Genomic DNA, 72,089 nt, shown 5'->3' with positions numbered 1-72,089 from the left:
CAGTGCTCGCCATATAAGTAATGCCGCCAGAGCTTCAAAGCAAAAACCACCGCGGCAAGCTCCAAGTCATGCGTAGGATAATTCCTCTCATAATCCTTTAACTGCCGTGAAGCATAAGCAATCACCCTACCATGCTGCATCAGCACGCAACCAAGTCCACTGTGCGATGCATCACTATAGATCACAAATCCACCCCCATCACCGGAATGGCAAGGATAGGAGCCGACGTCAACCTCAGTCTCAACTCGTCAAAACTCCTCTGACAGTCGTCGCTCCAGACAAAACGAATTTCCTTCCGCGTCAAGCGTGTGAGGGGTGTGGAAAGCTTCGCAAAGCCTTCCACAAACCGACAGTAATATCCTGCCAGTCCCAGGAAACTCCGTACCTCAGTCACCGTCGTCGGTCTAGGCCAATCTCGAATTGCCTCAATCTTCTTCGGGTCCACTGCTACGCCCTCAGCTGAAATCACGTGGCCCAAGAAAGCAACCTCCCGTAGCCAGAACTCGCACTTCTTTAACTTGGCACTTCTTTCACCGCCTACCACCATCATCCCAATCTCACATCTCTCCATCCAATGGCTAAAAACTCAAAAACACTACCTTCATAATGCTTTTGAGAGTATTCTAGCTCAACTTTATATATATATATATATATATATATATATATATATATAGAGAGAGAGAGAGAGAGAGAGAGAGAGAGAGAGAGAGAGAGAGAGCCTCGAGAAAATAAAGAGCGTATGGGTAAAGAAAAAGTAGGGGAGGGGAGGGTATAGAAAAGAGGAGAGAGGTAAAATTGTATGGAAACCCCTCAATTACATAAAATTATGAAACAGGATCCGCAACTTAATTTTTATAGAAATAATTGCCTATCTACCCCTCTAAACTTCAGAAATATCTCATGTGCCCTACTTTTTTTTTTCTTTCCAATATATCTCTCATACGTTCCTCCATTATTCTAAAATAATTCCACAGTTACCACCTGTTAAGTTAATTTGGATTAAACATAAATTAAATATCTACCAGAATTAAAAAAATTAAAATGACTCTTTTGCCCTTAACTTAAGGGCAAATAAGAAATATTGGTGATGGTCAAAGAGTATATTTGAAAATACCAAAAATTAAAATATTTTTTGTACTTCTAACTTAGGTAGAACGGTATATTTGAAAGGGCAAAATAGTAATTTCAGAATTTAAGTCAAGTATATATTTAAAATAGATTGAAACGTAAAAAAAATATTTTCAATATTAGCTTTCTAAGAGGAGTAAATTAAAAAGTTAAAAAAATTTCAGAAATATATAAGAAATTATTACTTTTTTATATATATGCATTCCCTTCTTAATTTTTGATTTTTACAATTAAAACTACCCTAATAACTTTAATTTTTTAAAAATATATTGATGAATTATATAAAATTTACATGTTTTTTTCACTAAAATGGCTTAATTTGAAATATCGAAAGTAAAGGGATTCAAACAAAAAAAACTAAAGTTGAGGAAGCTATTTCAAAATATCAAATAATTGAGGGGCTACTTCTCCCTAAAATAAGGGGATACGGTCGCCCCTGTTGACGAGTAGGTGGACACCGCGGAGCACGATAAAGTTAGCCGCTACTCACGGCGCTTGTTGAAAAATTTTGTTGCGTAGACCGAGACCACCGTGGACCGTGGTTCACCATAGGAGATGCACACAATTAAAAAATGTTATAATTTTTTTTTTTTTGGAGAAAGANTTTTTTTTTTTCTGGTGGGTTTTGATGTTACTACCCCACAATACTAAGATTTGGCGATTCTTTGTGCTATTTCGCTCTATCCAACTGAGCTATGATCTTAAATGGTTTGTTTTATGTCACTAATTTTGATTTTTTTTTTTTGTTTTATATTTTTGTATCTTCTTTTGTGTTATTTGCACATTGTTGTTGTTTTCCCCTCCAAAAAAATGAAAAAATTGCATAAATTGATGCAGCTGTTCAGGATCCCCACTATTTTTGCATCTGAATTGTAGGAGGATTTCATGTAATTCATGCCCATGAAGTGTTTGAGGAAAACCACATACAAATTTACCAAAAATCCCTCTTTCTATTAACAGGGAGGAGGTGAGTATGATTATGATATAGTGAGCAGTTGATGAAAAGAGAGAAGAGATGGAAATTCAAGAAGCCGACGACGAGTCGTCGTCGTCGGAGTCGATTGCTCCGATCATCGTCACCGTCGCGATTGCGGTGAATAGCAGCAAGAGCAGCAGATGCGCCGTAAAATGGGCTCTCGAGAAATTCGTCCCCGAGCGGAGAATTCTCTTCCGGCTGCTGCACGTCCGGCCGAAGATCACAATGGTGCCTACTCCCAGTAAGCACACAGCTCGCGTAATCGATATTCTATTGTTGGTTTGTTTGGAAAAATCAAATACGAATTCGATACCCCTATGAATTTTAACTCATGTTCTAGTCTTAGTAGATTTCTACGAAGAATTATACATAGAAGAATTGGTTTTGTTGGTTCTTGTTGGAATTAGAGGGCGGCGAAAACTTACAAACTGAATAACCAACATATCCAGGAACCTAAATTGGATCGGGTTACTTGTTTTGCTATTGATAGAGAACGCAATTAGGTGAACGAAAACGGAGATTGATCAAAGCAAATGATCGTAACCGTGTATAATTAGTGATAGCCTTGTAACATGTTTTTGTCTCTTAAATTTCATTACAGCAACAAGATCTTTATAGAGACAGGACATCTTTTATCTCGTCATTCGTATCGGCCAGTAAATTTGTCTATTTTGACTAGGATAGTATATTGCGTTCATTTCTCATTGAAAAGCAAGTTGTCGAGAAACTATTTGCACGAATAATCACCAATTATGGGACTTTCTCGCCAAGGGAAGCAATAGAGTTGCAGAAAATCCGCTAAGGAATAATTCAAGGCTACCGTACTCCAATACTACTTAAATGACTTGATTCTTAGGCCATGTCGACACTAAGCGAGTTTCAAAATCAGTATGTTGTTCAACATGCTCAATTACATATGGAAATCATTACAAACCGTTTCGGAGAGCCGACTGCGAGGATTTGATAATCAAAAACAAGTGTTTTCGGTGTCTGGGCTGAACACCGTCTTTGAATGTTTCGGAAGAAGCTTGTCAGCACGATATCCTAACAATGCTGATGTAGAAATCCTAAATGATTAGTTGTAGAGATCTCTAGATTTTTCATTTGAGGATGATCTTCCGAGAAATGAGGCGCTTCCTAACTAGTTGAAGTCACTTCTGAAGCCATATTCTTAGTTAGTACCTCTTTTCTAACTAGAGTTGTTTATAACCTTGAGTGGGAAGCTGGATAATTTCTCGACAGCAGAGAACATCAATCCGACGCATTAATCGACATTGTTGCTTCTATCTCTCTCTCCATTTAGTGACAGAAACATGGAGACTTTGAATAACAATTTGCGCTATTGAAAACGGAACGACAGTGACAGAAATAGCAAAATGGCCTATGTAGCACTTGTATGAATGATTTTGGTTGTTTTAGTTGTTTTTTTTTTTGTTCTTCATGATGTAGTAAATTGTACACTTATTTTCTTAATGTAATGCGTCTCTAAAAGCAAGAGGAAATTACAGCGGTTGGCTGAGAGTTTGTTGCTTTGTGCTTCAGTGGGAAACTACATTCCAATTTCAAATGTGCGAGAAGATGTAGCCTCTGCTTACAAGAAGGAAATGGAGTGGCGAGCAAATGCTGTGCTTCTCCCATACAAGAAAATGTGTTCTCAGAAAAAGGTCAGTATTCTTAATATCTTATTTTTAGCATGTACATGAAGATGAAATTGCCGTGCAAAGATTAATCTAATAGGAAACAGGTGTAAGAATATACTTAACACCCCCTCTCATCTGCATGATATATATGAAAGGCACGTGGAATTGACAGATGAGTTAAGAGACGAGATAGGGATTTGACCCAAGGATTTTAATATGGGGATTGAGCCCATTAAATATGTATGGCGAAGAATTGAACCCACGATCTCATGAAACTGAGGGGCCATGTTACCAAAAAGATCGAACTAGTAGGAAATGGGCCCAGAAATTTACTTAATGGAAATCTATTGAAGAGTAATGGCTGAAATGATTTTGTTCGCAGGTAGAAGCTGAAGCTGTTATAATTGAAGCAGACGATGTAGCTGATGCAATATCAGGAGAGATTGCCAAATTCGCAATTAGCAGGCTAGTTATAGGCGCCTCATCCAGAAATATCTTTACAAGGTAATACAAAATACAACTAATCTGCGTAAGCTTTATGTGGATATCTCTTGGTATATATATCTATTTCCGCTATGTTCGCTGTAAGAAGAACATTAAGCAGCAGATCCTGAAGTAATTTAATTAGGCACTACTTTTTCATGCTCACGCGCTCTTCTCTGAGTCTTGCAGGAGGAGAAATGCGGCTACCTTTTATTTTCTTAGGCAATATCTCATTACTAATGACTGTAATTTGTAATATTGATATTGGTGAGATCGTAATAAGAAACTGTTTGCAGGAAAATTAAAGGTCCCAAGACGTCTTCAAAAATCTCCGGGCGTATTCCGGGCTTTTGTACAGTCTACATTGTATCCAAAGGAAAGTTATCATCTGTACGCACTGCTACATCAATGGTCGATGAAAGTACCGAAAAAGCAAACAGTTCAAGCATTAGTTCTTACAACTCCTCACATTTTTCCTCAAGTGCACGTTCAGGTAATTCTTTGATGTTATGATCGATTTCTTCTTGTAGACTCAAAAATTAACAGCTATGGATTTCTCTTAAAAGTTAGAAGCTAGAGAGTGGTGATGCTGACTCTGCTACTTCTTGTTTGTTGAAATAATTTTTACTTACTTTCACTTGAAATCCTTCATAAAAAGAAGTCGAAGTTCACAGGTATATCATGTCGCCATAACTATCTATTCCTATTTAACCAATTTGGCTCATCCGTCGCCACATTTATGTACAGAATTTTTTAAAAAGACCTTAGTTATCTTTTGACTTCACTATGTGCTCCATTTATTCGGCACAGATACGACCAGTTAGCAAAGAAGCTCAACCTCAAAGTAGGATATCATTTGAGAAAGTAATATTTCTTATGGTGGTTTATATGATGATCCAACTAGAAATAATATTTCGTGAAACATTGCAATTAGGCGTCTGTATATACACGTCTTTCCTTTTGTTTAGTAATAGGCAATGTCAAATATGTGTAGATGTTTAAATTTTCTAGCCATGGGGCAGTATTGTTTACTTTGACATTTGGAATGGACTAAAACAGATGGAACAGTAAATTTCTCCCTTCGCAATCCTCCTCTACCGCAGCAGCGTAGCCAAGCGCTCGCAACTATTAACCAAAATTTCGCCAGGACAAGGCATAATAACCCTCGCGACATTTTAGGGTCATACACTGACGAAGGCTCGATGAGTTCCACCACTAGTTACAGAAGCCTCGAGACAGACGATAATCTGTCTCTTTATTCTTGTCAGGCCTCAGCCTCAGCAGTTAGAACAAACTCGTCGTCTCCTCAGAACCAGGTAAGTAGATTGGCCGACACCATTGTAGACTGTTTTTCTTCGCAGTGGTTTAATTTGTCCATTCTGAGAGATTTACTCGTGCAGGTTGATCTAAATGCGGAACTTGAGAGGCTGAGAATAGAACTTAAACATGTTCAGAACCTCTGCGAGGTTGCACAGAATGAATCAATTGATGCTTCTCAGCGAGTAAGTGTGATTTTATCTGTTTACACTATTGTGAAGTTCTAGGGCATGTATGTCATAAATTTTCCTTCTTCAGGGTGTATATGAAAATTTAGATTTTGTAAAGGTATANATTTCCGCTATGTTCGCTGTAAGAAGAACATTAAGCAGCAGATCCTGAAGTAATTTAATTAGGCACTACTTTTTCATGCTCACGCGCTCTTCTCTTTTAAAGCCTTGCGGGAGGAGAAATGCGGCTACTTTTTATTTTCTTAGGCAATATCTCATTACTAATGACTGTAATTTGTAATATTGATATTGGTGAGATCGTAATAAGAAACTGTTTGCAGGAAAATTAAAGGTCCCAAGACGTCTTCAAAAATCTCCGGGCGTATTCCGGGCTTTTGTACAGTCTACATTGTATCCAAAGGAAAGTTATCATCTGTACGCACTGCTACATCAATGGTCGATGAAAGTACCGAAAAAGCAAACAGTTCAAGCATTAGTTCTTACAACTCCTCACATTTTTCCTCAAGTGCACGTTCAGGTAATTCTTTGATGTTATGATCGATTTCTTCTTGTAGACTCAAAAATTAACAGCTATGGATTTCTCTTAAAAGTTAGAAGCTAGAGAGTGGTGATGCTGACTCTGCTACTTCTTGTTTGTTGAAATAATTTTTACTTACTTTCACTTGAAATCCTTCATAAAAAGAAGTCGAAGTTCACAGGTATATCATGTCGCCATAACTATCTATTCCTATTTAACCAATTTGGCTCATCCGTCGCCACATTTATGTACAGAATTTTTTAAAAAGACCTTAGTTATCTTTTGACTTCACTATGTGCTCCATTTATTCGGCACAGATACGACCAGTTAGCAAAGAAGCTCAACCTCAAAGTAGGATATCATTTGAGAAAGTAATATTTCTTATGGTGGTTTATATGATGATCCAACTAGAAATAATATTTCGTGAAACATTGCAATTAGGCGTCTGTATATACACGTCTTTCCTTTTGTTTAGTAATAGGCAATGTCAAATATGTGTAGATGTTTAAATTTTCTAGCCATGGGGCAGTATTGTTTACTTTGACATTTGGAATGGACTAAAACAGATGGAACAGTAAATTTCTCCCTTCGCAATCCTCCTCTACCGCAGCAGCGTAGCCAAGCGCTCGCAACTATTAACCAAAATTTCGCCAGGACAAGGCATAATAACCCTCGCGACATTTTAGGGTCATACACTGACGAAGGCTCGATGAGTTCCACCACTAGTTACAGAAGCCTCGAGACAGACGATAATCTGTCTCTTTATTCTTGTCAGGCCTCAGCCTCAGCAGTTAGAACAAACTCGTCGTCTCCTCAGAACCAGGTAAGTAGATTGGCCGACACCATTGTAGACTGTTTTTCTTCGCAGTGGTTTAATTTGCCCATTCTGAGAGATTTACTCGTGCAGCTTGATCTAAATGCGGAACTTGAGAGGCTGAGAATAGAACTTAAACATGTTCAGAACCTCTGCGAGGTTGCACAGAATGAATCAATTGATGCTTCTCAGCGAGTAAGTGTGATTTTATCTGTTTACACTATTGTGAAGTTCTAGGGCATGTATGTCATAAATTTTCCTTCTTCAGGGTGTATATGAAAATTTAGATTTTGTAAAGGTATATGAAAAACTAGTGTTTCTATGCATATGTATCTCTAATTATTGTGGCTCTTAAGCTTCGTTTTCTTCGAAATAATAGTTGCAGGAGCTAGGTCTACGACGCCTTGAGGAGGAACTCAAACTCAAACAGATAGAACTGAGGGGAGAGAAAGCTAGATATTTGGCAAGAAAAGAAAGGGATGAGCGCGAAGCAGCGAAAAAGGAAGCCGAGCTTGCGAAAGAATGCGCCGAGAGGGAAAAGGCGCAGAGAAAGGATGTGGAGGGATGTGCTGCTCGAGAAGTGAAGGAGAAGCTGATGCTAGAGAAAGCTCTTGATTCTAATGGCGAACAGTATACACGGTACACGTGGGAAGAGATACAATTGGCAACGTCATCATTCTCTAGTGCTTTTATGATCGGGCGGGGAGCAAACGGAACCGTCTACAAGGGTAGTTTTCATCATACAATCGCGGCAGTGAAAATTCTCCACTCTAATGAGGGGCATGGAACCAAGCAACTTAAACAAGAGGTATGGATGATTCAAACAAAAGACTTACATGAAAAAAAGAAAAAAAAACCCACTTTTCTTGCATTTGCAAAAATGGAACTTTTATCTCTTTTCCCTCTTTAGTCTGATTGTCAACTTTATAGAAAGGAACTGCCCCCCGGGTATCTGTACACAGTGCAAAGTTGATGACTAGTGCATGGTTTTAACTATCAATGCATTTTTGTAAATTGGCATTGGTTACTTAAAACAAAGGATTAAAGTGTCCATCGGCATGGGCCGTATCCACCGTGCCATATCGTGCCAGTAAGATATTGGCACGATACAGTTCCCGTGCCGATAGCACAATTCAAAACTCTCTATTTTTTAAATTAGTAAGTAATTTTCATAATAAAGTTCAAAAGATTTAATAAAAATATATAATAAATAATTGACATAATTTGTTGCTAAAGAAAATAAATATTTCATGCCATTTCGTGTTGGCACACATATATTTTTTGTGACCGGCATGCATCGTGCCGGCAAGTTTCCGGCACGACCTCATGCCACGACACTTAAATTCTTGCTTAAAACTGTGTCAAATAGTTGAGAATAAAACTAAAGTCGCAAAAATAGTAACTAACACAAGAGAATTTTTATTGAGCTATCCAATTTCGATAACTTTAAACTAAGTTTTACATTGCCTCAATCCATGGTGAGTTTTTGAGAATAAATTCTCGACTTCTCCAATGCCTTAACAAAACATGTTCTTTTCCAGCTTGAAATTCTGAGCAGAATTCACCATCCGTATCTTCTTTTGCTCCTTGGGGCCTGCCCTGAGAGAGGTTGCCTTGTATATGAATTCATGGAGAACGGTAGCCTCGACGATAGGCTACAATGCAAGAACAACACGCCCCCGCTTCCATGGTTCTACCGCTTTCGAATTGCGTGGGAAGTCGCCTCCGCTATCGCTTTCCTTCACAATTCGAAACCCGAACCCATCATCCACCGCGATCTTAAGCCCGCGAACATTTTGCTCGACCACAACTTCAAAAGCAAGATCGGCGACGTGGGCCTCTCCACTTTGCTGCCTACTGTAAATTATCCGATGTCCACAATAATCAAAGACACTGCTCCTGTGGGGACTTTTTGCTACATCGACCCCGAGTACCAAAGGACTGGTCTGGTCTCCCCAAAGTCGGATACTTATGCTTTAGGGATGGTAATTTTGCAGTTAATTACAGCGAAACCGCCAATGGGACTTGCCTATGCTGTAGAAATCGCGTTAGAGAATGAATGTCTAGTGAATATGTTGGATCCAAAGGGTGGGCAGTGGCCGGAAGAGGAGACACAGGAATTGGCTCGTCTCGGGCTAAGCTGCGCTGAATTGAGGCGCAAGGACCGGCCTGACCTGAACAAGCAAGTTCTTCCGATGCTGGAAAGACTGAAGGAGATTGCAGAAAAGGCGCAGAATTTGTCGACGATTCATCTTCTGTCAGCACCTCCAAACCACTTCATTTGCCCAATACTTCAGGTCGGTTTGCCATTTTGCCTCTCGCATTGCGTACATTTATATGGGCGATTACTTATATTGCTTCTCGCTTCTCTGCTTTTACACAACCACATGCATGCACACGCATGGACGTGTATTTATGTACCCGCAAAATCATCATAAACATATATAACCCTTTAAAATCTCAACTTTGTACCCGCAAAATCATCATAAACATATATAACCCTTTAAAATCTCAACTTCGCTTTTCACGTAGAAAGTAATTGTCTTCATGTCCTGTAAAAATGCTTTTATCTTGAAGTTTAGGAGTCATCCAAATCACGGGGAGAAGTTAGTTTGATAAGAGAAGTTTATGTATGCAGAAATTTAAGTTTGCGTAATTTTGATATTATTACTCATCCTATTCCTTCCGATGCATTCGCTGACTCTAATGCATTGTTCTTCACTATGTAATCTAAACCTATAGATCGCGAAAACTTTTATGCAGGAAGTGATGGATGATCCCTATGTTGCGTCCGACGGATACACGTATGACCGTAAAGCGATTGAGATGTGGCTCAGCATGAATGACAAGTCTCCGATGACGAATCTACGGTTACCCAACAAGAATCTCATACCCAATCACTCGCTTCGTTCTGCAATCGAAGATTGGAAGTCGCGGAAACAATGATACGCCCTCGAATAGCATCATTGTGAAAGAGTAGCATGAATGCATATTCGTAGTCCAGCTCAATTGTTCAGCAAGCCATGCAATGAGTTCAACTGTGATTAATGAAATTTTGTAAAAAATATTTTGAGTGATGAATATATGCCAATGAGATCATTGGACCCTTTTTTTTTTTTTTTTTTTGTGTTCATATTCCAGCTTGATGAGTGGTACAGTTCTATTTGTAACTATGTAATTCTATTCCCCTTGCACAATATGTGCTTTTTTTTTTCTTTTTTTCTTTTTTTTTTCCCTTGACATTGTATGTTTCTCTTTTAGCTAATACCTGTTCATGGGATGAGAGTTTGTGTACTAGTTTGTGATATTGCTTGTTTCATTCTCTCCATTGTCCACTAATTTTCTCATCTTGGGCTCTTTGAGGTCCTTGTAAACACAGCCCTAGCTATTACAGTCGGATCGTTGACGCTAACTATTAATTTCAAAAGCTTAAACTATTAAAAGAAAATACAACCAATTTATTTAAAGCATACAGATATAGAGTCAATGATTCTCGATTGTGATTTGGCCTAATCAGGCTTCCGCCACTTTGAGCATAATTTGGCCCAGTCCGACCTCGTGCCATTTCAAATGAGTAAAAATTAAATAATACTACGGTTTGGTGGATTCAAATTCAATACTTTTTAGTTTGTAACCATGTATTATAAAACAACCATCTCAAAAAAATTTGAGTTGTCATAGAATGACATTTTTAATATTAAGGACAATTTCGAACATGTCCCTTAAACTTTTAAAAATGTCACATATGATGCCCTTTTAAAGTAGTCAATATCAACATTATCTCTCAAAATCTATAAATTTATATCACAAACACCTTCTTCGCTAATTTCTGTTAGAAAACGTCTAGTTAATATAAGCTAACATAAAATCTTACTTAGGTTAAAACGTAAAATGACTAATTTGCCCTTTGTTAGCTAATCATATTTAATATTTTGGCTATCGTGAAAGACTAATTAAATTATTTTGCCTACACTTGCTAATTCGATGTTAAATATAATTTTTTTTTTTTCATTTAATTCAAATCCATGTCATGAGCCTCAACCCATTTAAAACTTTGGAGAAAGCGATTGTTTCCCATTATTTAATATTAGATTTTCATGCCTGCGGCTTTAAACCCTAAAACTCTAAAACCCAAAAAAAGCCTCTAAAATCCTAAAATCTCTAAAAACCTAAAATCCTAAAACCNAACTATGTAATTCTATTCCCCTTGCACAATATGTGCTTTTTTTTTTCTTTTTTTCTTTTTTTTTTTTTCCCTTGACATTGTATGTTTCTCTTTTAGCTAATACCTGTTCATGGAATGAGAGTTTGTATATTAGTTTGTGATATTGCTTGTTTCATTCTCTCCATTGTCCACTAATTTTCTCATCTTGGGCTCTTTGAGGTCCTTGTAAACAGAGCCCTAGCTATTACCGTCAGATTGTTGGCGCTACTTATTAATTCCAAAAGCTCAAACTATTAAAAAATATATATAACCAATTTGTTTAAAGCAAACAGATACAATATCAAGGATTCTCAATTGTGATTTGGCCCAATCAGCTTTCCACCACTTCGAGCGTAACTTGGTCTAGTCCGACCTCCCGCCATTTCAAATATGATTTTACCCAACAGACCTTATACCAGAGGACAGAATACTGGCCTCTTTAAGCCAAAAATTCCCATCACCTCAAGTCCTAACCCAACCCTCCATTGTTATGAATGTCGATTAAATGAGTAAAAATTAAATAATACTACGGTTCGGTGGATTCAAATTCAATACTTTTTATTTTGTAAGCATGTATTATAAAACAACCATCTCAAAAAAATTTAAGTTGTCATAGAATGGCATTTTTAATATTAAGGACAATTTCAAACATGTCCCTTAAATTTTTAAAAATATCACATATGCCCTTTTAAAGTAGTCAATATGAGCATTATCTCTAGAAATCTATAAATATGTTTTTTTGAGAAAAAGGTAGCGTGCTATCCGCTTTATTCATTGAAAAAATGAATTAGATTACAGGAGTGAGGCAACTAGAGGCTCTAAGAGGGTGAAAAAAAAAAAAATCTTATTTTAATATAAGCTAACATAATCTATAAATATCATAAACACCTTCTTCGCTAATTTCTGTTAGAAAACATATAGTTAATATAAGCTAACATAAAATCTTACTTAGGTTAAAACATAAAATGACTAATTTGCCCTTTGTTGGCTAATCATATTTAATATTTTGGCTATCGTGAAAGACTAATTAAATTATTTTGCCTACACTTGCTAATTCGATGTTAAATATAAAATTATGAAAACGTCATTCTCTAACTGCTTAATTTTTTTGAGAAAGCAATTAATTTTTATTATTTAACATAGCATTAGAGCAAGATGTTCTGAGTTTGAGTCACCTCACTTTATTAGTACAATTATTTTTTTTTTTCATTTAATACAAATTCATGTTATGCGTGATGAGCCTCAACCCAATTAAGCTTTGGAGAAAGCGATTGTTTTTTATTATTTAATATTAGAATTTCGTGCCCGTGGCTTTAAACCCTAAAACTCTAAAATCCAAAAAAAAACATCTAAAATCCTAAAATCTCTAAAAACCTAAAATCCTAAAATCTTAAAATATTCTAAAAACCTTAAAACCTTAAAACCTTAAACCCTAAACCCTAAACTGGAGAATCCTATACTCTAAACTCTAGAAAGCTCTATAGGCAAAACGGGCAAAGTGGCAAAATTTAATCAGAGTTTATTAATAAAGATAATTTGGANAAGGGGTGGTAATCTAGCTCGTCGTTCGAACTCGTATTCGACTCGAAATGAGCTGGTTATCGAATTCCTCGTTTAGTAAACGAGACAAACACAAACCAAATTTTTCAGTACAACTCGAATACATATAATTTATATTTATATATATATATAAATAAGTAATTATATATATTATACAAATTTTTATTATTTAAATTTTAGCTCAATCTAAATATAAAAAGGCTCCTCTACATATAAAGTTTTAATAATTATACCAAAATCAAAAAATTAATTTTCTTTCTATATTTATAGTTTTAATTTTTTTAACTTATTGTCCGTAAGTCAATTCGTGTTTGGCTCATTAATAAACAAACCGAATACAAGCTGAATTTTTCGGCTCGATATTTTAATGAGCCAACTCGTGTTCGGTCCTTGACACCCCTAATAACATTCGCAGAAGCACTAATCAACCCCTTAAACTAATTGATTTTTTCTTTTCCTTTATGATTTTGTGCTTGCACCAACCATTTAATTATTTTATTGTATTTTTAGCAATAATAAATGCACTCGTTGACTTATTTGAGCACATCATTACATTAAAAATTAAAAAATGTTATCCTTTTCCTCGAAAATGGAAAAAAAAAAAAGGCTATCCTCAAGCAGTTAAGGAAATGTTAATTTCCCTCATTTTAATGCATTGTAGTTTTTAATACTGCCACATCAGCACCAAAAATTATATATCATCACAACCATGTATATCATGTTATTATTAAATCTTATTGCGTGACAATTTTTATTTTTATTTTTTAAAGGACAATATCAAACATTTTAATCAAACAAGAAATTTACATATAATAATAATTTATTCGGACATCTAAACTTGAAGTAGAGGTTTTTATGATAAGAGAAATTGAAGGCCACAATGAATCTCATAAAATCATTTTGGTACTAACCATTAATTTTAAAAACTTAAATTATTAAAAAGATGAAAGTAATTAATTTACTAAAGTGTATAGACACAGAGCCTACGAATATTGATTTGCGATGTGGCCAACTTGATTTCCTACTCTAAAAAGGAGAGCTGGCCCTTTTAAGCCACCAATCCCTGTGTGACACCTCAATAGTTCCATATCGGATGGGAATAAATTGTCATTAGTTATATAAGAGAACTCTATCATAATAATAATAACTGGGATTAAGTATTTTGGGTTAGTGCTTTGGGTCCAACGAGTTATTATTGCTAGTGAGCCGGGTCGTTACATTTGGTATCATAGTTAATCACCAACCGAAAATGTGAGATAAGTCTGAACTGAGTCAGGATCAGAATGACAAGGTGACAAGCTAAGCCAAGACTAGCGAGACAAGTCTCACATCGTCTAGTAATCTTGGATTATGTGTGTGTTTAGAGCTGACGAAGACGTCAGGGTACCAACCGAAAGTGTGAGATAAGTCTCGACTGAGCCATGGTCAGAATGATAAGGTGACAGGCTAAGCCAAGACTAGCGAGACAAGTCTCACATCGCCTAATAATTTTGGACTGTATGTGTGTTTAGAGCTGACGATGATGTCAGAGTCTAAATGGGGAAGTATGTGACACTCCAATAGTCCCATATTGGATAGAAATGGGTTGTTATTGATTATATAAGAGAACTTCACCCTAATAATAATAACTATGCATATGTAATCTCTAGTCGATGCCAAAAAATGTAGAAAGATTAGGCGCTAAACTTTTGATTTTGACAATTAGATTCTTCAAACTTCATTAAATAGTTCAATAGATCTTTTTCAATTAAAATTGTTAATTAAACGACTGTTTTCATCGTATGTATTGAATATAATTTTATGAAGCTTCAGAACGCAAGAAGTTTATTTATTTTTTTTTTTTCTGTATTCTAATATATGAAAAAGGCAATAATAATTAAAGTTCGGTTCAACTATCGTTCGATTGTCATACTTAATTATCAAAATTGAAAGAGAAAAAATATTTTNCTCGATATTTTAATGAGCCAACTCGTGTTCTGTCCTTGACACCCCTAATAACATTTGCAGAAGCACTAATCAACCCCTTAAACTAATTGATTTTTTCTTTTCCTTTATGATTTTGTGCTTGCACCAACCATTTAATTATTTTATTGTATTTTTAGCAGTAATCAATGCACTCGTTGACTTTATTTGAGCACATCCTTACATTAAAAATTAAAAAATGTTATCCTTTTCCTCGAAAATGGAAAAAAAAAGGCTATCCTCAAGCAGTTAAGGAAATGTTAATTTCCCTCATTTTAATGCATTGTGGTTTTTAATACTGCCACATCAGCACCAAAAATTATATATCATCACAACCATGTATATCATGTTATTATTAAATCTTATTGCGTGACAATTTTTATTTTTATTTTTTAAAGGACAATATCAAACATTTACCTCTAATCAAACAAGAAATTTACATATAGTAATAATTTATTCGGACATCTAAACTTGAAGTAGAGGTTTTTATGATAAGAGAAATTGAAGACCACAATGAATCTCGTAAAATCATTTTGGTACTAACCATTAATTTTAAAAACTTAAATTATTTAAAAGATGAAAGTAATTAATTTACTAAAGTGTATAGACACAGCGCCAACGAATATTGATTTGCGATGTGGCCAACTTGATCTCCTACTCTAAAAAGGAGAGCGGGCCCTTTTAAGCCACAAATCCCTGTGTGACACCCCAATAGTTCCATATCGGATGGGAATAGATTGTCATTAGTTATATAAGAGAACTCTACCATAATAATAATAACTGGGGTTAAGTATTTTGGGTTAGTACTTTGGGTCCAACGAGTTATTATTGCTAGTGAGTCGGATCGTTATATTTGGTATCAGAGTCAATCACCAACCGAAAGTGTGAGATAAGTCTGAATTGAGCCAGGATCAGAATGACAAAGTGACAAGCTAAACCAAGACTAGCGAGACAAGTTTCATATTGTCTAGTAATCTTGGATTGTGTGTGCGTTTAGGGCTGACGAAGACGTCAGGATACCAACCGAAAGTGTGAGATAAGTCTCGACTGAGCCATGGTCGGAATGATAAGATGACAGGCTAAGCCAAGACTAACGAGACAAGTTTCACATCGCCTAGTAATCTTGGGTTGTATGTGTGTTTAGAGCTGACGATGATGTTAGAGTCTAAATGGAAAAGTATGTGACACTTCAATAATCACATATCGGATAGGAATGGGTTGTTATTAATTATATAAGAGAACTCCACCCTAATAATAATAACTAGGCATACGTAATCTCTAGTCGATGCCAAAAAATGTAGAAAGATTAGTCGTTAAACTTTTGATTTTGACAATTAGATTCTTCAAACTTCATTAAATAGTTCAATAGATCTTTTTCAATTAAAATTGTTAATTAAACAATTGTTTTCATCGAATGTTTTGAATATAATTTTATGAAGCTTCAGAACGCAAGAATTTTTTTTTTTTTTTTTTTTTTTTTTTTTTTTTTTTTTTTTTTTTTTAATTAAACGACTGTTTTCATCGTATGTATTGAATATAATTTTATGAAGCTTCAGAACGCAAGAAGTTTATTTATTTTTTTTTTTTCTGTATTCTAATATATGAAAAAGGCAATAATAATTAAAGTTCGGTTCAACTATCGTTCGATTGTCATACTTAATTATCAAAATTGAAAGAGAAAAAATATTTTATTTATATTTCAAAATTTTACAGGATTATATGCATGACATATAATCAAAATAATTATGTAATTAATAAATTCACTGGAGAAGAAGAATCTATTAAAATATTTAGTAAAGTTTATAAGATATAATTGTCAAAAATAAAAGCTCAATACTGAATTTGTAAATGAGTTAGGATAGAGACTTATTCACTAATCAAATCTATCTCACTCTAGATGAATGGGATATATATTATACATCTCGTTTGGGGGCGTATAAGTAGCATTTTTCTAATTTTTTATCGCTAAATTACTTAAAACCTCTTTATAAATATTCATTTTTTTTTTTTTACTTTTCATCCTTAACTTTCAAAAACTTATATTTTACCCTTCAGCATTTCAAGTTCTTAGATTTAGCCCTTCTCCGTCAAGGTTCCATCGTTATTCCGTCCATTTTTAAAAATTTATACTGAAAATATTCTTAAAAATAATAGAAATATATTAAAAAATAATTATTTTTTTTATAGAAAATGTAAGGGTAATTTGGTCATTTTGCTCTATCTCCGTTAATACTGTATGAAAATATTTTTGAAATTATAAGAAGGCAAAAAAAAAAAAAAGATTTTTAAGAGTTAAAGAGAAAAGATAAAAAAACGGATATTTACAGAAAAATTTTACATAATTTAGCCATCATTTATTTAGAATAATAACATAGCATTATCCCCAAATCCCCTGAATATCCCATACAAATGAGGTATATTCATTCTCTTATCCCACCGACCTTATCCCCTCTTATATATACGCATTTATTATTTTCCTATTTTATTCCCCAAATCCAATGCATACACTATTCATTCATTCCATTTATATCACAGCGTTACTTAAAATTCCCATACGATCACATAATAAAAACGGAACCTCTATTCCCCATTTCCTATTCCCACGTATACATATATATGTAGCGATCCCTCTCTCTGTCTCTCCCCCAATTCTAGGGTTTTGGAGCTCCCCCCCTACGATCTCCGCCTCCGATGAGAGGCGATAGCGGCGGCGACGGGGCGATGCGGCGGTGCTCGCAGTGCGGGAACAATGGGCACAACGCGCGCACCTGCCCCGGGCGCGGGGTGAGGCTCTTCGGGGTGCGCATAGCCGAGGGGTCCATCCGGAAGAGCGTCAGCATGGGGAACATCTCCCACTACGCCGCCGCGATCGGCGGCGCCTCTCCCGGCGACGGCGGGGCCGCCGCGGCGGCGGCGGTGGCGGAGTGCGGGGACGGGTACGCGTCGGAGGGATTCGAGGCGGGGAACGCCTCCGCGCGGCGCGAGCGAAAGAAAGGTGAAAGGGTCGATTCCTTTGCTTGCTTGTTCGTTTTCAGTTTTGGGATCATGGACGTTTTATTGTGTTCAATTTTAGGTGTTTGCGTTGGGTTTGATTTGTTGTTTGTATGTTAAAATTTGCTGGTTGTAGTGTATGTAATACAATATTGTTTATAGGAATTATCGAAGTGAAATATGCAATGTTTCTCTTAAAGTCCCCATTTGGCACCTGAGATCGAAATTGGATTTGATAAGATGACATAGCAATCTTTGGGGTTTAGGGTTTAGTGATTCGGAGGTATCGAGCTCAGAATGGGTAGGGGATTGGCCTGGTGGGGTATGATCAAGTATTTTGAATACAATGCTGTTTAATTCCACCATTTTGCGACCATTTGGTCCTGCCTGATTCTATAATCACAGTATCTCACAATGCCGATGCCTCTGAGTTGCGAAACCCTCTTTTTTCCGCCAACACCGCTTTCTCGTTTTATGCTAAATGTGCCGTTAATACTTTAAGAATGTTCTGCCAATCCGAAGTAGAACTTTTGGTACAATTTTATCCTACGATACATAAGGGGTAATATAGTGTTACTACTACTTACGATTTCATGTTCTCGAATAACATGTTGTTGTCTTCTCCTAGATAAAGAGATTCTTATGCACTTTAAAGTCCTTTTTGTGCTATTTTGAAGCTAAACAAAGGGAGGAGTAGCAAAATTGAGTTTTGAAGCTATAGTTTGCAGAATTTTCTGCAATTTGTTTTGTAGTTGCAATAAAGCACATTTCATGGAGATGCACCTGCAGAAGTATAAATTTCTAAATTTCCATGCTTTGGCAAAGTAATTTAAATAATTGTAGCAGAAGGTGTAATTCAATTAATGGAGGTGTCTTGATCCCCTCGAAAAATAGTGACATGTGTTAGAGAGCAACCAAACCTTAGCAATTTGGTATGAGTGGATTATTATAGGATTCAGGAATCCTTACAAATTGGTTTCAGAGCCATAGTTAGGATGGGGAAATCCTAAGACATCCTGCTTGTATATGATGCTGGATATAGTAATTGATTGTTGTGGAGGGTTTTACACCAAAGCCATTATTCTATTGCATTGTACATCTTGAGAGATTTTGGTTATGCTCGATGAAGATACAAACATAATATTCATCATTTTGAGGAAAGGTAAATATGCATAAGCACATCGCGGGATGCGAAAATCTAATATTTTTAACAGCAAATGGTTCAGAACTCAGAGCAATATTAGTTTTAGGCCATGATAAATATGCTTGCCTTCTGATCAATGATCGATTGATTGTTTATTGGATAATATTGTACTCTAACAGATTATTTCTTGCCATTTTTATGCCATGTCATATAAATTAAGATGAATTTAAGCATTGAGAGGCTTCCATGTGTTCATGGAATATCATAGTTCTAGTATGTTGCTCTGGTAAAACTTCCACCCATTTTCAATTATATAAGTATGTTTAACTCTTTATGTGTATTTGGTAAACAGTTTGGTCAATTCTTCTATCAACATGTGCTACTATCCTTTGTATTTCATATCCCTAATGTAACTTTCAAACTTGAAGGTGTGGCATGGACTGAAGAGGAGCATAGAATGTTTTTAGTGGGCCTACATAAGCTTGGAAAAGGTGATTGGCGAGGGATATCTCGTAATTTTGTCATAACAAGGACGCCTACTCAAGTTGCAAGCCATGCTCAAAAGTATTTTATTCGTCAATCGAATTCAAGTAGAAGGAAGAGAAGATCAAGCCTTTTTGATATGGTCACCGATGAAGTCAGTACTCTTTCTCTCTCTCTCTCTCTCTCTCTCTCTATATGGGTATGTGTATATTTTATTATATTGTGTATCTATCACGTGAATCTGACAGGAACAAATAGATAAATAGATGTGGACATAGAGACAGATATAAGCATAGACATAGACAGATATAGATACAGATATAGATGTAGTTATTAATAAAGATCTAGATATAAGTATAGACATTGATATCGGTATGGAGAACAGATCTAGACATAGATGTTGTCTTTGTCATTCCATGTATAAGTATAATTGTTGTCTTTTTCATTCCATGTACGTGTTGTGTATATTCTTTCTTTCCTACTGCTGTGAAGCTCTAAATGAATGTTGGTGGCACTTATGTGTGTTATGTGCTCTTACTGAGTTTCAAGCTTTCTCATATATCTTATGTAGCTTCCTCTGATAGATATATGCACTCTGTCTTCCATGCGTCTAGAACATTTGCTGACTTTTTGTCTTACATTTTGTTTCTTTTTTTTAATTCAGCCTGCTGACATTCAGCTGCATCCTACCACTTCACAAGAACTGGAAGAAAAAGGAATCAACACGCAACCTGCACTTTTAGTTCATCAGGAGGAACACAAGCCAACTGGTTCAAGTTCAAATGATGGAGAAAGAGATTTTCCAAAGGCAGAAAATTTTTCCAGGACTTATCCGGTGATATTTCCTGCTTATTTCCCCCCATTTGTTACTTTTCCGTACCCAAGTTGGCCCATCTATGGATCAGCAGAAACTGTGGAGAAGGCACATCAAATAATCAAGCCAACGGCAGTGCATTCAAAGGCTCCTCTAAATGTCGATGACCTTGTTGGTATGTCTCAATTGAGTCTAGGAGCAAAATCCAGTGCTGAAAACCGCGTTTCGCCTCTCTCACTTGAAGTGCTTCATGGGTCAGGGAGACAATCTGCTTTCCATGCTAAACTCCCAGCAAGTTGTTCGAGTATTGGTTCGCCTGACAGTCCGATCCATGCGGTCTAAGTGACTTGCCTGGTAACAAATCTCCTTGCCAGGGCTTTCTTGATGATCACAGAAAGTTGCAGATTATTTTTTATTATTTCAAGATCAATAAATTCAAAACTGGTGGCTCACTGTAGTTGTCTAGATGCATAATTTCAAAGGGTAAAATTAACCATCGGTCATTGAATTTATGGTAAAATTTCATTTAGGTCACTGAACTTCAATTTGTTTCTATCAAAGCATTCAACTTTAATTTCCTTCTCAATCGGTCACTCATCAAACTCCAGTTAATTATTTTTAATTTAGACGTCACGGACACAGACACACGACACAGGTCACGACACGACTCGAAAAATTAGGATATGAACATAGCATGGACCCTGCTAATAAAATATAGTATTACTAATATAATAGTATATATTTATTATATATAAAAAAATAATTTTGTTAAAATATTATTATAATTTCTCATACGAATGAAAATTAATAATATTCCTATTTATAGTTCATATATTTTAAGAAAAGAAATTTTTATCATGCATAATTTATTTATATTATCCAAAAAAATGATATACATTCATCAAAAAACTAAAATATCTATCATCTTTCATTATATTTATTTATGCATGAAAGAAAGTAAAATAAAAATATATATATATATTTTTCAATGAGATGCGCTATGAACCCCGCACCGAACATGCGTCCGTGGTGTGTCCAACACGGATACGCGAGGCTTATAGAATAAGTCTCCGTGATACATAATTTTTGATACACTGATGTTGTGACGGCTGATTTAGCTGCCAAGAAATGAGAGAGTGATGGCTGCTAGTTAATTCCACTAACACAGCATCTAAAGACTATTGCAATTCAGCTATTACATCATTGTAAAGAGACAAATTTGGCAACTTAAATAACAGCCAAATGATCTCCGTGCGAGTTTGATTTCCATATCATCTCCAAGAGATGGTGTGGTAACTGAATTAACTACCACTTTGTCGTTTTGCTTGAAAAAATATAGGAGTTTAGCATGTGACCTGAATAAAATAAAAATTGAAATTCAGTGCGCAATTGAAACAAATTGAAGTTCAGCGATCTAAATTAACTATTTCGCCTGAAGTTCAGTGGCCAATGGTTTAATCTATATCCAGATAATGAATCAAAATGCAATTAATATTTGGTAAATCCAAAGGAAACTTTATATATACAATCAGTGTTGACCTTCGTTTGGTTTTATCTTTATTTTTTTTTAATTTTTAATTTTTTTTATAGGCTAAATTAGAGTTGGTTCCTCATGAATAACAGTCCAATCTACTTCAAGGTTGTGTGATATATTTTTAGTTGTTTTGATTGTCTGTTCAATGCTCATTAACATCTGGATATCTGGATTTTGGAGTTTGAATTCGAAAGAAAAATCCAGATTTTTTTTTTTTTTTTGCTTTATAATTGTATGTATAGTTTTGTTGTATACATTGTGGTTAGTATTCCAGCTGTAGTATAAAAATTTTGGTGATTATGTGACATGAAATTTAGTTTGTTGTTGTGGTAATGTGAGATTCGAAATTATGTTTCTTGTGTAGCATGTTTGATTGGCCATTACCATGTTTTACTGGTCATTTGTTTGTTTGACTATCAGCTCTGATCATTATTCCTTGGTTAATTTGATTTTCTTTTTGCGTACAGTTGAGATAAGGTAAATAAGTACTGAGATGCTATATTTTTATGATCCGAGTTATTGTTTATAGTTGGTAAAATTTGTTATATTTAGCCATTCTTTTAGCTGTGAGCAATTAATTGCCTCTTGTTTTGTTTTTTGTTTGTTTCATTTTTTTGAAACTCTGATGTTTGTAGAAACTAGAAAGAAAACATTGCTATTAGATTTTCTTTCCAAAACCATAATGGAGCCAAATTATTTAGCACAAAAACAAACATGCTATTTACTCTATTCTTGGGGGTTAAAGCTTCTACCTCCCCATTATCTTGCTGTAGCTGTGAACTTCTATTTATTTTTTTGCACAAATATGTCCTTAACGCTACCGACAGGAACAACTCTAAGGTTTGTTTATTTAACCGAAAGTGAACCTCAGGTTGAATTAGACTTTTGGATGAACTCGAGTTTATGTGAAAACTACTTTTCGTTGTCTTTTTGTATTGCTGTGAAGTTGAAGGTCACCTAGTTTTGTTTCTGCTGTTTGTTTGGCACGAAAAAAATGGCATAAAAGCTAGAGATGGAAAGTACTTTTTGTTGTTTGTTTGCATTGCTATAAAGCCGAAGTTCACCTAGTTCTATTTCTGTTGTTTGTTTGGCGCGAAGTGAATTGATAAAAGCTGAAGGTGTGAGCAATAGATTAATAATTTATTATTTTTTCTCACTTTTTTTTTTATTCATAATTGACTATGGACTAGCCTAGGGTGGGCTAACGTCAATTATGTTATTTTGAAAAATTTAAAGTTACGGCCGAAGGTGAAGCTGTAGCGAGGCAAACAACAGAAGTACGTAGGGGCTTACGACCAAAAATCACTTCATCCCTCTCTACTTTTGGTGAAACAGATACACCCTTTAAGTAAAGGGTTTCGTTCTCTTCTTCTATTCTTTGGAAATTATCTAATGTTATAGCACCTGGAACTTTCCTTGTTTGCAACTAATTAATAGTTCAATTGGATTTCTCTAAATTGATGTTTCTAACTCAACAACTCGTTTTGGTCGCATATTTTTTACATAATTTTGTAAAGTTTCAAAACACAGGATTTTTATATAATGTATTACCTTCTTCTTCTTTTTTTAAGAGAACAGTAGCATGTTATTCCTTCGTTTATTTTTTTTTTTTAGAAATAAATTTAATTGAAAATATGAAGTAATTAGGCTTCGAACACTTGCTCTAGGGACGTTTTTTATTTTATCTTTTCAATTTCAACAATTTGCGCCCAATTTTAAACTAAGCTAAAGCCTCATTGACTCAGCGGGGTGGCAAAAATCTAGATCCAAATCAAAACCGGGTTGGAGAATCGTTAGAGATACTGCGTTTAGATATGATCCGGACCTAAATTTTGCATAACATATTGTGCCCAAAACTGGACCTGGTTTAAAATCAAGTGTTCGAATTCAAAACCGGTAAGACCCGATTTCATACCAAATCTTTAAGAAACTTTAGAGATATATTTTAAATTGTGTATGCCAAACACATATTGGAATCATCGAGACATTTTATATTATTTTATATTTTATTTAATATAATTTAATTTTACTATTTAAGCTAGTAGTATGAAATAATTTTCGTGTTTGGATCCGACCCGAATTTTAATGCGGACGAAATAATTTATCCCAAGAATTTAAGTTTCTATCGGCACGGGCCGTATCTATTGTACCGTATCGTATAAAAAAACTATCAGCACGATACAGCTCCCGATGCTGAAACCCTTTATTCTTTAAATTAGCAAGTAATTTTTTCAATAAAGTTTAGAAAATTTGATAAAAATATATAATAAATAGTTAGAATATTTTTTTGCTAAAAAAATAAATATTTTATGCAATTATGTGTCGGTACACATAAAATTTTTGTAATCGGCACGCATCAATATGATTCGGCACGCACCGTGCCGTATCGTACCAGCAAGTTTTCGGCACGACCCCGTGCCACGACACTTAAATCCTTGATTTACCCGAACCCAGCTTTCGAAATTGATTTGTCTTTCATTTGGATTCGATTATTTGACCGGATTAGTCAACTTGGTTGGATCGTACTTTGCCTCATCTCTTACTGCTAAATAATATAAAAAGTACCAAGGAGGTGAAAATAATTAGGTTAATTTCATACAGGCCCCACAAACATAATAAATTACAAATATATTCTTATAAAATTCAACTTTCATAAATTATCTCTATAAAACTCCTATTGTATTCAGATATGTCCTTATCATTAGTATCTGTTAAAGAAATTTAGTTAACCATGGTTAAAATATTTAACCCTGATTAACTAATAAAGTGAATTGACAATTTTATTCCTCTTCTTCTTCCTCTTCCCTCTTCTTCATCGCCGGCGAGGGACGAGATGCGGCCGGCGATCGCGACGGAGAAGGAGGAGCCGTGGTTGGAAAGGAAGCAGCCGTTGGAGGCCACGTCGACGATGCTCCTCGCGGGAGATCGGGCGGTGCGCCTCATAGGAGATCGTCGCCGACTTCGCCATCCTCGGTTGCGCCTCCGGCCGAGGTAAGTGCGGCGGAGGCCGGACAACGGCCTCCGCTGCCTCCTTCTTCGTCTTCTTTGTATCCTCATTTTTCTCTTCCTTTTTCTTCTCCTTTTCTCCTTCTTCTTCTTCATCGTCATCGTCGATGAACCGATTGTCGTGCTCACGTGGGCCGTCGTTACGAGCGCTTTCGAATTGACCGCACTTTCGCCTTCCGCCTCGCCGCTGCATGCCTCAATCTTGTCCTCGTTGGCCGCAACTCCGACAAGCTCTGCGACGTCGCCGCCACCACCGTTGCTGCCCGTTCCTGTAGCTTGAAAAGGAAGAGAGAGAAAAAGGCAAAAATTGTTTTGGAGGGACATATTTGTGAGGACAAAAATATCATTTAACGAGTCTACTGTTAAAAAATAAACCGTTCTCTAATGGATCCTAACCATAGGGACATCTGAATACATTAGGACTTTTGTAGGGATAATTTATGAAAGTTGAACTTTGCAGAGATATACCTGCAATCCACTATATTTGCAGGGACCTATATGTAATTAACCCAAAATAATTAGATAAAAGTTGGAAACCAAAGATGTAATTAACCGAAACTAAATAGCCTTATTAAGAAACTGTCTACGTAGTTGCTGAATAAACGCAAGTAAAATATGGATAAAAAGTAAAGTGAACACTATAAAAAGTTTAGGGCTAAATTTATTGCCGAGCATAAAACTTTTAGGAGCAAAATGGAACTTCTCAAAAGTTCAGGGACTAGTATTGCAATTTACCTCCAGTGAATGTGATTCCAAAAACCCAGCTATCATATCATCATAGCGTGCTATATAATAGACTTAATTAGTAAACTATTAACATATTATTCCGTTTTAGAGCACCATAAAATTAATGCTACTCAAATTACGTTTGCCCACATCTCCTTCTCAATCTAATGAGTGTTAACGCGACAGCAACATAAAGCCTATCGTACTTACGGTCGATCGCAGAGAAATAAGTATTTCTAAACGATCTACTTAACAAAAGAGTGCAAAAAAAAATCCAAAATCCTATTATAAATCCTAACACCACGCTAATGTATAGCCCAAATCTTTCAAACCGGTCATGCGATTCTTTGCCAAAAATAATAGTTGTTTCATTTGTGGAGCAACTCTGCGTAGTTGGTGGCCCGCAAAGATATGGATTGCCAATATATATAGATGGATCGTCGAGAGTCTGCAGTTGATTTCCTGACGGAATTTTTCCTGACAAATTATTGTACGACACATTTAAACTGCTCAAAAAATTCAACGTAGCAAGACTTTGAGGAATAGTCCCAGAAAGCTTGTTCATTGCTACATCAAGTGACTCCAATGCACGCATCTTGCCGATTTGATCTGGAATATGTCCTGTCAAATGATTCATGGATAAGTTTAGACTCTGCAGTGCTTGTAAATTTTCTATCTCATTAGGGATCTCTCCATAGAGATTATTACAGGAAAGGTCAATGGTTTCAAGTAGATAAAGAAGTTTCGAATATTCCCGTGCCTCTCCTTTCACAACTAAATATACACTGCTGGCTGAGGCATTATAGATACTGTATTGAAAAAATGGCATGTATAGAGAAAATGGCATGTAATATGTAGGAACTCCTTTTTCCCAACTTAATTCTCCAATAGATCGGGGTATATATCCAGATAAGTTGTTGTGAGAAAGATCTAAGGCCCGTAGATATCCGAGTTGCAGAATTTCCGAAGGTATGCTACCTGAAAATGTGTTTGAGCACAAGCTGAGCACCATGAGAAACGGTAAGCTTTCTCCAATCCATTTAGGTATTGTTCCAGAAAAATTATTATATCCGAGGTTAAGATTAACTAACTGTGTACAATATTGCAAAGAAGAAGGAATTTCCCCTGACAAGCTATTATTGCTTAGATCCAATATTGCAAGAGCCCCTAGTTTGCCGAGGGAGTTAGGAACTTTTCCAGTTAAATTATTGTTCATCATATCCAGAACAAAAAGTTGATCTTGCAACATCCCTAGACACGAAGGAATTTCTCCTGATAGCTTATTGTTTGATATATCAAGAACTAGCAGTGAAATTGACTCACATAAAGAGAGTGGCACATTGCCGCCGAAGCTATTATTAGAAAGACGCAAATACTGTAAACTTGATAACGTAGAGTTTGGTATCGGTCCCGTAAAAAGATTGTTGGACAAATCTATGATAAAACAAGTTTGTGGGAGAGCTGGCAATGGGCCTTCAAGTTGGTTTGAGCTCAAGTTTAAAATCTGTAGCATGACATGGTCCAGTGAGAGTGATAATTTTCCTTTGATTTGGTTATTAGAGATATCTACAGAAGCCAAGGAGCTGGAAATATTCCAAAGCCAATTGGGAAGGGTATCAACAATTCCATTTTTTGATAAGCCAAGTTCTTCCAATTGTGTCTGTCCTTGAAGCCAAGTAGGAAATTTAGGTCCCAGATTGCAAGAAGCCAAGTCAAGTTCTTTTAGCTGAAAAGAAGGAATCCAATCATGACTAATTTGCACGTTAAAGGAGTTATCTGCAAGTTCTAACCATTTTAGCCTCTGCAACTGAGAAAGTTGGACTTCTGTTATAGTGCCCTCGAACAAATTACTTTGGAGATATAATCTAGTTAAGTTCGTAAGCCTCCAAACCCCAAGTGGAATGGTCCCATTTAGTGAATTTCCAGTGAGGTCTATTTCAGTTAGGCTAGTCATGTTCTCCAGCCAACTTGATAAATTACCCCTTAAGTTGTTATATGGAAAATTCAAAATTTGTAAATTTTGTTGCATGCAGCTCAGCAAGCTCTCTACCCATTTATTTATTTCTCCACTAAAACCAACTGCACTCAAATCCAAAGTATTTAAACTACAAAGTTCACTAAATGGTTTTTGTGATAGGCCATCGAAATTGTTATATCCTAAAGAAAGAACATTTAAGGTCTTCAAGCAACTCAATTCATTGGGAATAAAGCCATGAAACTCATTGGAAGAAAGGTCAAGATGAGTGATGCTAGTAAGATTCCATAGCCATCTAGGCAAGGTAGAGTTGATGTTGTTGCCTGCAATGTTGAGGACTCCAAGGGTTGTAATGTTAAGATATGGTAGGGAAATGGGAATTGTGGGAAGACTAGTCATGCTCATATCAAGATATTTCAACGATGGCAGCATGTTTATTGCTTGTAACCAATCTGTAGTAAAACTCATGTCAACAAAACTTATATCCAAATAATGCAAAGAAGTCAGACGGGCAAGCCACCAGAAGTTATCTACTCCGTTATTAAAAGGAGCACAACCGATAGAACTTATGTCAAGATAATGAAGGTTTGAGAGATTTCCGAGTTGAGGAGGTACCGTTCCACCGAAACAAGCTTGAGAGAGGTTAAGATACTGCAAATTTTTTAGAGAACCAAAGTACGTTGGGATGCGAATCCCATTGAAATTGTTCAAGCTGAGATCTAAGTGCTCCAAATGATTTAAGAGAAGCAAAGATGAACTAATCTTACCATCCAATGCTGACAGTCTTTTGTCGTAGAAGTAATCAATATTGTCGTAGGAGTTTCGCAGGTTGAGCTTTAAAATGTGACCGGTTGTATTGCTGCAAACGACTCCCTTCCATGCACAGCAGTTTTGGCTTTTCCACGAGGCTAAGCGGTTGCGAGGGTCGATTAGATCTGCTTTGAAAGCTAGCAGTGCATTTCTCTCGGTCTCGAAGCACCCGCTTGCCGCAAATGCTTGGATTGCTATGGTGAAAAGCAGCAAATAAATTGGAGGAGCCATATATATTGTCTCACGTTTTCTTTTTCTGTTTTAAAGAAATGACAACTAACTAAGTTGGAATTAAAGGCTATGAATTGATCATCAAAACTGGAGAATATATAGTGATGGCCTTGGTGCTTGCTTGGGACTTACAAAAGCTTTTACACTCTTCCAAAAGTATCTATCTAATTGGTTGGTTAATTTACTTTGAATGAAAATTAATGGAGGCTTTTACTATTGCAAGAATTTGTTACCTTAATTAATATATATGGTCCTACTTAATAATTAAGCATCATGAAGTAGATCTGTATTCATGGTGATGTTCCATATGCATGTGTGGACTTTTGGATGCGTTTGATTTGTGTTATAAAAGTTTCTCAGGATTTATAGAGTTGTATTATCTGAGCATTGTATTATTTATTGGATTTTTACAAATGTGAACCAAACGTATCCTAATAGTCTTTACGAATGTGAACCAAACGTATCCTAATATGGACCTACCGAGAATTTTTCTATTCTATGAAATTGCCAACTTAATTAATATGGTCCTCTTAAATGAGCATCATAATGTAGAGTAATCTAGATGCAAACATATAAGATTTTGGGCCTTCCTAAGAAAATGTAGTAGCATGCTATCCGCTTAGCTCACTTCTTTTAGAAATAAACTTAGCTGAAAATGTGAAATAATTATGTTTCAAACTTGAAACCTCGGGTACCAACCACCAAACCTTTTGCCACTTTCGCTAGGGACGGTCGGTATGGATAATATATTTCAAGTCATCAATTCTTTATCTTTTTCTGAATGCCCAAATAAAGATCATTATATGATTCTTTCTATTGCTTAGTCATATTTACCATATTGATGCCGTAGATATTTGTTTCATTTAAACTTTTATTCTCAAGTCTAAATTTAAATTCAAATTATAAATTTAATTTGTAATTTGAACAACAAAATAAGTTCTGAATTAATTTCAAGTTTAAAAATTTGAATACGAATTTTATTTCAATTACTCTATTGGTAACAAAATTTCCTCTCCTAACCAAATAATCAAAACTATGAACGCCATTTCAATTTTGATTGCTATGCTATACTAAACTTCTTAGGATTTGGTTAGATTTGTAGTTAGTTTTTTAGTTAGATAAGAATTAATATTTAAATCTATTAGAGATAAATTAAGATTTAAATATTAATTAGAGTATAAATCTAACTAGATTATGATAAATATTTAAACCTATTGGAGATAAACTAAATATAGATTTAAATATTAATTACTTGGAATATGAATCCTAATTATACTAGTATTGGGGTACGTTCTATTGTAAGCATTATATAAGCACCATGTGGGTTGCTTTTGGAAGAGAGAGAGAGATAGAGAGAGAGAGAGAGAGAAAGAGACTCTTTAGGTGGTGTCATACTAGAGAGAGAGAGAGAGAGAGAGAGAGAGAGTTGGCTATGGTTGCATGCATCTAGTGCACGGGTGCGTCCGGTAAGAGAAGTCTTTTAGGTTTATAAAAGACGATAGAAGGATGGGAGAGATTAAAAAAAAGGAGTCAGCTTGTAGCTACTCTATTGCAGAAAGGAGTCAGATGTAATCTTCTTTTATTTAATGAATCTTATTTCACCCGCATATTTTTCTATTTGATTTTTTTCTTTCTTTTGTGATTGTGTCAGCTTTTGTTGAGAAGATAAGTTTATGATCAAAATCTGATTTCACGTTTTCATTGCGGAATCCCATCAACCAATACCGAATCAACAGCAGTCGGTATCAGAAAGGATTGTGAATTCTCAAAATCTGGTATCAGGGCGAGTACTAGATTCCCAACAAAACTAACATAGGAGGAGATTCCACTATTCTATTTCCAATTCCAGTCTATTCAGATTTCTTTTCCAATTTTGAGTTCTATTTTGAATTAATCTGTACATAGATTTTTTTTTTTTTTGCACGTGTGACGCCATGCTTCCTAGAGGGGTCAACTATTCTAGAACTACTTTAGTTCGAGCATACTTTACCCTCTTAACCTCTTCGGCCTATATACCATCCAAATGCTATAGCCGAATTAAGAAGTTTTGTACTATTGTACCTTAGAATTGGTCCAAATCATGGGGTGTCCCATTCTCTCCCTTTAAGCTTTGATGTCCTCGTTAAACTTAAACACATTCATTAGTATCAGACGATTTGAGACTCGTCTCATTAGGCTTAGTCAACCTTGTGGAGAGCAACGCTCCATCCTCAACGATTGTCAACCCGAGTTGCGTTCCACCCACAACAATCGTCAACTGGGGAGCCGCGCTCTGCTCTTTGTATTACCCTAGCTCAGCTGAGACTCGTCTCACACTTCTGGCTAGTGATTTGCTTTGATATCAACAGTGATGCCATACTTTCCAGAGGATCACCAATCTTAAAACTACTATAATTCTAGCATGCTTAATCCTCTCGACCTCTTAATTAGATCTATCCACCACAAAAGGTGCAGAATTATGAGCATAAATATTTTTCTTTCTTTATGCATATGCTTTATATGACATCATAACCCCTGTTTTGGGAGCAAAGTTACGAGTATAAATATGCAATTTTTTTTATCAGATATTAATTTAAACTTTCTACAGATCGTGGTAAATTCAAATTTTTCATATAAAGAAATTGTCATTTTTGGCCAGAAAATTTTCTCCCAACGAGTTACAAAAAAATTATCATCCTATGTACCTTCATATATTGACCTCCTTTGGAGGCAAACTAAATATAATATTAGGGTGCAATTTCTGCATGTACTTCATTTAAACAATTGATTTATTTTTTCTTCTGGTCGGGGCCGTTTTGGCTTGCACCCGAACAGTTAAAGTAATAAATTAATTTGACTTAGTGCTGCATGATTAACATAAAATTTATCTGGAGACACTACTTTAAAGTAAATTAAATTATTATTTCTTTTAATGAGGACCGCTTTGGCTTGCACCCAATCAATCAAAATAATAAATTAATTTAACTTAGCACCAAATCTTAAATAATCTAAAAACTATTATTATGATTATTTAATTTTCATGTTTTATCCGGTTAAAATAAAAATACAGATGCAATAATTTAAAACATAATATCGCAATCAAATTTAAACTTATGTATTCTAATTTAACCACAAACATAAAATAAATAACTTTATGATAAATTAATATTATATGCAAGATTAAATTCTTTATCTGAACAGATTCTTTACGCTCACAACACTTTAATAAATATGCTCACAATATATTTGCGGAGCATAACTGTTCTCACTCGACTCAAAAGCATTAAAAACCAGAGGCAATATACAAATCTGTTGTACCGAATTTCGATGCTCTGGCAAAATAATCCCAACATTGGTGGGATCAAAAACAGCATACTTTTAATTCAATTCCAAATCAAAATATATATGCCGATGTAAGAGAATGAAAGCGAATAGACAAAAAAAAAAAAAAAAAAAAAAAAAAGTGGGTCGATGTTAAGTTTACCGAAGTCAACTTCCACCCATGGGACAGACTTAGTCAACGAAATTGATAAATACGGATTTTGTGTGAACATATATTGGACACATCTAATTGTAACGTGATTGAGCCAAAATAAAATTAAAATTCACATGCGAAATAAAGAACACATTGGCATTAATTAATTGGTCCATGAACAACAACCAGATCCAAATTAAACACACGCAGCAATAAAACTTTATGCATGTGAACATGCCGCCACCGCTAGATCAAGCGGCAAAGGATGATGAACAGTTTCACAATTATGATACGTTAGCATAAAAATTAATATGCTCAGCGTGCGAATATATAATAGTTTTATACACAATCAGATATCTAGGTACTTTTCTTTATGGTATGAAACCGATTGTAATTTTTTATTTCATCAGAATGCGCATGAAAAGGTGACAAGACCAATACCCCTTTTTATAGAGTTCAGATCGACTTCTCATCAAAGTCTGATAAGGATTCTATTTAATTTAAATAAATAGAAAAGGGATAAGATAGACTATGTCAAGTAGTTCTATATTTATTATGACTGACCATAAATGTTATATATATGGCTAAGCTATCACAATTCACATGAAAGGTTTGATAATTGTATGGAGTCATAATTCTCCTGTAGGTCCTACAAGGAATATATATTAAGCTACAATTGCGTGGTTTTCATGGTCACATAAAAGGAGTGTTTAGGATTACGGTGGATTTTGATTTTTAAAAGTTAATTTTGCTAAAAAGGCTGATTTTTTAAATTAAAAACTTATTCTAAATAAAGTAAACTTATTACAAATAGTGTTTGGCTACGAAATACCAAAAAGCTATTGTATATATTTAAAATGATTCATATATAACACCATTGTAACAAACTTTGATCAGTTTAAATTAATAAAATATAAATTTACGTCACTAATTAAAAAATTTTTGAATGTTTAGGTATTAAATGAAATTTTTTGAAAGTTTAGATGATTATCCGCAAATAGACAGGAATTTTTATGGCTATTTGATTTGTGAGAAATGATCAATGTGTAAAAATTATGATTTATGATTTGTTGATATTTTAGAAATACGTTCTAGAACGCATCCAATATCACGGATTTTAGAAAATTAAAATGAGCGAGAAGCTAATTATCAAAAGATATAAAATGTCTATATTAATATGAGAAAAATTAAATTATGTCAACACGTGAAACTCGCAGGGACCACCATGAAATATCAAAATAGTACGGAGACTATCCCGTACGTTTGTCACTTTAGCATAGTCAAGTTTTATTTCTAAATGAAATAAACGAACAGGTAGCGTGCTACCTATCTTTCTCAAAAATAAAAAGCATAGTCAAGTCAATATGATAGGCACCCTTCAACTAATCAAATTAATTAAGCACGGCAACAAGACTCGATCAGGACAACTAAACTTATATTTTCTTCCATTTTATTTATGAAATTTAAAACGTGCATAAGAATAAGAGTCATCTTACTAAATTCACGACGTTCATAAAATAGATGGACTTTGTGATTCAAGTATCAGATGAGATTCACATTGAGCACCTAACCAGCAGGGATGGAGCCATGTGGGGGCCGACAATGGCCATGGCCCCCCCCCCACATTTTTAAAATTACAGAACAATCCACTAGTAAGCTATTAAAAAAATTAAAATATTGTAAATTTAGGGTACCAAAGTGAAATTTTTTGAAAAGAATTGTTGGCTTGTGGGCCAAGACTCCATATATACACCCAAAGGAGCCATGGCCCTCTTCAACTTTTCAATATTTACTTTATAGTCCTTTGGTAGTTTATATATTTTCAGTTAATTTTTAAAATAAATAGGCCTATTTTGTAAAAAAATTTTAGTGCTAATATAGAGCTCTCTCTCTTCTTATGTGTTTTATAGGTGAAAATATATTAAGAATCTTTTAATTATAGTACATTTTGAAATAAGTCCTTTCAACTTTAAATATTTTATTTATGCATTCTTAACTTTCCAATTATTTTGATGAGCTAATTTATTTAACTAAATAAAATAGTATGCTAAATTTAATAGCTCTGTTAGATATTAGTCATTGGTTGTTATTATTTTATTAACAAAAATTTAAAAAAATTAAATTCTAACTAAATTGCTATTAGATTTAGTAAAATTCTTAAATTATTTGAATGAAATAATACAAATAAAATAATTAGAAGTTAAGCGAGTGTAAATTAAAGAAATAAATTTAATATTTTTTAACATTAATTATCTAATCACTAAATTTTTTTATTTACAAATTTGAGTATAGTTAAAAATTTTACTTTATTGTCATAAGAGCTTTTTATTTTGCTACATAATTTTGCCCCGCTTTGTGGATATGAATTCTGCTTACGTCCTGGCCTACTAAGCCCATTCTTTTACTATTGACAAAAGACCGAGATCCTTACTTTCAGAACTTCCTTGAAGCAATTATATTACAACAACATTATTCATAAGAAGTACAGAGGTATTAAGTAGAGTTGCTAAGTTTTGCCAAGCATGAATGTTACCAGTTTGAAGATATAGAGTTTTATTAGTTGAACTAGAGTTTAAAGTGATATTATTTTTTCTTTATTTATTGTTTGATTCTATTATTGTGAAGCTGATGTTTCCTTAGTCTTATTATTTGTTGCTTAAAATGTCAATGACGTAATACTTGAAACTTCCCAGAATTTTTCTATACTTGTTAATATGCCTTACATTTAATATTAAAGGGCAAAAACAGTTTCCCACAAATAATTATTTTATTAATTGATTTTATCTCCACTTTTTTTTTATAAATTATTTGTAATCGACCATAGTTTTGGAAAGTTATTTGAGTCACAATCGATTCATATAACAGTAGAATCAACAACCGAGGATGGTCATTTACTGTAGAAATTACTTATTCCATGTCTTACACTTTCAATGTGATACAACATATTTTGTTTAGTTCTGTTCCTTTTGCTATAAGCTTTTACCTGGCTACTAGTATATTAGACAGTGGCTAGGCCAAAGGATTACGGGGTTAGCATGTTAGAGCTTGATAATATTTCTAAAATGAGTGACCCTGTTGGGCACGGGCTTCACGTTGGAATCAGAAGCCAATCATCAGTTCAAAGTTAACATAAGTCGTCGACTAAGATAGGGTCATAACAGCTGGTGTATGGAGTGCGATTCTCCGGATGACGCACTATTGTAGCGTATAGCTGGCTCCCACAAGTCGGCTAGGCTAGCGAGATTTGCTAGCCGAGATGAATCTCATATTGCCTGGCACTTAATGAGTGTTGCTGAGGCTTGACGACACACATCTTTGGCTATAAAGAGGGACGGAATTTGGCATTCCTTTAGAATTTGGAATAGTTCTATATATAAAATAGTATAGACTAAATACTTAATCGATTATAGTATTTTCGCTGCAATTAAACCTAGAGATTAAAAGGGTTATATGTTGATTGGTTAGAGTAATTTAGGATGTAGTATCCCTCTGAAACAAGTCGTGCATTATAACCAGGCGCGCTTATAGGTAAGTACTGATTTATTAAGTAACTAACATTTAGTTAGATTGTCAAGAAATAATAAGACTACTAATTAAAACTTCACATCGCGCGAAGAACGTGGCATTGACTAATGGTCACGTACAACAACCCAGATTCAAATTAACGAACGTTAAATATGCTTCAGCGTGTGAATATATATAGTTTTATACAAAATCAGATATCTAGGTACTTTTCTTATGGTGTGGAAACCGATGGTAATTTTTCTAATCGAATGCTGATGAGAACCGTCGACTAAGCTCAATACCCCTTTATAAGAGTTACAGATCGACTTTTGATCACAGTCTATTAGGATTCTATTAATTTAAATTAAATAGAAAGAAATAAGATAGACTATATCAAATAGTTCTATATCTATTAGGATTTACTCCATAAAGTTATATATATGGCTAAGTTACTCACATATTCACCTGAAAGATTTGATAATGTATTGCGAGTCATATTCTCCTAGTAGGTCCTTACAAGAAAAATTTTAAGCTACATTGGCGTGTTTTATGTTCACTAAAAGGAGTGCTTTAAGGATTACGTGTGAATTTGATTTTAAAGTGAATTTGCTAAAAAGGCTGCATTTTTTAATAAAAACTTATTTCTAAATAATAGTAAATTATTACAAAATAGTGTTTTGGCTACGAATCAGCCAAAAAGGTATTGTATATATTTAAAATGATTAATATATAACCCATTGTAACAAACTCTTGATCAGCTTTAAATATAATAAAATATAATTAGTTCACTATAAAAATTTTTGAATGTTTAGGTATTAAATGAAATATTTTTAAAGTTTAGCAATGATTAATCTGCAAATAACAAGAATTTTTGGCTATTATGTAGAGAATACATCAATGTGTAAATTTATGATTTATGATCGTTGAGGTATTTTAGAATACATTCTAGAACGCATCCAATATCACGATTTTAGAAAATTAAATGAGCGAGCGCTAATTATCAGAAATATGAAACATGTCTATACTTAAATATTGAGAAAAAGATTAAATTATCGTTAACACGTGAAAATGCAGGGACCACCATGAAATATCAAATATACGGAGGACTATCCCGTTACGTTTGTCACGTTTAGCCATAGTTCAAAATTTTATTTCTAAATGAAATAAACGAAAGCGGGTAGCGTCGCTACCTATCTTTCTCAACAAATAAAACAGCATAGGTAAGTCAATTATAATGATAGGCACCTTCAACGATATCAAATTAATTAAGCCACGCGCAAAAGATCAGGACAACTACTTTATAATTTTCTTTCCAATTTATTTATGAATTTAAAATGTGCATAAGAATCTAGAGTCATCTTACTAAATACGAATCGTTCATAAATAGATGGACTTTGTGATTCAGTATTCAGATGAGATTCACGTTGAGTACCTAACCCACTTTCTTTCTACTATTCAGAAAAAGCGGATTCTTCTTTATGAATTCCTGAAGCAGTATTGCACAGCATTATTCAAAGGTCAAGGGTAAGTAAGTTGCTAGTTTTGCCCAACATGAAGTTACCATTGACATAGATTTTTAGTTGAACTTAGAGTTTTAAAGTGAATAGTTTTTTCTTTTATTGTTTGATTCTATTATTGTGAGCGCTGAAGTTTCCTTTAGTCCTTATATTTGTTTGCCTAAAAAGTGTACAATGACGTAAATACTGAATTCCCCAATTTTCTATACTTGTTTAATATCACTACAGTTAATGATTAAAGGTGGCAAAAACAAGGTTTCCCACAATAATATCTTTTATTAATTTTGTTCACTTTTTTTTTTTTATTGTTTGTAATCGCTTCGGTGGCCCGAAGTCGATTACATTATTTTGGCAAAGTTTGAGTCACAATCGAATTCCATACTAAGTGAACCAAACAACAGAGATGGGCAATGCGATTTACCTGTAGAAAATTACTTCATTCCTCTTCACTTTCAGGTGAATACAAACATATTGTTAGTTTGTTCCTTGCTATTACGAATTTGGTGTTTTGGGGGCGATTAGAAAAAGCAAGCTGAAGGGATTAAGCATTCTGAACTATTTGATTAGAAATACGTCATCTAATATTTTTAAATTTAGTATTTACACTTAATCTTTTATGTAGCAGCCCGACGATTTGAATAATTCTATATATAAGATACTGTAGTCACTAAGCTTTTTAACCTGGCTAGCTATATAGCAGTGGCTGGCCAAACGGATTATGAGGGTACAGCCATGTTAGACCTGAATCAGTTCTAAATGAGTGACCCCTGGACAGGGCATCACAGTTGATCAGAGCATCACCAGTCAAAAGTTACATAAGCTCTCGGACTGAGATTGTGACGCCCCAACTTCCAGGGGGTCACCCATCCTAGGAACACTCCGTCCTCAAGGGCACGCTTAACTCTCTTAACTCTTGGGCCTTGCCACCACCCAAATATGTTAAGCCGGCTGTTAGAGTTTAGCCTATTAATATTTCACATATTATAAGGACTATCTGGGGTTCACACATCTCCCCTCCGTTTAAGCCCTGACATCCTCGTCAGGCTCAGACTCACAAGTACCAGGCGATATGAGACTCATCCGCTAGCCCGTCATTCCAGACCCTGGGTCAGGCCGGATCATCTCCACACTATCCGGCTCGTGGTAATTGCTCTGATACCAACTGTGACGGCCCAATTCCCAGGGGTGTCACCCATCCTTAGGACTACTTCCCGTCCTAGCCATGCTTAACTCTCTTACAACCTCTTGGGCCTTGCCCACCATCAAAATGCTTAAGCCGGGTAGAATTTAGCCCTATTATATCTACAATATACTAGGACTATCTGGGGTTTCACAGACGACTCAGGTCATACAGGGTAGAGTGCGATTCTCTGACTGACGACTTATTGCTTATTAAGTAATAGCGTGGCTCCCACAAGATCCGGCTAAGAGCTAGCCGAGAGATTGCTGCAAGATGACTCTCAATTGCCCGGACTTCATGAGTGTGGCTTGAGCTTGACGAAACGATCAGGCTTAAAAAGAGGAGAATTTGCACTCTAGAATTTGGAAATAGTTCTATAATAAATTTTTAATAGAACTTAAAAACTATTATATCCAATATATAGTATTTTCGCGGCCAATTAACCTAAGAGATTAAAAGCGTTAAATTATGTTATGGATTATAGAGTTATTATAGGAATGAGTTCCCTCTAAAAAGTCGTGCATTAGTAACCAAGGGCGTTATAGGGTAAGTACAATATCTCTATTAAGGTAACTAACAATTAGTTAGATCTGTCAAGGAAATAATAACAGACTAGTCGTGGAACCACGCGATGCGGCTGATATAAAATTATAGTACTTACAAACTAAAATTTATAAATAAAAAATATAAAAATATAGCAACAAATAATCATATTTGATTTTGTTAATATATAATAAAAAAATATATTGAAAATTTTTTTTAGAATGAAAATTAATCTAATTGAGAACAAAAATCCTTAGCATACTGCTGATGCATTATTTATATATTTCTTGGTCAAGAAATAATTAAAATTTCACTAATAAAGTATTTGGGACTAAAAGTATCTTGTATATGCTGATGTCATTATTTATTATTTTGATTTATATATTACATAATTTATAAATTATTATAATATTAATAACTAACTCAGCACGTTTGTGTCAAAAATATTCTATATCAATGTTTTACAAATTAACATATCTTTATATATAATTATTAATATATATATAGAGAGAGAGAGAGAGAGAGAGAGAGAGAGAAGGTCTTGTGTGCTATTAATTAGGAGCACGGAGGCTTCCGTGCTCCTAAGCCGTTTTCGATGATGGAGCTTCTGAATCGATGATCGACTCCGTTAGATTTAATCTAGCGTATTTGAAGTATCTCGAAAATAATTTTTGCAATTTTTGAGAATCATTTACTTAGTGATCGAAAGGGTTCAAAATCAGCGGCTGAAAATAAAAATCTTATAAAAACTGGTAATATAACACTAACACTTTTTATCAGAGATATTAATCTTGCAGTAGATAGCTTAAAATTTTTTTTTATCAAAATTTTATCTGATTTGAATACTTATACTCCGTTTCAGAGGATTGATTGAGCTTAAACAAACCAATTAAGTTCATAGTGTATCAAATTTGATTCATCAATGAACTTCTCTACCCCCATTCCAAATGGAAAGACGAAACCATCAGAAGCCTACACGAAAAGCTGGGATTTTGAACCTTGATAATAGGACAAAAGAACTTGTTAAGATCGGAACGGCGAAAAATAGATCCAGAAAATAATTTAATGCAAGAAAAGAAAAGATAAGCGGAAAGAACACACCGATAATTACGTGGTTCGGCCAACGGCCTACGTCCACGGGCGAAGACGGAGCAAATAATTTATTAATACCGAAAGGCGGAGTACAAAGAGAATCTCCCAAAAGACCAAAACTTAGTTAGATCGGAAACGCGCAACAAGCAACTCCAAAGCGGCTTCTCTCTCAACCTGTACGGAGCCTTAATTAACTAGTGCATGGCCTCCAATTAGTCACCGGCGCCTCAAACCGTACGGAACAACACCTTAATTAATTAGCATGGCATGTGCGGCTCCTCCTCAGATACTCAACTAATTAGAGCTCCAACTCCCTCGGCTCATGTTGCTGCCACCGTACAGAATTAGCATAGATGCGGCGTCATTAGAGCTTGCCTCTAATTAGAGCACGGCAGGCCACCAATAACTTAATTAATTTTGCATGGCTCTTAATTTGGTCGCGGCTTCATTAACTTGGCCGTAGCATGTATATATAATACATGTCTCCTAATTAGAGTCTAATTCTAATTAGATTAGAATTACACTCCTAATTATAATCCATATATGCCAAATTAAATCTAAATAATATCTAATCCCAATTAGATTAGGATTTATCCTCAATTTAGATAACTACAAATCTAAACCAAATATAACAATCTCCACCTTGGTTTAATTTGTAATTTAGCCGTCGCTATGTCGAGATCGCCACAAAAACTCCACCTTGAATTTAATTCGCCTCAATGCTCCTTAACGCTCCGTGCACCGTCTTCTCCAAACGCCCCATAGGACCTCAAATGCTGCTAACTGCCACCAAGTCCAAACAATGCTTGAACTTGGCAATAGTAAGGGACTTAGTAAGCATATCCGCCGGATTGTCCTCAGTACCAATTTTCTTAACTGTCAACGTGCGTTTCCCAATCACATCCCGAACAAAGTGAAACTTTACATCGATGTGCTTTGTCCTCTCATGAAACATTTGATCTTTAGACAAATGAATAGCACTTTGACTGTCCGAATAAACAATCGTCGGATCCCAATAAGAAGTAAGCTCTCCAAATAAGCCTCTTAGCCACATAGCTTCCTTCACACCCTCTGTCATAGCAATATATTCCGCCTCCGTCGTAGACAAGGCGACAATAGGTTGTAGTGAAGCTTTCCAACTAACTGCACATCCGCCAATAGAGAATACATAACCTGAAAGTGATCTCCTCCTATCCAAATCACCTGCAAAATCCGAATCAACATATCCAACCACACCATCCTTACACCTCCCAAACTCCAAACAAGTGCTAGTGGTACCTCGTAAGTATCTCAAAATCCACTTAACAGCCTGCCAATGAGCCTTACCAGGATTGGTCATATATCTGCTAACCATGCTCACTGCGTAGGAGATGTCCGGCCGTGTGCAAACCATGGCGTACATGATGCTCCCGACAGCACTAGAATAGGGAACATGTGACATGTACTCCCGCTCATCATCGGACTGCGGTGATAACTCGGCGGAAAGTCTGAAATGCGCCGCAAAAGGAGTGCTCACTGGTTTTGCGTCTGTCATCCCGAAACGCTTTAAAATCTTCTCTATATATTTCTCTTGTGTCAAATGCAGTAGTCCTGACTTGTTGTCCCTCTTAATTTCCATACCAAGGATTTTCTTAGCAGCACCTAGATCTTTCATCTCAAACTCACCCTTAAGTAAAGCCTTCAATTTATTTATCTCAACTATGTCGCTGGAAGCAATTAACATATCATCGACATAGAGCAACAAATATATGAAAGATCCCTTATCAAGCTTTCTGAAATACACGCAACTGTCACGCTTGCTTCTGGAATATCCGTGACCTGTCATAAAGGAGTCGAACCGCTTATACCATTGTCGAGGAGACTGCTTTAAGCCATAAAGCGATTTCTTTAACAGGCAAACATGGTCCTCCTTCCCTTCAACAATGAATCCCTCCGGCTGTTTCATATAAATTTGCTCCTCAAGTTCTCCATGCAGAAAAGCTGTCTTAACATCAAGCTGCTCAAGATACAGGTCATTCATGGCTACTAACGATAAAAGAACACGAATAGAAGTATGCTTTACGACGGGTGAGAAAATATCATTAAAGTCCACACCTTCTACCTGACTGTAGCCCTTAGCAACTAAACGAGCTTTATACCTTGTATCTTCCACGCCGGGGATTCCGTCCTTTTTCTTGAAGACCCACTTACAGCCGACAATTTTCTTGCCTGTAGGCGGTTTTACCAACTCCCATGTGCGATTCTTATGGAGAGACTCCATCTCCTCATTCATCGCCACCAACCACTCTGCAGAACTGGCACCGGAAATAGCTTGATTATATGTCGAAGGTTCACCTTCTTCTTCTGTATCTTGTGCCACTGAAAGAGCGTACGCAACCATATCTTCATAACCATATCTCTGCGGTGGTTTGATCTGTCTCCTCGCTCTGCCTGTAGCAATGCTCTGCCTCTCAACTTGTGGGGTTTCAGTTACTGAGGTGTCTGCCGACTGAACTTGTTCTGACTGAGAAGAATCCTGTGACTGAACTATACCATCGGTCTCTACCTCCACCTGCTTGCTAGCACTCGGGGTCTCATCAGAAGAATTACGGTTAGGATATAACATAGCAGATTCATCAAATGTGACATCCCTACTAATAATTAATTTAGACGATTCAGGACACCACAATCTATATCCCTTAACCCCCGATGCATAACCAATAAAAATGCACTTTTTAGCCCTAGGTTCTAACTTGCCTTCATTAACATGAACATAAGCAGGACAACCAAATATTCGCAAATTAGAATAATCAGAAGGGCTACCAGACCATACCTCCTCCGGAGTTTTGCAATCAAGTGCTGAATGTGGAGATCGATTCACCAGATAGCATGCCGTAGAGATCGCCTCTGCCCAGAAACTCTTCGCTAAGCCAGCATTAGAGAGCATACAACGGGCCCTCTCCAAAAGAGTTCTATTCATCCGTTCGGCCACCCCGTTCTGCTGTGGAGTATGCCTAACGGTTTTATGTCGAACGATCCCTTCCTTCTTGCAGAATTCTTCAAACTCTGACGAACAGAATTCCAAACCGTTGTCGGTCCTTAATCGTTTGATCTTCTTTTCAGTTTGCTTCTCAATCATGACCTTCCACTGCTTGAAATAATTGAACACCTCATCCTTACTTTTCAGAAAGAACGCCCACACTTTACGAGAATAGTCGTCAATAAAAGTCAACATATATCTAGCACCACCATGAGTAGGAGTACGAGAAGGTCCCCAAAGATCAGAATGGATGTAGTCCAGAGTACCTTTTGTTCGGTGAACTGCGGCCTTAAAGCTGACTCTCTTTTGTTTGCCAAGAACACAATGCTCGCAGAAGTCCAACTTTTCTAAACTCTGACTACCAAGTAAACCTCTCTCGCCCAACTTCATCATACCATATTCACTCATATGGCCCAGTCGCATATGCCATAATCTGGTGCTATCCGAATCTGACATAGAAGAAGAAGTCACCGCTGCTGAACCTGTCACAGTGGAACCCTGTAGAACATATAACATGTCGGACAACTTGGCCTTCATCACTACAAGATTCCCTTTAGCGACCTTCATTAATCCATCAGCTGAAGAATACTTAAAGCCTTTAGTATCAAGTGTACCCAATGAGATCAGATTTTTTCTCATATCCGGAACATGCCGAACCTCAGATATAGTCCTCACTACTCCATCGAACATTCGTACCCGAACAGTGCCAATTCCAATAACTGTGCACTTAGAGTGATTTCCCATCAATACATCTCCACCTTCAATAGGCATGTACGTCGAGAACCATTCTCTATGTGTACAGATATGAAAAGAACATGCGGAGTCCATAAGCCACTCATCCTGTCTGCGTGTCTTATCCGTAACTGTAAAGACGATATCATTTTTATCTGATTCTCCTGCTGCAACACTTGCTTCTGCTTCAGTATTGGTGTTTTTCTGACCTTGATTTTTATCACCGTTATTCTTCCGCTGCTCTTTATTTTTCAACTTGAAACAATCAGCTTTTATGCGACCCTTCTTCTTACAATAACCACAAATTAGATTCCTGTGCTTTGACTTTGATCTAGATGTACTTCTATTACCAGATACACGTCACCCGAGACCTCCCACTAACGACAAAAGAACACGAACAGAAGTATCCATTACAACGCGTGAGAAAATATCATGAAAGTCCACACCTTCTGACCTGAAAGTAGCCAAAAGCAACTAAACGAGCATCGAGACATAGTATCGTCCACCCCGGGCAAACAAGAAAATCTCACGAAAATTCTTATAAGAGGGCGGTAGAGAACATAATAATAAAAGGGCTTCATCTTCCTCCTCGATTTTAATATCTATCGAGCGGAGATCCATAATAATAGAATTAAATTCATCTAAATGCGACTTAATAGAGGTACCTTCAGCCATGCTTCAAAGCCCCACAATGTCATTCCAAAAAATGAAAACAACTAATTATTTGAGGCTAGGCGTTACCGACACTGACACGGGACATGCGACACGAGACATGAGACATGAGACACGACACGACTCGGACACGATGACTCGACAGTTTTCAAAAATTTAGGACACGAATACGATATGAACATCACTAATAAAATATAATATTATTAATATAATAATATATATTTAATAAATATAAAATATTAATTTTAGTAAAATATTGTTATATTTCTTATGCGGATAAAAGTTAGTAAAACTTTTATTGATAATTCATTTTTAAAAAAAAATTCAGCACCATACATAATTTATTTATTTTGTTAAAAAAAATTTTGTGTGCATTTATTAAAAAGCTAAAATATTTATCATCTTACATTTATGATGCATAAAAAAATAAAATAAAAATATATAATTGTTTGTGCTATGAATCGGCATTAAACGTGCATCTAAGGAGTGTCCACATCGGACACGTGTCCGACACGGACACGCGATTGTCCGAAGGATACGCGAGGCTGATAGAAGTGTGTGTGATACATAGATTTTGGATAAAATTTCTAAGCAAATATATTTTAGAGAGAGGAGCAGAGATTAAGTTAAAAAAAAAAAAAACCCAACATTTATATATATTGTAGTAATTGAATAAACAGAGTATCAACAAATTAATCAACATGAGAAGGTTGGTATAGAGGCTTTTATTGATTACCTCAAAATTCAAGGCTTTATGATTTTTTTCAAAGTTTAGATGATTATACACAAATGGACAAGAATTTGCATGGCTATTTGATTTGTGGGGAACAATCAGTGTTTATAACGTATGATTTTTGATATGTTGGTACTTAAAAATACGTTCTCGAACGCATCCAATATCACGGATTTTAAGAAAATTAAAATGAGCGAGGAGGGAATCAAAAGATATAAAATGGTTATATTAATACGAGAAAAATTGACTTATGTCAACACATGTGAATGTTTAGAAACAAAAAACTGGCAAGGACAAATCTGCAAAATCAAAATACTACAGGGACTATCCCATATGTTTTTCTCTTTAGGATAGTGGATAGACCAGGAGTGTAATGTGGGCCGTGCGGAGCTGGCACGGCCTACATTTTTCGAGGCCAAAACGGGCCAACCACCGCAAATATGTTTGCCGGGTCGGGCGGTCCAAGGGCCGCCCGGCCCGTTTGACACCCCTAAGGATAGTCAAAGTCAATACGATACGCACCCTTCAATGAATCAAATTAAGCACCGCAAAGACTCAGCTAAAGTAAACTTTTAGCATTTTTTGCAGCTTATTTACAAAATTTAATAAATGAATAAAAATGAGAGTCGTCTTACTGAATTCGCAGTCGTTCGCAAAATAGATGAATTGTGTGATTCAAGTGTCAGATGAGATTCGCAGTTTATTTACAAAATTTAATAAATAAATAAAAATAAGAGCCGTCTTACTGAATTCGCTGTCGTTCGCAAAATAGATGAACTGTGTGATTCAAGTGTCAGATGAGATTCGCAATGAGTCACCGACCACTTCTTTTACTACTCAGAAAGCGGATCCTCCTTTAGAAATTCGTGAGACATATGTTAGCATAACATTATTAAAAGAATCAATGATTAAGTGCATGCTTGTTTAATTTGCCCAAAGTGGAATTCAGATTGAAATAGATTTTTAGTTGGGCTAGAGCACAAGTGAAATTTTTTTTCTTTCCTATTATTTGTTTCTATTAGTGTGGGGCTAAAAAGTTTCTTTAGTTTTATTATTTATTTGATAGAAAGTTAATAAGGAGTAAACTGAAATTTTAAATATTCTATATATTTTTCACCAAAAACTGTTTAATTCCCACATATTATTATAATAATGTTAAGGGAGGGAAAAACAAGTCACCCCACATTAATATTTTATTAATTTTTTCTCACTTTTTTTTTTTCCCCATATTTGATTTCTGCCAATGGTGGATTTTAGAGAGTTTGAATTATAACCGAATTCATATTACAATGAATCAAGCAACGGAGTAGGCATTTACAGTCAAGAATCACTTCATTCCTCTCCACTTTCCATGAAACAAACATACTGTTAGTTTGTTTTTTTGCTATAAAAATTTGGTGACGTGGAGAATTAGAAAAAAAGAATATTACGGATACATGCATTCGAGCTTTCAGTTGTTTGAAAATAGTAGTCTAAATTTTAAATTATTTGACCGTAAAACATTATATTTTTTCTATAATTAACCATGCAAGTGTGTGTATATACTGTAGAACTATTATGCTAGTTGAGTACATGTATAAATGGACGTAATAAATATTTTAATAACTATTTTGAATTAATATAAATTTGTACATCATATTTATTAAAAAATTTACAATATAAAATTTTATTTTTTAAAAAAAGTGATTTATTATATACTATTAGAAAATATGTGTCATATTCTAACTTATAGTTGTTGCCAACAATAATTATATAATACTACTCCCGCCCCGATCCACCCCGAATGGGACGGTAAGTGGGAGCCAAAAATAGTACTAATTAGGGATTCAAATGGATCCGGTTGGTAGAGCTCCCGCCCCAATTCGCTTTGAATAGGGCGGCAGGTGAGAACAAAAATTATAGAAAAATATAACCCGCCCTGAATCTGCCCTGATCTGCCAAGTAAATAGAGTGGGAAACGGGAGACCTTTTTTTTTTTTTTTTCCCTTCAATCCATTTCGATCCGTCAAAAATTCGTAAAAAATTTGCTTCCGCCCTAATCTGCCCTTAATGGGACGGATGGTAAGTAGGAGCCACAAATAAAATAAAAAATAACACATCTGTCACACCCCGAATTGCCACGTTTTTCCAGGCACGCCAACAGACCCGCCGTATACATAGAAATTTTTCGTATATACGAAGCGATAGCTGTACCTGTAAATAAATCATAGCTACAACCAGATGGTAAAGAGCTGCTAAACAGAAATATATAAATAACATAAAGGGTTTCCGGTACATACAAAAGTCCACTACCTAACTCGCTTCAGCGAGTACAACGACAACATAACAATATGTACAACAAAAACCCCAAAACTACCTTTGGATGGTACTCCTCTAGCACAGCAACAAAACTGGTAGGGATCTAGCTCGCGACTCCCTTCTCACGGTCTGAATCAGCGACAGCAGCAGCCGCAGACGAAGGCTCTGCAAAAAGGGGTCAATAATTGGGTGTGAGAACTACTGCAAAACAGAGTAGTCCTTAGTGGGTACCGTAATTGACCTCAACGGCTCACCCAATAAGTCAACAGAAATATGTGCAAAAGATAGTAAAGAAAGCCAGAAAGAACTCTACAGCTACATGCCACTATACTATCACGAACCAACACAATCTATCTATATAAATAAAATGCAGCACTCTGACTCAATCTCACTAGGGATTGCAATTCGTCATCCCGCCTGTCTAAGGGTGTGTTTGGTTACCCTAAAAACAAATTTTCGGACTTGAAAATTACTTTTCCAGCGTTTGGTTTGATGTAAAAAAATTTTGCTGGAAAAATTATTTTACGGATTCTACATAAAAGCAAGCTTTTCATTTTCCGCCAAATCGCGGCGGAAAATGAAAACTCACAGTGAAAAATCGCGGCTCAGGATCGGGGTCCACGAGCGGCTCAGGATCGAGGTCCATGAGCTCATGTAAGAGCTCGTGAACCATGTGAGTGGTCCACACCGACTCCACACACACACACACACACACACACACACACACACACACACATATATATATATATATATATAATATTTTATTTATAAATATTATTTATAAATTTATTTTATAGTATTAAATATATATATATATATTATATTATATTATTTGATATTATTAATTATTGGATAAATATTTTTAAATTATATTTATTACAATATAAATTATATATTAGTATATGTAATCATTTATTTAATAATCATATATATTAAAATAAAAACATATATATATAATAATTTTTTATTTATACCTAACTTTTTCCTTCTTTTCCTTTCTTTTCCTTTCAACCAAACAACCGTAACGGAAAACTCTTTTTTTTCCTACAAACCAAACGCTAAGAGCGTAAAATTTATTTTCCTCCGAAAATTTTTTTCCACCGAAAATTTTTTTTCCGCAGTTTTACGTCAAACCAAACAGCCCCTAAGCTACACCGCACACCACCCACAGGGGTGGCCAGTCCAAGAACACTGTCCAAACAGGACTGATGCGACGACAACGCACGTAAAGTCTCACTCCGGAGCGGCACTCGCAGGCGCTACCCAACCGAATATGTAAGCGTGTCTCTGCCGAGCTCAATCAGGCTCTCATAAACTGTAGTCAATACAAATGGGTCTAACTGGTCTAACAACCAAAGCTCACGTGCCCTTGGCACAATCTGATGCAAGATACAAATATCTGGGTCCACTATCAACCGCGACGGCACACAACAATACGAAAGTCTACACACTACTATAAAACGAGCTCGGCTTCCTAACTCGAGCGTAAACTCATCCTACACTAATTTGGATATACACCTCGCACAAACAGCGGTGATACAAATTAATAACAGCTCCTAAAGCTAAATCTGGTAACTTTTCAGAAATGACAGTGTAGGGTTTAAGGTGTTTTCTCCTAACTCAATTTCCAGTTCAACATGTATAATTCCATCTAAAATCACTAAACTATACTCCAAATTCAGATTTCATAAAAAAACATGCAAATCGATTAATTCGAGTTACTAGACATGATATTATACATAAAACATACATGCTGACAAAAATGCCAACTTAGGAGGAAATCCGACGATTTCGGTAAACATCAACCCACCTCGAGCGCTCGTCCAACGTCGGCTAGAAGTCGGTAGGAGGGGACCCTCGCGCTCGCCCAATCTCCAATGGCGTAACCGCGACACCCACGCGCATGAAAGGTCCTCCGGAGCAACGTCGAGTCCGCATGAGCTCGACTTGTGACCTCTCCAACACCTGGCGCCCACTAGCAAGAGAGAGAGAGAGAAAGGAGAAGATTTCCCTTCTCTAGAGCTCTCTCTGAATATATGTATAAAGGCTAGGTTATAGGAATGAATGACACTTTAAAAGATCAAACTGCCCCTCATCAACTCAAAAATACAGCTGGAGTACCGGTACCCAACTTGAATATCGCTACTCGGACACTCAACCGGCAACCTCGCACGGTGGGTACCCGTACTCGCCCGATGCAGTACCGGTACTCGGATTCGGTACCGGTAAGAGACAAGCAGGTACCAATACTCAGCATCAAGCACGCGCAAACCCGAGAGCCTCCAGTTCTGTAACCCACTAGGATACCAGCACTCCTCTCAGTTACCAATACTCAACACTAAAATCCTGCACTTTGCAGATTTTAGTGTCAGAACTCCGCTCTCGTCTCGTGTTGAGTCCGTTTTGCGTCTATTTCGCGTCAAAATAACTCCGACTTGTCCCGACACTCTCCAGACGTGTCGACAAGCCTTAGATGCTGACATCACATAGGCCACTAAACACCAGGGACACTACACCACCCATCCCGACAAGAAATGGAGCGAGAGGTGGGGGAACCCTTCCACCCCTCTATCTGTCCTATTGCATCCCTAATATCAATTACTAAGCCTTTTGACACTTGCGCTAAGGACATCGGTTAACGTATTAGTTATATTAATTAATTGTGTATTTTTTATTTTATCCTTTAGATTTCAACAATTTGCGCCCAATATGTTAGTAAATTCGCGAATTATTCGCGAATTATTCGCAAATTTTTGAAGAAACGAATTAAACGACCGAATTTGTATTTTTCCCAAAAATTCAGAACAAAAACGCGATTTTTTGATAAAAAATACTTATTCGCGCATTATACGCGGGCCGAAATATTCAGAGCCAAAAAAATGCGGCCCGCGTGCGCCCCCGCGCTGCGAGCGCTCCCGCGAGGCCCGCCCGCATCGAGCGCTTGCATGCGCTCACGGCTTGCAGCTCGCAGTAGCGGCTCGCGGCTCGCGGGCCTCGCGNCTAGCCCAAAACAGAAAAAAAAAAAACCTCCTCCAAAAACAGAAAAAAAAACTCTTTTCAAATTTTTTACTTAATTAATTTAGTTTTGTAGCTATTTATTCTTATATTCTTAAGAAATATAAGTATTTATGCTAATAACATAAATCTTGAGGGAAAAAAAACTTAATTTAATAGCCGAATTTTTGATCCCGAATTTTTAATTGATGATCGTATAATATCCGTATAAATTACGTATCTGAATAATTGACGAATCCGTTTTTTAGCCGTATTTTTTAACGAATTTAAAAATTAGAAGACGAATTTTATCCGAATTATACCCGTACTGAATTTTTGCCGAATCGGAATTAACTAACTATGTTTTAAACTAAGCTAAAGCCTCATTGACTACGCGGGGTGGCAAAAATCTAGATCCAAATCAAAACCGGGTCGGAGAACCTTTAGAGCATGTTTGGTTCACCTAGTTTAGACTATGGAATCGGAATAGAATTCAGTGATTCCGACAGTTGCCGTTTGTTTTATAGGAATCGAATTCCCATTCCCATTCCACTCCGGAATGGAAATGGCCAAATCCATTTATGATCCAATCCGGTTTTGAATCCCGAATTGGCTCACTCCAAAGTAAACTATTTAAAATCCTCTTTCATCAACACCTACCTTCTCTCTCTTCATCACTTTCCTCTCTCTTAATCAAAACCTTCTCTTAAAAATTTAAAATTTTCATTCCGATTTCCATTCCAATAATGAACGAAACATTTTTGGATAATTCGTCATTCTATTTTTCATTCCAAAGCAATTCAATTCTATTTTTCATTCCTATTTCAATCATGAACCAAACATGCCCTTAGAGTTACTGTTTTCATATATGACCCGGACCTAAATTTTGCATGACATATTGTGCCCAAAACTGGACCTGGTTTAAAATCAGGTGTTCAGATTCAAAACTGGTAAGACCCGATTTCATACCAAATGTTTTAAAAAACTTTAGAGATATATTTAAAATGTGTATGCCAAACAAATATTGGAATCATCGGGATATTTTATATTATTTTATACTAATATAATTTAATTTTACAATTTAAGCTAGTAGTATCAAATAGGATTGTTGACCGAATTTTCGTGTCCGGATCCGACCCGAATTTTAATGCGGACGAAATAATCTATTGGATTCGATAATTTGACCGGATTAGTCAACTTGGTTAGATTGTATTTTGCCTTATCTCTACTGCTAAATAATATAAAAAGTACTAAGGACATTAAAATAATTAGATAAAAGTTGGAGTCCAACGATGTAATTAACCGGAACCAAATAAACGAAGTAAAATTTGAGTCCCTCAACTTTCCAAAAAGTTTATTTTAATCCTTAGCCCCTTATTTTGGTTGCGGGCATATTATCCCCAAACACTTCCAAAAATGGGTGGGGTTAGCTAACCCCACCTCAAATGGGCTATCCCGAGTTAGCTAAACCCACCTAACCCCACCAAACCCCAACCAAAAACTATTTTCTATTCATAATAACCCACTATCTTTCTTATCCCACCTATTCCAACCAAACATTATTTTCACTATACTGAACTAACTCCAACCCCCAACCAAATACAAAAATACTCTAACCCCACCTTAATCTTGAACTTAATTCTATTCCTGGAATAACTAGTTTTTCCTTAACCCCGAACCAAACGGTAGGTAAAGTTTTTAAATTCAATGTTTGAACACTGAATTTTTTAAAAAAATTTCACTTCTGTCCTCATCTTAGCAGCAATAATTTTTGTCTCTGATAATAAATTTGGATTTAAAGTAAATTGAACACTATAAAAAGTTAAGGGTTTTATTGCTGAGCATATAACTTTTAGGAGCAAAATGGAACGTGCCAAAAGTTCAGGGACTGCTATTGCAATTTACTCACTCGAATTAAACACAGCTCCAGTGATTCAAAAACCCAGCTGTCATATCATGATAGCATGCTAATAGACTTAATTAGTAAATTATTAACATACCATTCAGTTTTAGAGCATCATAAAATAATGCTACTCAAATTACATTTCCCCACATCTCCTTCTCAATCTAATGAGTGTTAATGCAACAGCAACATAAAGCCTATCGTACGTACGGTCGATCGCAGAGAAATAAGTATTTCTAAATGATCTACTTAACAAAAGAGTGCCAAAAAAAATCCAAAATCCTATTACAAATCCTAACACCACGCTAATGTATAGCCCTAATCTTTCAAACCGGTCATGCGACTTTTTTCCGAAAATAATAGTTGTTTCATTAGTGGAGCAATTTTGCATAGTTGGTGGCCCACAAAGATATGGATTACCGATGTATATAGATGGATCGTCGAGAGTCTGCAGTTGATATCCTGACGGGATTTTTCCTGATAGATTATTGTACGACACATTTAAACTGCTCAAAAAATTCAACGTAGCAAGACTTTGTGGAATAGTCCCAGAAAGCTTGTTCATTGCTACATCAAGCGACTCCAATGCATGCATCATGCCGATTTGATCCGGAATATGTCCTGTCAAATGATTCATGGATAAGTTTAGATATTGCAGTGCCTGTAAATCTCCAATCTCATTAGGGATCTCTCCATAGAGATTATTACAGGAAAGGTCAATGCTTTCGACAAGATAAAGAAGTTTCGAATATTCCCGTGCCGCTCCTTTTACAACTAAATATGCAGTGCCAGCTGAGACATCAAAGCTTCCATATTGAAAAAATAGCATGTGATCTGTAGGAACTCCTTTTTTCCAACTTAATTCTCCAATAGATTGGGGTATACATCCAGATAAGTTGTTGTGAGAAAGATCTAAGACTCGTAGATATCCAAGTTGTGTGATTTGCGATGGGATGCTACCTGAAAACCCATTTGAGCGCAAAAAGAGCACCATGAGAACTCGTAAGCTTTCTCCTATCCATTTAGGTATTGTTCTAGAAAAATTATTATATCCAAGGTTAAGATTAACTAACTGTCGACAATATTGCAAAGAAGAAGGAATTTTCCCTGACAAGCGATTATTGCTTAAATCCAGTATTGAAAGAGCCCGTAGTTCGCCGAGGGAGGTAGGAATTTTTCCAGATAAAGTATTGTTCATCATATCAAGAACAAGTAGTTGATCTTGCGACACCCCTAGACACGAAGGAATTTCTCCTGATAGCTTGTTGTTCGATATATCGAGAACTTGCAATGAAGTTGATTCACATAAAGCGAATGGTAGGTTGCCGTCGAAACTATTATTAGAAAGAAGCAAATATTGTAACCTTAATAACGTAGCGTTCAGTATCGGTCCCACAAAAAAATTGTTGGACAAATCCAAGACAGAAAGAATTTGCGGGAGAGCTGGCAATGGGCCTTCAAGTTGGCTTGAGCTCAAATTTAAATATAGTAGCATGACATGATCCAGTGTCAATGGTAATTTTCCCTTGATTTGATTATTGGAAATATGTACATAAGTTAAGGACCTGGACATATTCCAAAGCCAATTGGGAAGGGTATCAACAATTCCATTTTTTGATAAGCCAAGTTCTTCTAGTTGTGTCTGTCCTTGAAGCCAAGTAGGAAATTTAGGTCCCAGATTGCAAGAAGCCAAGTGAAGTGTTTTTAGCTGAAAAGGAGGAATCCAATTATGACTAATTTGCATGTTAAAGGAGTTATATGCAAGGTCTAACCATTTTAGCCTCTGCAAGTGAGAAAGTTGGACTTCTGTTATAGTGCCCTCGAAGGAATTACTTTGGAGATATAATCTAGTTAAGTTAGTAAGCCTCCAAACCCCAAGTGGGATGGTCCCATTTAGCAAATTTGCAGTGAGGTCTATTTCAGTTAGGCTGGTCATGTACTCTAGCCAACCTAACAAATTACCCCTTAAGTTGTTATACGGAAAATACAAGATTTGTAAATTTTTTTGCATGCAGTTTGGCAGTCTCTCGACCCATTTATTTATTTCTCCACTAAAACCAACTCCACCCAAGTCCAAAGTATTCAAGCCACAAAGGTTACTAAATGCTTTTGGTGACATGCCTTTGAAATTATTAGATCCTAAAAAAAGAACATTTAATGACTTCAGGCAACTCAATTCATCAGGAATAATGCCATGAAACTCATTGAAAGAAAGGTCAAGATGAGTGATGCTAGTAAGATTCCATAGCCATCTAGGTAAGGTAGAGTTGATTCTACTGCTTGAAATTTTAAGGACCCTGAGAGTCGTAATATTGATAAATGGTAGAGAAGTGGGAATTGTGAGAAGACTAGTCGTGCTCAAATCAAGATATTTCAATGATGGTAGCATGTTTATTGATTGTAACCAATTTGTAGCAAAACTCATGTTAACAGAACTTATATCAAGATAATGCAAAGAAGACATATGAGCAAGCCACAAGAAGTTGTCAACTCTGATATTGGTATCACAATCGAAAGAATTGAGGTCGAGGTAATGAAGTTTTGAGAGATTTCCAAGTTGAGGAGGCACCATTGCACTGAAACATGCTTCGGAGAGGTTAAGATATCTCAAATTTTTTAAAGAACCAAAGAACTCCGGGATGCGAATCTCGCTGAAATTGTTCAAACTGAGATCTAAGTGCCCCAAATGATTTAAGAGAAGCAAAGATGGACTAATCTTACCACCCAAAGCTGACGGTCTTTTACCATAATAAAGGAAATCATTATTGTCATAGGAGTTTCGCAGGTTGAGCTTCAAAATGTGACCGGTTGTATTGCTGCAAACGACTCCCTTCCATGTACAACAGTTTTGGCTTTTCCATGAGGCTAAGCGGTTGCGAGGATCGATTAGATCTGCTTTGAAAGCTAGCAGTGCATTTCTCTCTGTCTCGTAGCAACCGCTTGCCGACAATGCTTGGATTGCTATTGTCAAAAGCAGCAAAGAAATTGGAGCCATATATATTGTCTCACTTTTTTTTCTCTTTCTGTTTAAACAAATAGCAAATAACTAAGTTGGAAGGCTATGAATTGATCATCAAAACTGGAGAATATGTAGTGATGGCCCTGGTGCTTGGACTTACAAATGCTTTTAGACTCTTCCAAAAGTATCTATCTAATTGGTTGGTTTACTTTGAATAAAAATGGAGACTTTTACTATTTGCAAGAATTTGTTACCTTAACTAATATGGACCTACTAAGTAAGCATCATTAGATCTGTATTGATGGTGATGTTCCATATGTGTGGACTTTTGGATGTGTTTGGTTTGCGTTATAAAAGTTTCCGAGGATTTCTAGAGTTGTATTATCTAAGCACTATATTATTTACTGGATTTTTACCAACGTGAACCAAACGTATCCTAAAAGCCTTTAGACTTTTCCAAAGACATCTACTTGTCTGGTTTACTTTGAATTATTGCAGAGAATTTTTCTATTCTATGAAATTGCCAACTTAATTAATATGGTCCTCTCAAATGAGCATCATAATGTAGAGTAACCTAGATGCAAACATAAGATTTTGGGCTTTCCACTACAACAGAATTAGGTTATAGGGACACATGTTTGGGACACTTTTGAGTAAGTGTCCCATTTATGCTAAAACTTAAAAAAATATCTGCTAATGCCTAAATATAAAGCCCAATCCAACCAAAAATAAAAGATTACTCTACTCAACCCACCACACCCAGACCATTTGGCCCGATTACAAACAGAAAAGAACAAACAAAGAAAAATTAATTGCCATCTTTTCTTCTCTCTTCACTCAATCCACTGAAATTCTAGACGAAGAGCCTTTCATGTCGTCCTCCTCCGCCACCGCAGCCAACGAGATAGAGTTTCGGCAGTCGCTAAATGCTTAAATAAGTGTTGGTAAATTAGCAGCACTCTTTTAGGTTATAGCGACACTCTTTAACTGTCACTATATACCTAGCGACCCCACATATAGCAACACTTTTTAAAAGTGTTGGTAATTTTAGCTAGCAGCACTTTTTTGACATTACCTACATTTAAAAGTGTCGCTATAGACCATTTTTGTTGTAGTGTTTCTAAGAAAATGTAGTAGCATGCTATCCGATTTGTTTATTTCTTTTAGGAATAAATTTCATTGGAAATGTGAAGTAATTATGTTTCGAACTTGGGACCTCAGGTATCCACCACCAAACCCTTTGTCACTTTCGCTAGGGACGGTCGGTATGGATAATATATTTTCAAGTGATCAATTCTTTATCTTTTATATGATTCTTTCTATTGCTTAGTCATATTTTACCATATTGATGCATTAGATATTTGTTTCATTTAAACTTTAATTCTCAAGTGTAAATTTAAATTCAAATAATAAATTTAATTTGTATTTTGAACAACAAAATAAGTTCTAAATTAGTTTCAAGTTTAAAAATTTGAATACGAATTTTATTTAAATTACTTTACTGTTACCAACATTAATTTCCTCTCCTAACCAAACAGTGAAAAATATGAATGCTATTTCAATTTTGATTGCTATGCTACACTAAACTCGTTAGGATTTGGTTAAATTTGTAGTTGATTTTCTAGTTGGATAAGAATTAATATTTAATTCTATTGGAGATAAATTAAGATTTAAATATTAATTAGAATATAAATCTACTAGATTAAGATAAAATATTTAAATCTATTGGAGATAAACTAAATATATATATTTAAATGTTATTTGGAGTAGGAATCCTAATTATGGTAGGAATGGAGTACGTTCTATTGTAAGCATTATATAAGCACCATGTGGGTTGCTTTTGGAAGGGAATACGGCAGAGAGAGAGAGAGAAAGCTTCTTGGGTGGTGTCTAGGGCTGGCAAATGAGCGAGCCAGCTCGTGTTTGACTCGTGTTTGGCTCGATATTTGGCTCGCTCGAGCTCGACTCGAATTAATTTCAAGCAAGCTTGAGCCTAAATTTAGGCTCGAAATTAATTCCAAGCTAAGCTTGAGTATTACTTGGCTCGCTCGAATTAAGCTCGAAAAGCTCGAAATATATATATATATATATATATATATATATATATATATATATATATATATATGGGTTATTTGCATACACGTCCCTACAAACATAGTGAATTACAGAAATATCCCTCGTCGGCAATGAAAAAGAGGAAAGAGGAAGAAGGAGAGAAAGAAGAAGAGAGAAAAGGGAAGAGGGAGAGGAAAGAGGAAAAGAAAGAGAGAGGGTGCGCCGTTGCCGCCGTCGTGGCCGCCGCCGCCCTCGCCGGCGACAAAGAAGAGGGAAGAAGAAGTGGAGGAAGAAGAAGAAGGATAGAACCGTAAATTCACGTTATAATTAACAATGGTTAAGTATTTTAACCGTGGTTAACGAAAATTTTCTTACAGTTCTTAACGGCAGGGACATATCTGCATAACTTTAGACTTTTGCAGGAATAATTTATGGAGTTTTCGTTTTGCAGGGATATTTCTGTAATTTATTATATTTGCAGGGACGTATATGCAAATAACCCTATATATATAGTCTACTATACTATTAATAGTATCAACCACTTGCTATTAGGTTTTCAGCCTTTGGATGAAGAGATGTGCGGTTAGAATGATAGTGATCCCCTAGAGTTGAGTGGGTAGTTAGTTGAATAATATGATTTAACGGCACAAAATTCGATAGCACTAAACATTTGGTTCTATCAATAATATGGTAGCCAAACTCTCTCTCTATATATACATATAGTCCGGCTACTATACTATCTATACTATCCATGGTACTAAGCGCTTTGTACTATTAAGTTTTCTACCGTTAGATCTGCCTATATATATATAGAGTCCGGGTATTATACTATCGATAGTATCAAGTATTTGGTGCTATCGAGTTTTCTGCTGTTAGATCTATCCCTTTGGCCATTTTCATCCGTTAGATCATACTATTCAACTAGCCACCCACTCAATCTTAGAGGACTACTATCATCCTGACCGCACATCCCTTCATCCAAGGGCTGAAAATCTAATAGCAAGCGGTTTGTATTATTAATAGTATAGTAGCCTAATTCTATATATATAGGTTCGGGCTACTACACTCTTAAAAGTATAGACCCCTTTATATTTATAAATTTTCAGCCGTTGGATGTGCGATTAGAATGATAGTGCTCCCCTAAGATTGAGTAGGTGGTTCGTTAAATAATATGATTTAACGGATAGAAATAGTCAAAATGATATATTTAACGATCGAAAACTTATGAGTATAAAGGGATTTGTATTCATAAAAGTATATATAGTAGCCAAACTGCCAAACTCTCTCTATATATAATTATATATAATATATATTTTAATTATATAAAATAATATATATTATGTATTTTAATTATATGTTTATAGAATTTAGATTATTGGGCCCACAAAACCAAACCAGCAAAATCTTACTCTAATTGCTCTCTTTCTCTCTTTCTCACTTCCTCGCAGAGTCGTCTTTCCTAATTTTTTTAGTATTATAATATCGTATTTCATGCATTCGTTTTGTATGTTAAACTATTAGATTTTTTTTATATCAAATTTAATTTAGATAATGTTTTATAAAAATTAAACTATAGATTGCACGATGTTAAGAAATTCAAGTAGCTCGTTTAGGGCTCAAGCTCGCTCGACTCGAAGTTAGGCTCGCTCGAGTTCAGCTCGAATTAATTTCAAGCCAAGCTTGAGCTGAGGTAAGCTCGCTTGAGCTCGGCTCGTTTCCACCCCTAGTGGTGTCGTACCAGAGAGAGAGAGAGTTGGCTATGGTTGCATGCATCTAGTGCATGGGTGTGTCCAACGAGAAAAGTCTTTTAGATTTATAAAAGACGAGAGAATAATGGGAGAGATTCAGAAAGAGGGCTCATATTGTAGCTACTCTATTGCAAAAGAGTTGTCAGGTGTAATCTTCTCTTATTTAATGAATCTTATTATTTCGCCCACATATTCTTTTGTACTTGTGTCAGCTTTTGTTGAGGAGATGGGTTATGATAAAAATCCGATTTGACGCTTCTGTTGTAGAATCCCATCAACCGATATCGGATTAACAGCAGTCGGTATTAAAATGGATTGCGGATTCTCAAAATTTGGTACCAGTGCGAATACAAGATTCCCAACGAAACTAACATAGGAGGAGATTGCACTATTCTATTTCCAATTATAGTCTATTCTGATTTTTTTTTCCAATTTTGAGTTCTATTTTGAATTAATCATATACATAGATTTTGTTTTTTGTACACGTGACACCATGCTTCCCAGAGGGGTCATCCATCCTAGCACTACTCTAGTTCTAGTATACTTAACCCTCTTAACCCCTTAGGCCTATCCACTATCCAAATGCTATAGCCGAATTACAAAGTTTTGTACTATTACACCTTAGAACTGTTTCAAATCATGGAGTGTCCCATTCTCTCCCCTTCAAGCTCTGATGTCCTTGTTAAACTCAAACACATTCATAAGTATCGGGCGATGTTAGACTCGTCTCGCTAGACTTAGTCAACCTTGTGGTGAGCAACGCTCCATCCTCAACGATCGTCAACCCGAGTAGCGTTCCATCCACAACGATCATCAATGGGGAGCCTCGCTCTGCTCGCTGTATGACCCTAGCTCAGCTGGGACTCATCTCACACTTCTGGCTAGTGATCAGCACTGATATCAATTATGACGCCATACTTTTTAGAGGGGTCACCTATCTTAGAACTACTATAGTCCTAACACGCTTAATCCTCTTAACCTTTTAGACCCATCCACCACACAAAATATTATAATTAGATTAAGAGATTTAGTACTATTATACCTTATATATAAAACTATTCTAGATTCTGGGGTACTGTCATAGCAAAGTCGTAGAACTCACCAAATTGATTTAGATGGAAGAGAAAAATTCCTAAAATTGCAAGTCTTCTCATAGAAAATATACATTAATTTATATTTGTTTAGATTATTCCTAAGTTTCCTTCTATTATATCGATTTGGTGGGTAATGCCGTATTAGAGTGATCAATTTGGTGGGTAACGTAGTATTTCCTTTACTAGTAACGTAGTATTTCTTTTACTACAGATTTTTCCTTCCACCTCAACACCTCACATATTGACTTTGTGCCTGATAAGTCACTCTCATTTCATTTCAGTTACGAGGATATTAATATAATAATAATAATTAACAAGTTTTGCCTCAATTTTTTTATTACACAATTCTTTCACCCATAGTAGCAAAATTCAGCATTTTTTTAGCAATTAATTGCGAAAAAGTATTATTAATTTGAACTATTTAATAAAATTTACGAGAAATCAGGTAATATTTTGTACTCATTTTTATTTTGTGAAGGATCGTTTTTGTATGATCTGCCATGTCTTACAATTTAGAAATAGTTTAGAAGCTAGGGTGTCGGGATGTTCAAACAAAAGAGTGATTGGCCGGGTGTACGTGCATGGCTTCAGCTTTCATGTATAACTAGTGAAGGCCCGCGCTTCGCGGCGGAAAATTTACGCAATTTTTAAAATATTTTGAACAAATTTTTTAATTTTTTAATTTTTAAATCTAATTTAAAAGTTTAAACTTTTAAAAAATTCAATATAAAATTATATATAACAAATAAATATATATTTATAAATAAAATTTTATATATATATATATTTATATTATAATATATATATATATAAAATGTTAAATTAAAATTTAAATTTAAAAATTTATATAAAATTTAAATTTTTAAATTTAAAATGCTAAAAATTCTTCCTCTCTCTCCTCTCTCTTTCTCTTTCTCCGCCTAACTCCCTCTCTCTCTCTTTCTCTCTCTCCTCTCCTTCTTCTCTCTCCCGTGTAGATGCTTCTTTCTCATTCCCCTCTGCCCTCTCTCCTCCCCCGTGTGCTCGCCTGCGTCGGCTGCGCTGCCCGCCCCGCGTGCGGCGCCGCCGCTTAGTCCGGCCGGGCGCGCCTCCGTCGCGTTGCGCTCCTTGCGCTCCGCCTGGCGCCTCGCGCCGCCCCCGCCACCCCCCCCCCCCCCCGCGCCCCCCTTGCGACCACCGCGCCCGCCGCTGCCTCGCTGCGCCGCCCGCGCTGCGCCTGCGCCTCGCCTCCTGCTGCCCGCCCGCTGTGGGGAGAGGGGGAGGCAGAAGGAGGAGAGAAAGAGAAAAGAAAAGAGAGAGAAAGCGGCGGGGAGGAAAAGAGGGGGAAAGAAGAGGGGAGAGAGGAGAGGTGAGAGAGCCGTGGGGAGGAGGGAGAGGTAAAGAGGAGGAGCGGGGAAGAGCGCGCGGGCGGGGGCGCAGGCGGGCACCCCCCCGGGCGGCCCGCCAGCCCGCCGGCCGCGGGTCGCGCTGACATGGGGAAGAGATAGAGAGGTGGGGGGAGAGAGAGTGAGAGAGAACGGGGGATGAGACGGGGAGGAGGGGGGGGGGGCGGGGGATTTTGCGGAGGCCGCACCCCGCTCGCGCGCCGAGGCAGAGCTCCCTCTCTCTGTCTACTCTCTCTCTCTTCTCTCTCTCTATCTCTTGTCTCTCTCAATATCCTCACCGGTGGACCCACCGACCTCGCCCCCAAACGCGGGAGGGCGCCGTCATGCCTCTCTCTCTCTCCCTACTGCTCTCTCTCTCCTCTCCCTTCCCCCCCATTGTGTGCTGCGGGCGCGCGGGTAGCCGTGCACGCAGGCCCCCCCTTCTCTCTCTTTCTCTCCTTTTCTCTCACTCTTTCCTCGCGGTGCGGAGAAGCGGCACGTCAGGTACAGTAAAACTCTCGATTCAATATATATATTATTATATAATATAATATATATAATTATATAATATTCATCATAAAATTAAAAATTAACAATTAAAATTTAAAATTTATATAAAATTTAAATTTTAAAAATTATAAAATTGTAAAATTCTCTTCTCGCTTCTGAGCCTGCTCTACCTTCTCTTCTCGCCATAACTCGCCTCGTCTCTCTTTCTCTCTCTGCCTCTCCCTCTCTTTCTCTCCTCTCCCGTGTAGATGCTCTTTCTCTTCCCCTCTCTCGAGCCTCTCTCCACGCCTCCCCCGGCTCGCTCCTGCGCGCCCGCAGGCCCGCCCCGATGCAGTGCGCCCGAGAGCCCTGCCTGCGCCGGCCGGCGCCTCGTCGCCCGTCTGCCGCTCGCTTCGCCCCGCCTGCGCCTCGCGCTAAGGACCCGCCCGCTGCCGCCACGCCGCGCCCAGCCCGCCTGCTCGCTGCGGCCGCGAAAGCTGCTGAAATTACCGCCTCCTGCTGCCGTCGCCGTACGTGGGAGAGGGGGAGAGAAGAAGAGAGAGAAAAAGAGCAGAGAGCCACGGGGCGGAGGAAAGGGGGAAAAGAAGAAGGGGAGAGAGAAGAGAGGAGAGAGCGCTGGAGGAGGAAGTAAAGAGAGGAGGCGGGAAGACAGCGCGCGGGGGGGCGCAGCCGGACACCCCCCACCCCCACCGCGCCCACTCCGGGCGCGGTCGCAAGCGCACATGGGGACGAGAGAGAGAGGGGAGAGAGAGTGATGAGAGAACCAGGGGGAGAGATACGGGGAGAGAGGGGGCGGGGGCGGGGGCAAGATGCGGGAGGACCCGCACCCCCCCGCGCCGAGCCCGAGGGAGGCTCCCCTCTCTCTGTCCTACTCTCTCTCTCGTCATCTACTCTCGTCTGCTCTCTTTCTGCTCCGCTCTCTCACCTGTGTGGATCCCCCACCGGGACCCCCCCCGCCCCAAAACGCGCGGGAGGGCGCGTCTGCTCTCTCGTGCTCTCAGCCAATCTGCTTCTTCCTCATGCTCTGCTCCCTGCGTCTCCCTCCCCATCGACCATGCTAAAAGCCGGGTTAGGGGAATGTACGGAGACCCATTAGGCACGGTGAGGAAGTGACAGGAACACCACTGGAAGCGCTGTTTAGAACAAGGGGCGCCAGAGCGCAGCGAAGCGGCGTTTGAAAGGAGCGGGGACTGTAAAGGATGGTCGACCCCTGAGGATACACAACTCCTGCGAAGGGCGCCATCTCTCTTTCTCACGTTCCACCTCCCATCCACCTTTTCTCGTCTACCTCTCTTCCTCGCGATGTGCGGAGAAGCACGGCACGTCGGCCACAGTAAAACTCTGCAGATCAATATATATCATATAATATAATATATCATATATATATATATATAGTATAGTATATAGCTATACTAATAGGATATAGGTCCGACTAGCTGGAACGTAGTTATGAGGTACGATTCGGCCCCTCGGTACTCTATAAGGGTTTGTTTTCGAGTTGATTAAGATGGTTGTGCTGTTAGAGTTTGCGGACGATGATTGCGATGCGTGTACTCGTTTAAGAGGTGTTGCGTGTAGTGTTGTAGCATGGGGCATGTTGAAAGTAGCTTCTAGAGTATCGAGAGATTATAATATTTTGCTACAGTCATTTTATTTAAGCGAGTGCTTAGAGGGTGAGAGATATGGTTGTGAGAGCAGAATTTTAGAGCTTGGTTGTCTTCATATGGGATGTTAGGTTCTTGATTTATTTTATTTTAGCTGTGTGTTATTTGAATGATATATTGTTTGTAATTTGTTGAATCCTTTTTGATTTAGAGATGATGAATTCTAGTTCATGTATAGGCCATATTGATAGAGGATTGATTCAATATCTGTTCGCGATCTTTGGAATTTGGAAAGTGGATCCAGGATCGAGTGGCGCTTGTTAAGGATGTCGTTGCGATTTTGATGCCTGTGTCATTGGTTGTTTTAGTGCGGCTACTGTGGTGTTTTGTTTGAGTTGATCTTTATAGTGGTGGAGTGTTTTCGGATTAAGTTAGCGGGGAATGGTATTTTATAGGTGATTATTTCAAATTAGCTTGGCATAGATCGTTATTATGGGTTAAGGTTCGGAGTGGATCTTTCGTATTCGGAAGCTGCTCATAATTTATAAACAACTTATGAGTTACGATAGCTTCCAATAGGCTGCATTTGATTTATAGTATAGGTGAGTACGCGAGTGCGCGTAGTAGGGTATATATATAGTATATTATATATAGTAAAGTATACTTATATATATCTACTGGTGACTCATGCGATGCTGCAGGTATAAAATATGTTAATAATAAATTTTAATTAAAATTTTAATATCTTTATATTATTTATTAGTTTGAATATTGATTAAATTAATTTAAATAAAAATAATTTAATAATTAAATTTATCTAAATGAAAATAATTTAAATTGGTTAATGTGTGCATAAATTTTTGTAAAAATTTATTAGTAATCAAATTAATTTGTAAAGCCATGTGTGAAAAAAATTATGAAAAAATACAAATAATTAAAAATTTTATATAAATTAAAGAATTAATAAATTTAATAGATATATTAGGCCCTTTTTGCATAAAAAATTTATCGATTTTACGTTTTAGCAAAAAAACGGTTCACAGCAGATCGTGAATTCATGATGGTGAGGCTGCGGCGGAGGTCGTGGCCGTGGACGGCAATGGTGACGAGAGTGCCACAAGATTGTTAGATACTAAATTGCACTCTTTGAGCTAGGTTAAGGTATACCATTTAAAATTATTTAAGAATAATTTGCACCACATAAAATATAAATTGAACCATTTTAGACTAATATTGAACAGTCGGGTGCCTCTTGTTTTTTTCTTTTCAACAAGTCCTTAGAATGTCTATTAACTTGGATAGAAAATAAATAGAGTTTAGCTATAGTGCTTTTAAATGCACCAAGCAGTTGGTGCTTATAATTTGTAGAAATTAAATAGAGTTTGACTATGGTGCTTTTAGATGCATCAAGTACTTGGTGCTTATAATTTTTTCGCCGTTAGATTTATTCTTTGACTAATTCCACCCTTATATCATAATATTCCACCCACTGAACTCTAATAAGGAATCATTATTATTCTAACCTTATAAATCTTCATCCATAGGCCGAAAACCCATAAGCACCAACGATTTAGTGCTTTTAAAAGTATAGGAGCTCAATTCAATTAAATAACCCTTTTCGATTTTTAGGGGGAAAAAAGAAAAGACTAATGTGCTAATTATAGGCATTAGATAGGTTAAGTTGTAAAATTACAATCTTGATAGGGTTGTAGATTTAATAGCAATCAACTAAAAAAGAAACAAACGTACAAATACCCCCTGACCTTTAGATTTCTTGTAAACAAGGGCCTGAACTTTCAATTTTGATAAATAGACATCTCAAACTTTATCAAATAGCTCGATACTCTCTTTAATAAAAGTTATTGAATACATAGTCATTTTTATCGTGTGTTTTGCATGTAGTTCTATAAAGCTTCAAAACACAAAAATCTACTTATTGTATTGTAACATAAAACTAAGGGGGGCGCAAAAACTGAAATTTGATTCCACCATTTCTTCAATACGTAAAAACTTAATTACTAAAACTGGAAGAGAAAAAATAGATTCCTTTATATTTTAAAGTCTTACAGAATTATATAAATGACATTCGATCAAAATGTTAGCGTAATTAGTTAGTTCACTTTGGGAGAGAGATTTGTTGAACTATCTAATAAAGTTTAGAAGATATAATAAAAGAAGAAAAAATAGAGTGATATGGAAACAAAGGTAGATCGCACCGTCGGTAAGGATTTATAGACATGTGCACGAATTGTATAACCCGTCTCGGCTCAGTCCGGCCTGAAAGCCTACAAATTGAGGCCAGTCGGCTCAGAACGGCACTATCCGAAACGGGCCTAGACAGTACCGGGTTGATGGCCTGGCCCATGGCTCGGCACTGCACGACACAGCACGAAAAGGCCCATGCCGGGCCAGCATGGCCCGACCCCAAGGACTCGTCTCTTCCGAGGTGAGTCCTTTTTTCTAAAAAAAAAATTTAAAAGAGATAGTTTTAACTTTAAAATTGTCCAAATATTTTGTTAATTTTTTAAAAATTTATTCAAAAAATATTTATACTTAATTTTTTAAAGTTCTTTTCGAATAATTTTTAAAAATTTATTATTTTTTTAAACTTTTATTCAAATAATTTTAAATTTTTTAATTTTGTTATATATATTTTTTAAGTTTTAATTTTTTAAGGAAAAATTATAATTTTTAATTTTTTTAACCATTAGAGCCGCCTTCTAACTGTTTTATAAAAAAAAAAGAATATTCTTTTTTTTTTTTGTAAATTTTAAAGATAAAAATTTTAAAACCTAGAAAAAAAAAAACTAGGCCAGCACGGGTCCAGGAAGACCCGGCCTAGCACGGCCCGTTCCATCCGGCCCAGGGGCCGTGCTGGGCCAAGGGTCAAAAAATTCGGCCTCGTTCGGCACGGCCCGGACCACATTGAGCACTTTTAATAGTCTAGTTTTTAAATTAGCAAGCATAAAAATTTTAGCAGCAAAATGGAACATGAAAAAAGGTTCCGGGACTAGTGTTGCAATTTACACATCAAAAATAAACACAGATCCAGTGATTCAGAAAAAACCAGCAATCATTTCATCATAGCATGCTAATAGACTTCGAAAATTATTAACATAAAATAAAACTACTCAGACTACATTTCCCCGCCATCTTCTTCTTAATCTGATGAGTGTTAATGCAACAGCAACATAAAGCCTATCATACGTGCCATCGATCGCAGAGAAATAAGCATTTCTCAACGATCTACTTAACAAAAGAACACCACAGAAAATCCAAAATCCCATTATAAATCCTAACACCACACCAACGTATAGCCATAATCTTTCGAACCGGCCTTGGTGCCCATTGCTAAAAACATGAATTGTCTCATTAGTAAAGCAACTCTGCGTAGTTGGTGGTCCACAAAGATATGGATTGCCGATGTATATAGATGGATCGTCGAGGGTTTGCAGTTGATATCCTGACGGAATTTTTCCTGAAAGATTATTGTATGACACATTTAAGTGGCTTAAAGAGTTCAGTGCTGCAAGACTTTGTGGAATAGTCCCAGAAAGCATGTTCATTGCTACATCAAGAGACTCCAATGCATGCATCTTGCCGATTTGATCTGGAATATGTCCTGTCAACTGATTCATGGATAAGTTTAGATTGTGCAGTGCCTGTAAATCTCCTATCTCATCAGGGATCTCTCCATTTAGATGATTACAAGAAAGGTCAATGCCTATGCTTTCGGAAAGATAAAGAAGTTTCGAATATTCTCGTGCCGCTCCTTTTACAACTAAATATACAGTACCGGCCGAGACTTCGAAGCTTCCATATTTGGAAAATAGTGTGTGATCTGTAGGAACTCCTTTTTTCCAACTTAATTTTCCAATAGATCGAGGTATAGATCCAGATAAGTTGTTGCGAGAAAGATCTAAGACTCGTAGATATCCGAGTTGTGCGATTTCTGACGGGATGCTACCTGAAAACCCATTTGAGTGCAAGCTGAGCACCACAAGAACTAGTAAGCTTTCTCCAATCCACTTAGGTATTGTTCCAGAAAAATTATTGTATCCAAGGTTAAGATTAACCAACTGTGTACAATATTGCAAAGAAGAAGGAATTTCTCCTGACAAGCTATTATTGCTTAAATCCAATATCGAAAGAGCCCCTTTTTCGCCGAGAGAGGTAGGAACTTTTCCGGATAAATTATTGCTCATCATATCAAGAACAAGAAGTTGATCTTGCAACATCCCTAGACACGAAGGAATTTCTCCTGATAGCTTGTTGTTTGATATATCTAGAACTGCTAACGAAGTTGGTTCACACAAAGAGAATGGTATACAGCCACTGAAACTATTATTAGAAAGAAGCAAATATCGTAAACTTAATAACGTAGAGTTCGGTATCGGTCCTGTAAAAAAGTTGTTGGACAAATCCAAGATAGAAAGAGTTTGCGGGAGAGCTGGCACTGGGCCTTCAAGTTGGTTTGAGCTCAAATTTAAATGTCGTAGCGTGCCATGGTCCAGTGACAATGGTAATTTTCCTTTGATTTGGTTATTAGAAATATGGACATAAGCTAAGGAGCTGGAAATATTCCAAAGCCAATTGGGAAGCATCTCATTAATTCCATTATTTGATAAGCCTAGTTCTTCCAGTTGTGTCTGTCCTTGAAGCCAAGTAGGAAATTTAGGTCCCAGATTGCAAGAAGCCAAATGAAGTGCTTTTAGCTGAAAAGGGGGAATCCAATCATGACTAATTTGCATGTTAAAGGAGTTATATGCAAGGTCTAACCATTTTAGCCTCTGTAAGTGAGAAAGTTGCACTTCTGTTATAGTGCCCTCGAAGAAATTACTTTGGAGATATAATCTAGTTAAGTTAGGAAGCCTCCAAACCCCAATCGGGATTGTCCTGTTTAGCGAGTTTTCAGAAAGGTCTATTTCAGTTAGACTGTTCATGCGCTCTAGCCAACTTGACAAATTACCGCTTAACTTGTTATCCTCAAAATACAACTTCTGTAAATTTTGTTGCACACAGCTCGGCAGTCTCTCTACCCATTTATTTATTTCTCCACTAAAACCAACTCTACGCAAATCCAAAGTATTCAAGCTACAAAGATTACTAAATGCTTTTGGTGACATGCCTTTGAAATTATTAGATCCTAAAGAAAGAACATTTAAGGACTTCAGGCAACTCAATTCATCAGGAATAAAGCCATGAAACTCATTGGAAGAAAGGTCAAGATGAGTGATGCTAGTAAGATTCCATAGCCATCTAGGTAAGGTAGAGTTGATGCTATTGCCTGCAATTTTAAGGACCCTGAGAGTCGTAATATTGATAAATGGTAGAGAAATGGGAATTGTGAGAAGACTAGTCGTGCTCATATCAAGATATTTCAATGATGGTAGCATGTTTATTGCTTGTAACCAATCTGTAGCAAAACTCATGTTAACAGAACTTATATCAAGATAATGCAAAGAAGACATATGGGCAAGCCACAAGAAGTTATCAACTCTGATATTGGTATCACAATGTAAAGAATTGAGGTCGAGATAATGAAGTTTTGAGAGATTTCCAAGTTGAGGGGGTACCATTGCACTGAAACAAGCTCCAGAGAGGTTAAGATATCTCAAATTTTTTAAAGAACCAAAGAACTCCGGGATGCGAATCTCGCTGAAGTTGTTCAAACTGAGGTCTAAGTGCTCCAAATGATTTAAGAGAAGCAAAGATGGGCTAATCTTACCACCCAAAGCTGACGGTCTTTTACTATTTGGAAAGTAATTAATATTGTCGTAGGAGTTTCGCAGGTTGAGCTTCAAAATGTGACCAGTTGTATTGCTGCAAACGACTCCCTTCCATGTACAGCAGTTTTGGCTTTTCCACGAGGCTAATTGGTTGCGAGGATCGATTAGATCTGCTTTGAAAGCTAGCAGTGCATTTCTCTCGGTCTCGAAGCACCCGCTTGCCGAAAATGCTTGGATTGCTATGGTCAAAAGCAGCAAAGAAATTGGAGCCATATATATTGTCTCACTTTTTTTTTTTTTCTTTTTGTTTAAACAAATGGCAACTAATTAAGTTGGAAGGCTATGAATTGATCATCAAAACTGGAGAATATATAGCGATGGCCCTGGTGCTTGGACTTGTAAATGATTTTTTGAGTTTTCCAAAGGCATCTAATTGGTTGGTTTACTTTGAATGATTATGAGGAATTTTACTACTGCAAGAGTTTGTTTCACTAATAATAGGGATTTATTTGCAAATGGCCCTTTGAAAAAATTTTATTTTAAAATTAGCTCCCATAAATTTATAATTGCAAAAATGGCCCTACTCCTGCCACGCAGGCGCCATGCAAGCGCCACGTGGGCGGGCTGGAGGGTTGGTTTGGCAAGTTGACATGGTGAATCATTCACCGTGTATGGATTTTTAAAATCCGTCGGGTTCAGATTTGGGTTCGGGTTTTAATTTAGTTTTCGGATTCGGGTTCGGATTTTTAAAAACCCGATCCAAACCTGACCCGTTGACGTCTCTAAAAGAGAAGAAAAGGAATATAAATATGAAACATGGTGAATCATTCACCGTGTTTGAATACGATTTACCGTGTTCAACTTGCCAACCAGGCTCTTAGCCCGCCCACGGGGCGCTTGCGTGGCAGGAGTAGGGTCATTTTTGCAATTATAAGTTTATTGGGGCTAGTTTTAAAATAAAGCTTTTTCAGGGGGCCATTTGTAAAGAAAGCCCCTAATAATATGGACCTACTAAATAAACATCATGAAGTAGATCTGTATTTATGGTGATGTTTCAGTTGTGTGGACTTTTGTGCGCGTTTCGTTTGTACTATAAAAATTTCTCTGGATTACAAGAGTTTTATTATTCGAGCATTGTATTATTTACTAGATTTTTACTAACATAAACCAAACGTATCCTAAAAGCCTTTAGACTTTTCCAAAAAAAATCTACTTGCCTGGTTTACTTTGAATTATTACAGAGAATTTTTCTATTCTATGAAATTGCCAACTTAATTAATATGCTCCTCTCAAATGAGCATCATAATGTAGACTAATCTAGATGCAAACATAAGATTTTGGGCCTTTCTAAGAAAATGTAGTAGCATGCTATCCAGTTCCTTCATTTTTCTAAAAAACAAACTTAGCTAGAAATGTGAAGCAATTATGTTTCGAACTTGGAACCTCGGGTGCTAACCACCAAGCTCCTTGTCACTTTCGCTCGAGACGGTCGGTATGGGTAATATATTTTCAAGTGATCAATCCTTGGATCAAAAAACCTTGTGCTACTTCTGTTGCAACTTCGGCTTTCCTACTCTAGTCCGTAAACCCTAAACCACATAACCAAGTTGCAGCATTAGAGAAGGGAGTTGAGAATATATAAATCGTAAACCAATCTATGACCTCCATTTGGGAGGAGGAGAGGGAAAAGAATTAATTAGCTACAATATCCACAAAATCTCTTTGCAAATTATGTTTGTGTTATGTTTTCTCAATGTTCAAATTTGTTTTGGAACTGAGCCAAGGCTAGAAACCTAAACCTTAATAGATAGAACTAAAAGTGAGGGAGAAACTGAAAATCTGGACCAACCCTCTATTTGAGAGAAGAGAAGAGGAAAGAGAATTAGGAACTATAAAGGAGATGGACATATTCTCTTTCAAAATTTTACTTCTATTTTGTTTATCAATATTCAAATTATGGTAACAAGCAATGAAAATGTCACAATCAACTTGTTTTGTTCAAGTTAATAGAATTTTATTTTAATCAAATTATATTGCAAATTCAATGTAGCTTCTATTTCAATGACAAACAGGCAATAACATAATCATAATATGCAAGATTTGTTATTTTCTTTCATAATCAGATACTCTTAGATTGTTCAAGTAATCACACAAAGAAATAAACCCTAACTCTTTTACCTTAAAACCCTAAAAACCAAACCCCTACAACCCTAGAGACAAAGCTGCTTCTCCTTCCGCTCTTCTTGCTGCTGCTGCTTCTGTTTCTGTTTCTGCCTCTTCTAGTACCTAATCCCTAGACCATCAAACCTTGTGCTACTTCTGTTGCTGCTTCAACTTTCCTACTCTAGACCCTAAACAATGAAACCTAGAGAGAAACTGAAAATGATGGATAATTATTAGAGAGAGAGAGAGAGAGAGAGAGAGAGAGTTGTTAACTGTTTGGATAGGAACGAAAATGAGATCAGTGAAAGAAAGAAAGAAAGAGAAAGGAAGAGGTGGGCCCAAGAGGCAGAAGTCGTGGCGAGAGCAAGTGAGAAAATGCCACGTGGCGCCCACAAACCCACAAATTATATATTTGTATAGATTTGTATAGATTATATGATGCTTTCTATTGCTTAATCATATTTTACCATATTGATGTCGTAGATATTTGTTTCATTTAAACTTTAATTTTCAAGTTTCAATTTAAATCCAAATCGTAAATTTAATTTGTATTTTGAACAGAAAAATAAGTTCTAAGTTAATTTCAAGTTCAAAATTTTGAATATGAACTTTATTTAATTAAACTACTGTATTGGTAACCAAATTTCCTCTCCCAACCAAACAATAAAAAATGTGAATGCCATTTCAATTTTGATTGCTATGCTATACTAAACTAA

At 36.4% G+C, this 72,089-nt stretch overlaps 5 protein-coding genes across 7 annotated transcripts; 2 read left to right on the top strand and 3 right to left on the bottom strand.

Moving 5' to 3' along the window:
- On the top strand, positions 1,733–10,282 carry LOC109728652 (U-box domain-containing protein 35-like). 3 transcript variants are annotated; one of them, XM_020259114.1, is made up of 10 exons: positions 1,733–1,836; positions 2,089–2,345; positions 3,647–3,768; positions 4,127–4,248; positions 4,524–4,720; positions 5,287–5,543; positions 5,628–5,729; positions 7,446–7,874; positions 8,608–9,363; positions 9,830–10,282. In XM_020259114.1, exons 2-10 carry the CDS (start codon positions 2,144–2,146, stop codon positions 10,010–10,012), a joined length of 2,370 nt encoding a protein of 789 aa, XP_020114703.1. In that variant the 5' UTR covers positions 1,733–1,836; positions 2,089–2,143; the 3' UTR covers positions 10,013–10,282. The 3 variants fall into 3 exon arrangements, with proteins under 3 accessions (XP_020114703.1, XP_020114701.1, XP_020114702.1); XM_020259112.1 differs by having other exon boundaries at positions 5,287–5,729; XM_020259113.1 differs by lacking the exon at positions 1,733–1,836 and having other exon boundaries at positions 1,917–2,345; positions 5,287–5,729.
- Positions 17,295–20,681, top strand: LOC109728654 (transcription factor MYB1R1-like). Its single transcript, XM_020259116.1, has 3 exons — positions 17,295–17,787; positions 19,356–19,564; positions 20,075–20,681. Exons 1-3 carry the CDS (start codon positions 17,484–17,486, stop codon positions 20,564–20,566), a joined length of 1,005 nt encoding a protein of 334 aa, XP_020114705.1. The 5' UTR covers positions 17,295–17,483; the 3' UTR covers positions 20,567–20,681.
- On the bottom strand, positions 24,451–26,896 carry LOC109728653 (leucine-rich repeat receptor-like protein kinase PXL1). Its single transcript, XM_020259115.1, has one exon. It carries the CDS (start codon positions 26,737–26,739, stop codon positions 25,627–25,629), a length of 1,113 nt encoding a protein of 370 aa, XP_020114704.1. The 5' UTR covers positions 26,740–26,896; the 3' UTR covers positions 24,451–25,626.
- LOC109728513 (probable leucine-rich repeat receptor-like protein kinase At5g63930) lies at positions 52,268–55,142 on the bottom strand. Its single transcript, XM_020258928.1, has one exon. It carries the CDS (start codon positions 55,140–55,142, stop codon positions 52,284–52,286), a length of 2,859 nt encoding a protein of 952 aa, XP_020114517.1. The 3' UTR covers positions 52,268–52,283.
- On the bottom strand, positions 66,613–69,483 carry LOC109728512 (probable LRR receptor-like serine/threonine-protein kinase At4g36180). The gene has a single exon (XM_020258927.1). The coding sequence runs from the start codon at positions 69,481–69,483 to the stop codon at positions 66,613–66,615; it is 2,871 nt and encodes a 956-aa protein (XP_020114516.1).

The sequence above is a fragment of the Ananas comosus genome, linkage group 24 (assembly GCF_001540865.1).
Source record: "Ananas comosus cultivar F153 linkage group 24, ASM154086v1, whole genome shotgun sequence".
Taxonomy (NCBI): Eukaryota; Viridiplantae; Streptophyta; class Magnoliopsida; order Poales; family Bromeliaceae; genus Ananas; species Ananas comosus.
This window is presented reverse-complemented; position numbering and strand designations above follow the sequence as displayed.

Bases quoted from the DNA above. Each gene is read 5' to 3' on its own strand.
- LOC109728653 (XM_020259115.1), bottom strand. From the start codon at position 26,739: ATGTTGCAAGATCAACTTTTTGTTCTGGATATGATGAACAATAATTTA.
- LOC109728652 (XM_020259112.1), top strand. From the start codon at position 2,144: ATGGAAATTCAAGAAGCCGACGACGAGTCGTCGTCGTCGGAGTCGATT. The intron at 4,249-4,523 runs GTAATACAAAAT...AACTGTTTGCAG, and splicing joins TCCAGAAATATCTTTACAAG to GAAAATTAAAGGTCCCAAGA. The intron at 7,875-8,607 runs GTATGGATGATT...GTTCTTTTCCAG, and splicing joins CCAAGCAACTTAAACAAGAG to CTTGAAATTCTGAGCAGAAT.
- LOC109728512 (XM_020258927.1), bottom strand. From the start codon at position 69,483: ATGGCTCCAATTTCTTTGCTGCTTTTGACCATAGCAATCCAAGCATTT.
- LOC109728654 (XM_020259116.1), top strand. From the start codon at position 17,484: ATGAGAGGCGATAGCGGCGGCGACGGGGCGATGCGGCGGTGCTCGCAG. The intron at 17,788-19,355 runs GTGAAAGGGTCG...TCAAACTTGAAG, and splicing joins GCGGCGCGAGCGAAAGAAAG to GTGTGGCATGGACTGAAGAG. The intron at 19,565-20,074 runs GTCAGTACTCTT...TTTTTAATTCAG, and splicing joins TTGATATGGTCACCGATGAA to CCTGCTGACATTCAGCTGCA.
- LOC109728513 (XM_020258928.1), bottom strand. From the start codon at position 55,142: ATGGCTCCAATTTCTTTGCTGCTTTTGACAATAGCAATCCAAGCATTG.